This window comes from Neovison vison, chromosome 12 (assembly GCF_020171115.1).
Source record: "Neovison vison isolate M4711 chromosome 12, ASM_NN_V1, whole genome shotgun sequence".
NCBI classification, from domain to species: Eukaryota; Metazoa; Chordata; class Mammalia; order Carnivora; family Mustelidae; genus Neogale; species Neogale vison.
This window is the reverse complement of record NC_058102.1, coordinates 98167396-98239484: the sequence shown is the minus strand read 5'-3', so window position 1 is coordinate 98239484 and position 72089 is coordinate 98167396. Positions and strand designations below refer to the sequence as shown.

General features: G+C 34.9%; 3 protein-coding genes and 2 pseudogenes across 3 annotated transcripts; 4 read left to right on the top strand and 1 right to left on the bottom strand.

The window, feature by feature from the left end:
- The first annotated feature begins 2432 nt into the window (after window positions 1-2432).
- Window positions 2433-3371, top strand: LOC122891253 (olfactory receptor 6C74-like). The gene has a single exon (XM_044226776.1). It carries the CDS (start codon window positions 2433-2435, stop codon window positions 3369-3371), a length of 939 nt encoding a protein of 312 aa, XP_044082711.1.
- A 10947-nt stretch (window positions 3372-14318) lies between these two features.
- Window positions 14319-19126, bottom strand: LOC122891010 (annotated as a pseudogene).
- A 15053-nt stretch (window positions 19127-34179) lies between these two features.
- Window positions 34180-35151, top strand: LOC122891573 (olfactory receptor 6C6-like). The gene has a single exon (XM_044227316.1). The coding sequence runs from the start codon at window positions 34213-34215 to the stop codon at window positions 35149-35151; it is 939 nt and encodes a 312-aa protein (XP_044083251.1). The 5' UTR covers window positions 34180-34212.
- Window positions 35152-57195: 22044 nt separating this feature from the next.
- On the top strand, window positions 57196-58114 carry LOC122891008 (annotated as a pseudogene).
- Window positions 58115-64486: 6372 nt separating this feature from the next.
- On the top strand, window positions 64487-65645 carry LOC122891524 (olfactory receptor 6C6-like). Its single transcript, XM_044227243.1, has 2 exons — window positions 64487-65401; window positions 65619-65645. Exons 1-2 carry the CDS (start codon window positions 64487-64489, stop codon window positions 65643-65645), a joined length of 942 nt encoding a protein of 313 aa, XP_044083178.1.
- Window positions 65646-72089: the final 6444 nt, after the last annotated feature.

Here is a 72089-nt window from a genome sequence, read left to right as displayed (position 1 = left end):
GCATGTGAGAGAGAGAGAACATGAGCGGCAGGGAGGGTCAGAGGCAAAGGGAAAAGCAGACTCCGTTGCTGAGCTGGGAGCCTAATGATGGGCTCAATCCCAGGACCCTAGGATCATGATCCAAGCCAAATGAAGATGCTTAACTAACTGAGCCACCCAGGTACCCTGTACATACCTTTTAATAATAACATGTTTTGGCGGACCCTAGGTGTCTCAGTCCTTGAGTATCTGCCTTTGGCTCAGGTCCTGATCCCAGTGTCCTGGGATCCAGACCTGTTATAGGCTCCCTATTTGGTGGGGAGCCTATTTCTCCCTCTTCAGCTCCCACGAGGTTGTGTTCCCTCACTCACTATCTCTATTATAAATAAATAAACTCTTTAAAAATTATAATTTATGTTTATGAGATTTAAAATAATTACTTTGGTATTAAGACATACAGTATTGTCTTATCTAGTGCCCAAAGCCAACCTTAATTATTTTATTGTGCTTCATGATGAAGACACCAGGGAAGGAAATATTCCTTAGAGATATAAATTTTTTTTTTGAGAAATACATTATAATCTGTCCTATAGTTACTTGCACAAAATATTTCACTTTTAAGGTGATGACTTGGATAATTTACTCCTTCAAATTTAAACCTGATTTCCAACTGACTAGCATAGAAAATCTGAAAATTCTCAGTGTATGCCAGGTGTTGAAAATAGTATCCTATAGTTAATATTTCTTTAATTATGAATTAGCTGAGTGTCATTAGGATAGGGAAATATATGCTTCCTAAAACTGGTGTCACCACTGTTCTGAGATACAATATGTGCTTGAAATGTGCCAAATACTCTCACTCCTCCTCTCCCTTAGGCCATGCTGATCTCAAAATTGTTCAAGTTTTCAGCTGTATTTTAGACAAAGAATAAAATGGTAAGTGTAAAGCACAAAAGCAGATGGGGAAGAATTTTATTGGTGAACATTTTCTCCTTAAAATTTTTATTTACTAAGTTACATATTTTAGTTGCCAATTTATGTATTTTGTATTAAAAAATTTTGTCTTAGTAATTTTCCTATTTTAAATCTTCTATTTTTTTTTCAAACTCATTATCCTGTCTCTTTAAATTCTTCTTACCTTCTAGGTTTCTGTAAAGTCTTATCTTTATCTCCCTCTTTTCTTTACCTCTAACATCTCAAACAATTTCCTGAACACTAATTTGCATCTCTACAATTTATTCTCATTTTCACCTTATTTTACTTGATCTATTCTCAGAATGATAACATGCACAGGAAAACTGAACTTTTTTGATATACACACTGAAATTACAGACTGTACCCACTGATTTTGTTTCAAGATACAAACTGGGATGGGGGGATATTGAAGAAATGGAAACACTAATAAGGATGGCAAATAAATATATTCCCAATGCCTCAAAGTCACTATCTGAAATTGTATCTCATTAGCCATGAAAGTAAATGACACAAGAATCAAGCATTTGAGTTGATTAGTTGAAGAAAATGGTAAAGTTATGGTAGCCTTATTTATTAATGACAGCAAGGTGTGTGTGTATGTGTGTGTTAAATGCAATAAATGGGCTGCTGTACTTTTAATGACAGATACCACTTTGTTTCTAGTATGCAAACCTTTTAATTGAACAATAAACGGCATTCATTCCAATTGTGTAAATTCAAGAGAGGAAAAACATTTTTCTATGTTTGGTATGTCCCTCTAATTTCCATCAAATTTATTTCCTTAAAAAATCAACAATTTCTGGGGCGCCTGGGTGGCTCAGTGGGTTAAAGCCTCTGCCTTTGGCTCAGGTCGTGATCCCAGGGTCCCAGGATAGAGCCCCACATCGGGCTCTCTGCTCAGCAGGGAGCCTGCTTCCTCCTCTCTCTCTGCCTGCCTCTCTGCCTACTTGTGATCTCTCTCTGTCAAATAAATAAAAATCTTTATTAAAAAAAATCAACAAGGTGAACCATAAGAGACTATGGACTCTGAAAAACAATCTGAGGGGTTTGAAGTGGCGAGGGGGTGGGAGGTTGGGGTACCAGGTGGTGGGTATTATAGAGGGCACGGCTTGCATGGAGCACTGGGTGTGGTGAAAAAATAATGAATACTGTTTTTCTGAAAATAAATAAATTGGAAAAAAATAATAATAATAAAATAAAATAAAGGAGAAAAAAAATTAACAATTTCTATCATCATATAGGTTATTCTCCAGTAGAATTACAAACTGAAGATGAAATTCGCTGTCCAGATACTCTGAAAATGCAAACCTCCTGGCATATCCATCTTCAAAACTTGAACGAGCATTGTGTTACTCTGTCTGAAATGTCGCTTGCTAACTTTATTTTAGACATTTAAATCACTCTTATTTTTCCACTGGGATTGTCAATTTCTTTCTGTTTTTCTTTTCTGTTTAGAACTGGAAAAGTAGAGGACAGTAATGGGAAACCACACACAAGCGATAGTGTTTATCCTGGCAGGTTTGACTGATGACCCACAATTGAAAGTTGTGTTATTTGTCTTTCTGCTTCTCACCTACTTGCTGAGTGTCACTGGCAATCTAACCATCATCACACTTACCCTGGTGGATATTCACCTCAAGACCCCCATGTATTTTTTCCTTAGGAATTTTTCCTTCCTAGAAATTTCTTATACTACTACATGCATCCCTAAATTGTTAGTTACTATGGCAACTGGAGACAAAACCATTTCCTTTAATTGTTGTGCAACTCAAGTGTTTTTTGCCTTCCTTCTTGGTGCATCTGAATTTTACTTGCTGGCTGCTATGTCCTATGACCGCTATGTTGCCATCTGCAAGCCTCTGCATTATACAACCATCATGAACAGTAAAGTCTGCATTCAACTTCTCTTCTGTTGTTGGCTTGCTGGATTCTTTACCATCTTTGTACCTCTCCTCTTAGGTGTAAATCTTGATTTCTGTGCCTCCAAAATTATTGACCATTTCTACTGTGATACAACTCCCCTCATGCAGATCTCCTGCTCAGACACACAGCTCATTGAAACCATGGGATTCATTTCTGCGTCAATGACACTCGTGGTCACATTGGTAATGGTGATAATATCATACACATTTATTGTGTTAACAATTCTAAAATTCCCTTCAACTAATCAAAAGAAAAAAGCTTTTTCAACATGTTCTTCTCACATGATTGTGATATCCCTTTCTTATGGCAGCTGCATCTTCATGTATGTTAAACCATCAGTCAAACAAAGAATATCTTTTTCCAAGGGAATTGCAGTGCTCAATACTTCCGTGGCTCCACTTTTGAATCCTTTCATCTATACTTTGCGGAACCAGCAGGTGAAAAAAGCCTTCTTGAACATGATACACAAGATTGTTTCCTTCTCAAGCAAATGAATTCTTGTTGCATTTTATATAAAGAAAATGAACAAAGGAACCCCTAATAATATCAAAATATCTAGTAGTAGCTTCCAATACAGTTTCTTCTGGTTTGTTATGGATTTTTTGCTTTTATGTCTTTGAGATTCATTTTTATCTCTTCTTAAGCATTATTTGCAGAAAAATCTTTGTTCCAAAGAATTTAATTTTCTTTACGTCCTGCAAGAGATACTTTTTTTCCCATCACATCATTCCCCTGTGGGTATCTGAAAGAAATGGAGCTAAGTTTTCAATCTGTCTCTGTTAGATTTGAATTCTAGTCAAGAATATGAAGTATTTTATTTATTTTATATTTAATGTAACATGCAATGTACAAGTTATTACAGCTCTTTATTTTTACCTATTTACACTCTACTTAATACTGATATTTATTTATATCTTTTGAATTACTGTTGAATTATATATTTTTGAATATCTTTTGAATAATTTTGAATTACTTATATCTTTTTAATTATTGCTACACACTCTATTTAATGAAATGAAAAGATAATTGTGGCAGAGAATAACCATTAGTGTTGATGATCAAATTAGAAAATAGTTTATTTTGAAAAGATTGTGGGGGCATCTGAATGGCTCAATTAAGCATCCACCCTTGATTTTGGCAGAAGTAATGATCTAATGGGTTGTGAGATCAGGCCCCATGTCACACTCCATGCTTAGTGGGGTGTCTGCTTAAAGATTCTCTCCCTCTGCCCTTACCATCATGCACTCTTGTTCTCTCATTCTCTCTAAAATAAGTAAATCTCTAAAAAAGTAAATAAAACTAAAAAAAAATAACATTGTGCATTAGAGTATATTCCATTGAAACTAGTTTAATTTGTGTTAAAGAATTATGAACAATTACAAATATTTCAGTTAAACCTGACAAATAATATACTAACAATATAAGAAATTATTGAACATACCTGCCTCATGAAGGGTGGAGCAGCTTAATAATTTCAGCAAATACCTAAGCTTGGTTTGAGAATTATCCTAATATGCACATCAGCTTTGATGATTTCATGAGTGCAAATGTGTTGAAAAAATTATAAATTATTAATCACACATATTCTTGTATCATTTTGAAAGATGAAACTAAGGATAATATTTTCTCTTTTATTTATCTTTCCTATAATTGTTTCTTCCCATACATGACATAGATTTAGAAAAGTATCATCTCATTTACTGAACTTAATATCAAATGATAAATAACTAAGTAGATTAATACAGTTAGCAAAAAATATAATGATATAAAATAATAAATGAATGACTTTTTCTGTGTGGAGTGAAAGTATAGAATAATACTCAGGATTTATAACTTAAATCTGAAAGTATGGCATTGAAAAAACATGACAAAAATCTGTGTTAGGGCTCATGAGTGGCTCAATGGGTTAAAGCCTCTGCCTTCGGCTCAGGTCATGATCCCAGGGTCTTGGGATCGAGCCCCGCATTGGGCTCTCTGCTCCGCAGAGGGCCTGCCTCCTCCTCTCTCTCTGCCTGCCTCCCTGCCTACTTGTGATCTCTCTCTCTGTTAAATGAATAAATAAAAATCTTTAAAAAAATCTATTGTTGAGGGAAGCTTTTGGAAATGGGTTATAGTTGACACTGATATTTAGAATGTACTTTAGTCATTACTTTTTCTTTAAATCAACAGAAAATATAATTGTAATGATTTGCATGTCCTGACATTTAAAAATATTCATATAGTATGGAATCAAATTAAAAATAATCAGGTAAATTTCATTTTGGCAAATAGGAACTATATAAGTTTCAAAAGAGAGATCATCTCTCAGGATATGATAATAGCTAAGCTGATCTGTTACATGACATATAGCTAATATTTTAAGCAGAAAAAAAATACTTGATTGTAATCAGATTCTGAAAAAGTGTCTTTCTTTGGTTGTCTGCATTTAAAAAAAAATCAACTCGTAATAACATTACAGTTTAGTAAGTTTAACTTAATTATTTTTATTTGCATTTTTTATTTCAATTCTGGTTATTTAGCATATATAGTAAAATTGGTTTCAAGATAGAGTTTAGTGATCCATCACTTACATGTAAGTGCACTTACAGTGCTCATCACAAGTCCCCTCCTTAATACCCATCACCCATTTAGCCCAGCCACCACCAACCTCCCACAGTTTAATCACTTTTATTGGAAAGTTTGGATAAGAGTCATAGATGGTAAATAATCACTCAATGTATATGGAGTTCATTTGGATTAGAAAAACAGAGGAGACTTTTCTGTAAATTTTTATTTTCCTCTTTCTATTTCTAAAGTATAATGTTGAACATGATGGAGAATATCACTCTGCCAAATCCCTACCTGAATGTTTTAATGTATTCCCTCTGTCAAAATTTCTCCTTCTTGGAAGTCTCACTAATACTGATTTATATTCCTAAATTGTTGATAACTCCCTTGACCAAAGAGTAAACATTTCCCTAGAGTGTTGATACAACTTAATTATTTTTTCTTCATCTTTTTGGGAGCTTCAGAATTGTGTGTTCATATGTCCTATGACTACTCTTTTTGGTCTGCAACCCACTGAGTCACTTGATCATTATGCCCAGAAAAATGTGCTACCAACTTGTATCAAGTTGTATTAGTACAGGGGAAGTAGATTCATCTCTTAACATACTTTGAGGCACAGATCAAAGTTCACTTAATAGTATTTGGATATCTAATTGTTTCAGCAGTAAGTGCTGAATACTATGCCATATCCACTGAATCACTAAAGAAAAACTCTCTGAGACAGAAAACAGAAAACAATAGCAAAAACTAATGAAGACAGAAATCAAATCTTTAGGACATAAATATAATTGATATATCTCTAGTTAGGTTCATCAGGGAAAAATAGAAGACACAAATTGCTGATTTTAGGACTATAATATGACCACTACAGATCTTGTGGATATTGAAAAAAACAATGACATAATATGAACCAATTTTTGGCAAAAACAGATAATTTATATGAAATTAATAAAATACTTGTAAACCATAAACTTCTAAAGCAGTCATAAGGAATTTATAAATGGAGAACTCTATAATAGCTAAAGTAAATGATTCATAGTTAGAAATGTTTCCCCCCAGCATACACATACACACACACACACACACACACACACACACAAATCTAGGTTTAGATGGCTTCACTTATAAATTATACCAAAAATTTCTAAAAATATCAACTATGCACACATTCTCCAAAAAACTGAGAATACTCGGTTCATTCCTAAGCCATCATTATCATTACACAAAACACAGACAATGAATTAAAAAAAAAAATATCTGGGCTCTCTACTCTGTTGCACTGGTCTATGTGTCTGGTTTTATGCCAGTACCGTGCTGTCTTGGTGATCACAGCTTTGTAGTAAAGCTTGAAATCAGGTAGCGTGATGTCCCGTGTTTTATTTTTTATTTTTTATTTTTTTTAATTCTGCAAAAAGTCACGTTTTATTTTTTTTTCAATTTATTTATTTTCAGAAAAACAGTATTCATTATTTTTTTCACCACACCCAGTGCTCCATGCAAGCTGTGCCCTCTATAATACCCACCACCTGGTACCCCAACCTCCCACACCCCCACCACTTCAAACCCCTCAGATTGTTTTTCAGAGTCCATAGTCTCTCATGGTTCATCTCCCCTTCCAATTTACCCAAAAGCACATACCCTCCCCAATGTCCATAACCCTACCCCCCTTTTCCCAACCCCCCTCCCCCCAGCAACCCACAGTTTGTTTCGTGAGATTAAGAGTCACTTATGGTTTGTCTCCCTCCCTATCCCATCTTGTTTCATGGATTCTTCTCCTACCCACTTAAGCCCCCATGTTGCATCACCACTTCCTCATATCAGGGAGATCATATGATAGTTGTCTTTCTCCGCTTGACTTATTTCGCTAAGCATTATACGCTCTAGTTCCATCCATGTTGTCGCAAATGGCAAGATTTCGTTTCTTTTGATGGCTGCATAGTATTCCCTTGTGTATATATACCACATCTTCTTGATCCATTCATCTGTTGATGGACATCTAGGTTCTTTCCATAGTTTGGCTATTGTGGACATTGCTGCTATAAACAATCGGGTGCACGTGCCCCTTTGGATCACTATGTTTGTATCTTTAGGGTAAATTCCCAGTAGTGCAATTGCTGGGTCATAGGGCAGTTCTATTTTCAACATTTTGAGGAACCTCCGTGCTGTTTTCCAGAGTGGTTGCACTAGCTTGCATTCCCACCAACAGTGTAGGAGGGTTCCCCTTTCTCCGCATCCTCGCCAGCATCTGTCATTTCCTGACTTGTTGATTTTAGCCATTCTGACTGGTGTGAGGTGATATCTCATTGTGGTTTTGATTTGTATTTCCCTGATGCCGAGTGATATGGAGCACTTTTTCATGTGTCTGTTGGCCATCTGGATGTCTTCTTTGCAGAAACATCTGTTCATGTCCTCTGCCCATTTCTTGATTGGATTATTTGTTCTTTGGGTGTTGAGTTTGTTAAGTTCTTTATAGATTTTGGACACTAGTCCTTTATCTGATATGTCGTTTGCAAATATCTTCTCCCATTCTGTCAGTTGTCTTTTGGTTTTGTTAACTGTTTCCTTTGCTGTGCAAAATCAGAATGGATAAAAAAACAAAACCCATCTATATGTTGCCTCCAAGAAACTAATTTTAAACCCGAAGACACCTCCAGACTTAAAGTGAGGGGGTGGAAAAGAATTTACCATGCTAATGGACATCAGAAAAAAGCAGGAGTGGCAATCCTTATATCGGATCAATTAGATTTTAAGCCAAAGACTATAATAAGAGATGAGGAAGGACACTATATCATACTCAAAGGGTCTGTCCAACAAGAAGATCTAACAATTTTAAATATCTATGCCCCCAACGTGGGCGCAGCAAACTATATAAACCAATTAATAACAAAATCAAAGAAACACATCAACAATAATACAATAATAGTAGGGGACTTTAACACTCCCCTCACTGAAATGGACAGATCATCCAAGCAAAAGATCAACAGGGAAATAAAGGCCTTAAATGATACGCTGGATGAGATGGACATCACAGATATATTCAGAACATTTCATCCCAAAGCAACAGAATACACATTCTTCTCTAGTGCACATGGAACATTCTCCAGAATAGATCACATCCTCGGTCCTAAATCAGGACTCAACCGGTATCAAAAGATTGGGATCATTCCCTGCATATTTTCAGACCACAATGCTCTGAAGCTAGAACTCAACCACAAGAGGAAGTTTGGAAAGAACACAAATACATGGAGACTAAACAGCATCCTTCTAAAGAATGAATGGGTCAACCGGGAAATTAAAGAAGAATTGAAAAAAATCATGGAAACAAATGATAATGAAAATACAATGGTTCAAAATCTGTGGGACACAACAAAGGCAGTCCTGAGAGGAAAATATATAGCGGTACAAGCTTTTCTCAAGAAACAAGAAAGGTCTCAGGTACATAACCTAACCCTACACCTAAAGGAGCTGGAGAAAGAACAAGAAAGAAACCCTAAGCCCAGCAGGAGAAGAGAAATCATAAAGATCAGAGCAGAAATCAATGAAATAGAAACCAAAAAAACAATAGAACAAATCAACCAAACTAGGAGCTGGTTCTTTGAAAGAATTAATAAAATTGATAAACCCTTGGCCAGACTAATCAAAAAGAAAAGAGAAAGGACCCAAATAAATAAAATCATGAATGAAAGAGGAGAGATCACAACTAACACCAAAGAAATACAAACTATTATAAGAACATACTATGAGCAACTCTACGCCAACAAATTTGACAATCTGGAAGAAATGGATGCATTCCTAGAAACATATAAACTACCAAAATTGAACCAGGAAGAAATAGAAAGCCTGAACAGACCCATAACCAGTAAGGAGATTGAAACAGTCATTAAAAATCTCCAAACAAACAAAAGCCCAGGGCCAGATGGCTTCCCGGGGGAATTCTACCGTGTTTTATTTTTGTTTTTCAACATTTCCTTAGTGTTTCGGGGTCTCTTCTGATTCCATACAAATTTTAGGATTATTTGCTCCAGCTCTTTGAAGAATACTGGTGGAATTTTGATCAGAATGGCATTAAAAGTATAGATTGCTCTAGGCAGTATAGACATTTTAACAATGTTTATTCTTCTGATCCAAGTGCATGGAATGGTCTTCCATCTTTTTGTGTCTTCTTCAGTTTCTTCATGAGTGTTCTGTAGTTCCTCAAGTACAGATCCTTTACCTCTTTGTTTAGGTTTATTCCCAGGTATCTTATCCTGGTGCTATAGTAAATGGAATCGATTCTCTAATTTCCCTTTTTGTATTTTCATTATTAGTGTATAAGAAAGCCACTGATTTCTGTACATTGGCTTTGTATCCTGCCACGTTGCTGAATTATTGTATGAGTTCTAGTAGTTTGGGGGTGGAGTCTTTTGGGTTTTCCATATAAAGAATCATGTCATCTGCAAAGAGAGAGAGTTTGATTCTTCATTGCCAATTTGGATACCTTTTATTTCTCTTTGTTGTCTGATTGCTGTTGCTAGGACTTCTAATACTATGTTGAACAAGAGTGGTGAGAGTGGGCATCCTTGTCGTGTTCCTGATCTCAACGGGATCTCTTCAATAAATGGTGCTGGGAGGGGCACCTGGGTGGCTTTGTGGGTTAAGCCACTGCCTTCTGCTCAGGTCATGATCTCAGGGTCCTGGGATAGAGTCCCACATCAGGCTCTCTGCTCAGCAGGGAGCCTGCTTCCTCCTCTCTTTCTGCCTGCCTCTCTGCCTACTTGTGATCTCTCTCTGTCAAATAAATAAATAAAAAATCTTAAAAAATGGTGCTGGGAAAACTGGACAGCTATATGTAGAAGAATGAAACTCAACCATTCACTTACACCGTACACAAAGATAAACTCAAAATGGATAAAAGACCTCAACGTGAGACAGGAATCCATCAGAATCCTAGAGGAGAACATAGGCAGTAATATCTTTGATATCAGCCACAGCAACTTCTTTCAAGATATGTCTCCAAAGACAAAGGAAACAAAAGTGAAAATAAACTTTTGGGACTTCATCAAAATCAAAAGCTTCTGCACAGCAAGAGAAACAGTCAACAAAACAAAGAGGCAACCCACGGAATGGGAGAAGATATTTGCAAATGACAGTACAGACAAAAGGTTGATATCCAGGATCTATAAAGAACCCCTCAAACTCAACACACACAAAACAGACAATCATATAAAAAAAATGGGCAGAAGATATGAACAGACACTTCTCCAATGAAGACATAGAAATGGCTATCAAACACATGAAAAAATGTTCATCATCACTAGCCATCAGGGAGATTCAAGTTAAAACTACATTGAGATATCACCTTACACCAGTTAGAATGGCCAAAATTAGCAAGACAGGAAACAACCTGTGTTGGAGGGGATGTGGAGAAAGGGGAACCCTCTTCCACTGTTGGTGGGAATGCAAGGTGGTGCAGCCTCTTTGGAGAACAGTGTGGAGATTCCTCAAGAAATTAAAAATAGAACTTGCCTATGACCCTGCCATCGCACTCCTGGGTATTTACCCCAAAGATACAGATGTAGTGAAAAGAAGGACCATCTGTACCCCAATGTTCATAGTGGCAATGGCCATGATCGCCGAACTGTGGAAAGAACCAAGATGCCCTTCAACAGACGAATGGATAAGGAAATGTGGTACATATTCACTATGGAATATTATGCCTCCATCAGAAAGGACAAATACCCAACTTTTGTAGCAACATGGATGGGACTGGAAGAGATTATGCTGAGTGAAATCAGTCAAGCAGAGAGCGTCAATTATCATATGGTTTCACTTATTTGTGGAGCATAACAAATAGCATGGAGGACATGGGGAGTTATAGAGGAGAAGGGAGTTGGGGGAAATTGGAAATTGGAAATTGGAAATTGGAAGGGGAGGTGAACCATGAGAGACTATGGACTCTGAAAAACAATCTAAAGGGGCGGGGGGCGGGTAGGAGGTTGGGGTACCAGGTGGTGGATATTATAGAGGTCACGGATTGCATGGAGCACTGGGTGTGGTGTAAAAACAATGAATACTGTTATGCTTAAAATAAATAAAAAATAAATTAAAAAAAAGAAAAATATAAATTCAGAAAATATTACTTATGAATACAGATAAAAAAATTTTAAAACAATATATAAAAATTAAATCCAATAACATATAAAAATGATAGTATACAATGATCAAGTGGAGTTTACTCGTAAAATTCTCTGCCCATTTAACATTAAAAAAAATATTGATGTAATCCTTAACATGCATACACAAATGCATCAAACAGTATGAGAAAAACATATTAGCATTGTAAAGAGAAATAGACAAATTCTTATCATAGTTAGAAATGTCAACAACTCTATTCAAAATGGGCAGAAGTGCAGGCATAAAATTGGTAAGGACACAGTTGGACTGAACAACACCAACAATCAACTGTATGTAATCAACATCTATAGACTATTTCAACCAACAACAGCTATATACCTTTTCTCCCCAAGCTCACCAAGACAGATCACATTCTGGGCCCTAAAACACACTTTAAAAATTTTGAAGACTAGAACTGACACAATATTGGCTTTCAAATGACATGGTATTAAACTAGAAATAAATAAAAAGAATGAATGAGAAATCTTAAATTATGTATAGATTAAATAACACATCTAAATAACACATGGATCAAAAAAATCTCTTGAGAAATTTAAAACTTCTATATTTATTATTTATTTATTTTTAGTTTTTATTATGTTCAATTAAACAGCATACAGTATATCATTAGTTTTTGATGCAGTGTTCAATGATTCATTTGCTGTGGAATAGCATGGAGGACCATAAGTGAAGGGAGGGAAAACTGAATGGGAAGAAATTTAAACATTTTTAAATAAATGAAAAGAAGTATTTATTTATTTATTTATTTATTTTTAAATATTTTATTTATTTATTTGACAGAGAACACAAGCAGGCAGAGAGGCAGGCAGAGAAAGAGAGAGAGAGAGAAGCAGGCTCTGCACTGAGCAGAGAGCCTGATGTGGGACTCGATCCCAGGACCCTGGGATCATGACATGAGCTGAAGGCAGAGGCTTCAACCCGCTGAGCCACCCAGGTGCCCCAAAAGAAATATTTATTAAAGTTTGTGGGGTGCAGTGAAAGCAATGCTTAGAGGGAATTATATCAACCGATGTATCTACTAGAAAAGAAGAGAAATCTATAATCAGTTAACTGTTTCCACTGTAGGATATGGCAATTAAAAGGATAAAAATAAGGAAGCCCTATGAACAGTTCTAAAATTTGATAATCTAAATGAAAGTGACCATTCTTTGAAAGAAACAATTTGCCAAAACTCAAATAAGAATAATCCAAAAAAGTTTATATCTATTAAAAATTCACTTAATAATTAATTACATTCTAGTCTGAGGGGTTTGAAGTGGCAGGGGGGTGGGAGGTTGGGGTACCAGGTGGTGGGTATTATAGAGGGCACGGCTTGCATGGAGCACTGGGTGTGGTGAAAAAATAATGAATACTGTTTTTCTGAAAATAAATAAATAAATAATAATTTTTAAAAATAATAATTAATTACATTCTAAAACAGATAGCATCAAGCATTCCATGTTCATAGTTTCTTAGAATACTATTGATACCACCCATAACAATTTATAGATTTAGTTCAATTTCTATCAAATTTTAATAATATTACTTCTTTTAAAAAATGGAAAACAAAACAAAACCCAGAAAAGTTGATTCTCAGATTCAAATAGTACTGCAAGGAAACCTGAATATCCAAACCCATCCTGAAAAGAAGGAAAAAGTGAGAAGACTCACATATCCCAGTATCAAAGCTCTACAGTGTGGAGTAATTGGAATGCTTTATATTGTTAGTGGGAATGTAAAATTGTGTAGTCACTATGGAAAAGTTTGGCACCATATGTAGTCTAGAGATGTTTAGGTCAAGTTTGTGTTATGTTAAAAGGTGGCCTTAGAGAGGAGAAGGGAATTTGGGTAAATTGGAAGGGGAGGTGAACCATGAGAGACTATGGACTCTGAAAAACAATCTGAGGGGTTTGAAGTGGCGGGTGGTGGGAGGTTGGGGTACCAGGTGGTGGGTATTATAGAGGGCACGGCTTGCATGGAGCACTGGGTGTGGTGAAAAAATAATGAATACTGTTTTTCTGAAAATAAATAAATTGGGGGGAAAAAAGGTGGAGTCCACTGAAATCTGACTTACAGAATAGCAAAGGCTATCATGAAAAGTAATAGAGATATATAGACTTTTTAAAAAAGATTTTATTTATATATTTATTTGTCAGAGAGAGCAAGAGAGTACAAGCAGGGGAAGAAGTCAAGGGAAAAAGAGAAGCAGACTTCCCTCTGAGCAGGGAGCCCAATGCGGGACTCAATCCCAGGACCCCGGGATCATGACCTGAGCTGAAGGCAGATGCTTAACCACCTGAGCCACCCAGGCACCCCAAAATACAGGCTTCTTTGGTTTCTTTCTTTGCTTTGATCTTTATACGGCTCTATTAATGCAATGTGTTATCTTTTTGTGAAAAAAAGAAGACAAATTCAGAGAGTTTGATAGAGTTAGTGAATTTTTGAGTAAAAATTATATGAGTGAAGATTTAGGGGATGTTACTGCTGACTAACAGAATATTAAAGGAGGTTGGTTGTCCACAGCAATGTGTTTATGAGGATATTAAGAGAGTAGGTAACTCTGTAACCTTTTCTCTTTAATTCTCATTTTTTTCCCTCTTCTCCTCCCATTAATTCCCCTTCTTCATAGAAATAAGCTGTGATAAACCACATAGAAGTCACATCTTTTATTCTTCTTAGAATGACCAATGATCTACCATTACAAGTGATTATTTTTTCCTCCTCTTTATTTTTGTCTTTACCTACATCTTGAGTGTCACTGGGAATCCAACGATAATCACCCTCACCCTGATGGACTCTGATCCAAAGACATCCGTGTATTTCTTTCTCCAGAATTTCTAATTTTTAGAAATATCATTCACAACTATGCATCTCCAAATTTCTTGTCAGTATAACAACAGGTAATAAGGAAGTAGGAAAGCTGAAGGGACTTCATTTCAGAAAGACTCCATCCCTGCTGTAAACGCTAAGACCCGTTTACTCATGTTTCATATATCACCTCTGAACAAGCCAAAGAAGCTATAGTCCCACCTCAAGGGAGAAGAAGAAAATTCAACATTCTCTGGGTTTTGTCCTAACTCCCCCAAACACCTGGTAACATCCAAGAAGAGCTAGATTCCAGACACGTTCCAGGACATTAGCTTTTTTTTTTTTTTTTTTTTTTTTTTTTTTTTTTTTTTTTCAGGACATTAGCTTTAAACAGATTTTGCTGACCCCAGCATCAACACCCTTATCTTTGGTAATTCATAGAATAATCCCTGTTATTCACCTGATGCTCACTTTTCCCTGGATTCCTGGAGAAACACACACCCTAGACAATTTTCTAATATAAATGCCTGGCCCCAAAAAACAACAAAAAGACTCATTCTCGTTTCCTTTCCAAGTCTGCCAGTCACTCTGTCTACTATTCTGTCTGTCTCTTACACTAGTCAATAAACTCTGTTTCTGCTTTCTCTGGCTCACATTTGAGTTCTATCCCGTGGGAAGTCAAGGACCATCTTGGCTGGTCCTGTGGGACCCTCCCCTGAGTCATTGGACCCAGTCTGCCTGCATCAATAAGACCATTTCTTACAACAGTTGTATAGCACAGTTGTTTTACACTGGCGTGGATGCAAACAAACTTTTTCTTCTGGTTCCTTAAGCCAATGTTTATCTTTGGACTAGTACTTTACAGACTCTGGGAAGACTTCCTTAAAGATCTCAGTAGTTATACTTAAACTATTTGAATAATGAGACCTTTATTGTTGAATAAAAGGGTTCAAATAAGTTTACTATTTTAATGATCTAAACAATAATCTTGTTTTTAGAGGGACTGAATTTCCTAATTTTGAGGCTTCCAAAGAAATGGAAAATAAAATTATAACAATAGAGCATAGAAAAAATGTATTTAGTAGTCTTAGAAGATTCTCAGAATCATTGAATGAAAGTAAGAGTAATCATACTTTCAATAATAAATTTAAGAAATAGCTTGCAAATTTGTAAGTCAAATGAGAATTTCTTATTGTCAATGAATTGCTATAAAAAGACCAAATACAAAGATTTTTTTTTGCAGATCAGAGTCTAAAAACAGTCACCAACAATTGTGGTCATATATATATATATATATATATATATATATATATATATATGATAAACAGATGGAAGTATTAACCTAATTACCCTGAAGAAAAGGAGTGAGATAGATGAAAGATATTCTTCTATCACTTCCCTAAACCAAAATTAAGGGTGGAATACCTACACAAAGGAAATGTATCTTTCCTAGATGGAAGTTTGCTGAATCTTTGAATATGGAGATGCACACTATTATTGCCAAAGGAATAGAGTCTGTGCATTTTTTCCTCAGGTCAGAATTAACATAGTTTTGCTAGGTAGAAAACAAGCTGGAATTGAGAGAAAGATTTTGGCAAACAAACCTTGTATCAGATAATAATTTGACACTACATTGCTATGAAAAACACTGAATTTATTTCATAACAATTTTAGAAAACAGACGGCTAACATAGGATATACTGGTTGTATTCCAGACATAGGAATGAAAAGGCAGGAATTATAACTGTAAATTACGTTTAAAAGTCTACCAAAGTGATTCTTCATGAAACATTTCAACATTACTTAAATACCAGGTGTAAGTCCAAAATACTTGTTACCTCTACCTGTATAATACCATACTAAGTACTAGTTGAACCACATTCTTGAATTGTTCAAAATAAGCAATATCTTTTACTGGGTGCTAAACAGGCACCTGAGTGACTTAGTCAGTTAAGCATCCATCTCTCAGTTTTGGCTCCAATCATGATCTCAGGGTCCTGAGATCAAGGTCTACATCAGCTCTAGGCTCAGTGGGGAGTCCACTTTCCTTTCTCTCTGCCTCTCCCCCTGCTCTTGTACACACACACTCTCTCTCTAAAATAAATGGAATAAAATCTTTAAAAAAATTATCCTACTTTATATATGGAAATTCTGAGACACAAAAATTTTATGTATTCTGTGAAGTATTTGACATTGTATTTGTAAGGAAACTTTACTGAAACCAGACTGAATATCTCAAAAATCTTGTTTTAAACATTAGATACACTAATTCCTCAAATGCATGTGGTTATTTAATACATCTGTGTGATTTTCATATATTTAGACTTAAGTCTTCTTTCCTTATGTATATTTTTAGTCTCACTATTACTTTCTCCTAAAAGGCCTCCCAGAACTCCAAAATAACTCAGAAACTATACAATATGCCCCATAATATTTTAATATTTTTATTAAAACACTACAGTACTAATATTAGAGTTATGTGTTTGTCTCCTTTAAGTAAGACAAACTTCTTAAATATAAGGATGGAAATGGAATACTATGCAGCCATCAAAAAAATGAAATCTTGCCATTTGCGACAACATGGATGGAACTAGAGCGTATCATGCTTAGCGAAATAAGTCAAGCGGAGAAAGACAACTATCATATGATCTCCCTGATATGAGGAAGTGGTGATGCAACATGGGGGCTTAAGTGGGTAGGAGAAGAATCCATGAAACAAGATGGGATAGGGAGGGAGACAAACCATAAGTGACTCTTAATCTCATGAAACAAACTGTGGGTTGCTGGGGGGAGGGGGGTTGGGAAAAGGGGGGTAGGGTTATGGACATTGGGGAGGGTATGTGCTTTTGGGTAAATTGGAAGGGGAGGTGAACCATGAGAGACTATGGACTCTGAAAAACAATCTGAGGGGTTTGAAGTGGCGGGGGTGTGGGAGGTTGGGGTACCAGGTGGTGGGTATTATAGAGGGCACAGCTTGCATGGAGCACTGGGTGTGGTGAAAAAATAATGAATACTGTTTTTCTGAAAATAAATAAATTGGAAAAAAATATAAGGATGGAGCACTTAGCAATGTCTGAAATAAGGGAGATACATAATAGATGTTTAATTAACAAATTTTATAGCAAATCATACTTATAAAAGGCATATTTTTTAAAAGTCATGGTTTCTAGAAGCTAATATACAATAAAGAAATGTTATTTAAAGCTTGTGGTACAGATTTGAGACGTATTTTCATTAGGAATAATAAAATGTAATGGTAGAACTTAGTTGCAAGATTATTCAAAAGAATGTCCATAGCAGATAAGTAATGAGGCAGAAAAACACAATCAGAAGAAATGAATGAGGGTACCTAGGAGGCTCAGTCAGCTGAGCATCTGCTTTTGCCTCAGGTCATGATCCCGGGTCCTGGGATCAAGCCCTTCATCAGGCTCCCTGGAAGCCCGCTTCTCCCTCTCCCTCAGCCTCCACTCTGCTTATGGTATCTCTGTCTCAAATAAATAAACAAAATCTTAAAAAAATAAATTATTTTTTTTGTTTTTATAGCAAGGCTGTGATTTGTAAATTCATTGCAATTGCTTTTTTGAAAAACACATCTTTTGTAACATATCCAGAAGATTTCTTTCACCTGCTGGTTCCTTAGGGTATAAATGAAGGGGTTTAGTAAAGGGGCAACTGAGCTATACAGCAAAGCTATGCCTTTGGATACAGTCACCCTTATTTGGCAGATGGTTTAATATACACAAAGTTGCAGCTCCCATAAGTCATGGAGACAACAATCATATGGGAAGTACAAGTGGAAAAAGCTTTGGTCCTTTGCTGTGCCAAAGGGAATTGCATAATGTTGTTCATGATGCAAGTGTAGGAGAGAATCACTAACACCAATGTGACCACAAGTGTCACCACAGCAAAGATAAAAGACATCAATTCTAGGACATGTGTATCTGTGCAGGATATCTGCAGGATAGGAGAAGTTTCACACATAAAATGATCATTATTTTGGAAGCACAGAAATTGAGCTTGAGGGACGCCTGGGTGGCTCAGTTGGTTAAGCGGCTGCCTTCGGCTCAGGTCATGATCCCAGGGTCCTGGAATCGAGTCCCACATCGGACTCCGTGTTCGGCAGGGAGCATGCTTCTCCTTCTGCCTCTGCCTGCATCTCTGTCTGCCTGTGCTCGCTCGCTCTCTCTCCCTCTGTCTCTGACAAATAAATAAATAAAATCTTAAAAAAAAAAAAGAAAGAAAAGAAATTGAGCTTGAGTCCCATAAGCATTAGAGGAAAGATGATTAGGAATCTGGTTAGCCAAGAGGAAAGTACAAGCCAATAGCACACTCTGCTGTTCATAATGATTGGGTAATGCAAGGGTTTACAGATGGCAACATAGCGGTCATAGGACATAGCAGCCAGAAGGTAAAACTCCATAACTCCCAGTAAAAGAATAAAAAACAATTGAGCGGCACAATTATTATATGAGATGGTTTTTTCTCTAGTCACAATGGTTATCAAGTATCTGGGAATACATACTGCTGTGAATATGATTTCTAAAAATGAGAAGTTACGGAGAAAGGAATACATTGGTGTCTTGAGGCGAGGATCTAGCAGGGTGAGGAGGATAATGATTAAGTTCCCCATCAGGCTCAATGTGTAATTAAGAAAGAGAAACATGAAAATCACAATTTGCAATAGTGGGTCATCTGTCAGTCCCAGGAGAATGAACTCTATTTCCATTGATTGGTTTTTCATTTCTCTTAATATGAACCTTAACAAATATACATAAGAAAAAAAGACAAAAAATTAAACATACACATGAATATAATATATTGTAGTGTAATATAAATTTTCTCATATATAAATACACACATTAACCTATATATAAATATATATAAACATAAGTACATATAAATAAGCCTGTGTATATAAATTAACTTAATTATATAGAAATTAACCTAAATATATACAAACTAAATAAATGTATATATACTAATTACACATCTTAATAAAACATATATGTTAACCTAGATATTTATATATTTACCTGATGCAAGAGAAAGGTATATATTCTCAAATTTATCTATTTGGAAAGGATTTCTCCTGTCTGAAATTTGTGATGACTCATAATTACATGCTATGACAATACTAAGTTCTTTTTTATCTATTAGTTCTCTTTATTATAATATTTCTCACAATTTTTTCTCTGGAAATTGAATATTTTCTTTGGTTAATATGCATTTTTTACCCATTCCTCCTTAATGGACTCAACTCTGCATGAATATTTTAAATAAAAGTATATGAGTTATTTTAAATGTATTTTTCTATCTTTTTTATTCTCCCTGTGCAAATACACTATGTTGTTTTGTGTTTTGCAGTATCAGGGAGATTTGCACAATCAGGATATACATTTATATTACAAATCCTGTGATAGGCAATTACTAAGCAGCACTGATTTCCATTAAATTGGTAAAGTGAAATTTTTTTCTGCACCTAGAGTACACAATTATTATTATGATTTTTTTTCACTGGCTTTGCTATAGTCAAATGGACAGTTGTTTTTCAGTATATATAACAAATACAACAAAGCAAAACATGACAAAAACAAACAACATTTTTTTTGTTGTTTTGTTTAAAGATTTTATTTATTTATTTGACACATAGAGATCACAAGTAAGCAGAGAGAGAGAGAAGAGGAAGCAGGCTCCCTGCAGAGCAGACAGCACGATGTGGGGCTCGATCCCAGAACCCTGGGATCATGACCTGAGCCGAAGGCAGAGGCTTTAAACCACTGAGCCACCCAGTCACCCACAAACAACATATTTTAATAAAACATATTCTGTATTTTTTTAATTAACCTTTTTGAGGTTCCTACATGTGTCTACATAATTTGAGTCACTCCTTTATTTTACTTTCCCAATATTCTTTGTAGAATTGTTGAATACTAACAGAAATTATTGTAGGGAAGTGAAATCTGCTACCCCAAAATGTGTCTCTTTGGCATGATCATTAATTTAAGCTAATTATTTTTGATAAATGGAAGACAGCATGTTTATCCTTTTACCTCCTTTTTTTCCCCTTTTACAACCTTTTACCTCCTCCTCAAATGTCTGAAAGAATTTAGATAATGCTCCAAATTTAGATAATGCTCTCTGCTCCAAAAGGGAACCATCACCATAAATAACTACAATGTAATATGAAGTAGGTGTGATAGAGAGGGAGGTACTTAGTAAAGTCTGTTAAAATTCTTCTGTATATCCCATTGTTTCCGTGTGGCCCAGCAAACATTTGTTTCCCAAACACTTATTCTTTTTTGTTTTCCTTTGAATTGTCTTCCTTCCCTTTGAAGTCCCAGACCTCCACATACTTCTTTGACCAGAATGGCATATAAGACTCAACTGTCTTATATGAGACAATTATTCCCATATTCTCATGGAGCGATCCCATGAACATACATCCCATGTATTTGCAATTAATTTCATTTTCTCCTATTAATCTGTCTCATGTCACTTTAATTCTTAAACCAGCCAAAAGAATCTTGAATATTAGGGTAACATTTTCCCTCCCTAACATAATATTAACCCGTTCTTTTTAAGTATAAGAATTCTACTTATTTCCATATCATACCATTCTCTTTTATGTGAAACATGCTAGTCTGTTTCATTATATGCATTACCTGCAGACTTATAAAGGAAATGGTTTGCTAAAGCACTCTGTTATTTTTATTCTTTTGCATTTGTCTTATTAATATTGCTGCATATATATTAGTTTTTCTTATTTGGGGAAAAATAAAAATGTTCCATGCTCAAAGTGCTTTTCTGAAACAGATTTTAGGGAATAGCTTTAATATTTTTAATGGCAATTGAAGACTTGCAATCTTCAACTACTGTGTGACCACAAAGTTTTATATAAAAATATATGTTTATATCCTTGTTATAACTCCCATCTTGCTCTATTCTTATTTGAAAAGCTATGGTCCAGGAGTTAGCATACAGTTTCTGTTACCACGTAGATCTAACAGACTGTTCTAGAACTATGGTATTTCAGATTTTAGAAAAGAGATGCTCAGCATTTTTCCACATTATTTTACTCAGGAAAATAATTGATGAAGAGAATCAGAGGAAATGAAAGTTACATGTAACTATATATGAATAGAATAGATTACAACATCTGTTAATACACAACCATTAAAAAAAAACCTGTAAACCTTAAAAATGTGTAGTCAAATTCAACTCCCTGAATGGGACTTGTGCACTTAATTTCTGAGTTTGAAGTCAAGTTAAAATTATAGTCTCCTTACCTTCTGGCATCTACTGCATCTAGTGTCCCCTTATATGCACATGTCAGAGATTTATGTTAAAATAATTAATCATGATTTTACTCTCTTATCATCATATTTTATTTTATAAGCTGAATATTTCCTATCAATGGTTTTTGTGGGAGGGACCATGAACATATGGTCCTTCTGTAAAGAATTTCCACATCCCTCAAATTTATACTCACTTTGAAGTTCAGAACTCAAGTATTAATAATTTTAATGGATGTCCATCTTCTTTTCCAGATAACTTGTGTTTTGTGAAAGCTGGTTGTTATAATTTCTATCATTCAAAGCCTCAAAATCAGTAGTTATACATTAAAATAAAATAAAGTGAGGCAACTAAAAAAACTCGGGGCATCATCTGATGAAAGTTAAGCAACTATTCTGAAACTCCATATTGCTTTCTATCCACTTATGAAATGCTGCAACTTTATCATTTTCTATTTACTACTGACTCAAGGGTTCTACTGGAATAAAGTAAAGAGGAAAAAAAAAAAAAAAAAACCTCATCCATAGGATCAAAGTTCCAAAAATACTAATTTCTGTCAATAAAAAACACTATTGTAATCTACCTTAAACAAAAACTGAAGTGAAAGTATCCCAGAGGAGTATCATTAATAATTTAGAATAATGGATGAAATATTTAACAGGATCATCAGCAGTTCACCGTCCTGGGGCAATACGGAAAAATCCCAAGCTGGATTGTACAAGCCCAAGACACAGCCTTGTTTCCAATTAGCAACAGAAGTAATTTTAGACTTTATTGTAAACTATTTTACACACTGGCACCTGGTAGTGTATTTATTTACAAGTAACAAGCATAACATTTTAATATTAATAGGTTGAGGTTTCAATTGGATGTTTGGTGAAATTATTTTGATCCTTCAAGTGAACTGAATTTTAGCCATTAAATATACTTTATGGTAATGCCCAAACCTGGAGATGATCCAATTTCCATCATCTGGTAAGTACTTTAAAAAATTATGGCATGTACTTGCAATGCAATAAATTAATTCGATTAAAAAAAATGATTGAGTCTTCAAAATATTACACTAAGTGAAAGAAGCCATATACAATGTCTACATATTCTGTGATTCTATTTCTATAATTCTGAAAAACACTGAACTATAGGGTTAGAAATCTGATCAATGGTTTTAGGGGCTGATGGTGAGAAGTGATTGACTACAAAAGTGTCATGAGAAAACTGTGTAGGATAATGGAACTATTTTATATTTTGATTATAATGGTGGTTGCTTGATTATATATGTTTTTCAGAGTTCCTCAAGCTATATACTCCCCAAAAGGTGACCTTTTTTTTGTAGTTAATTCTATCTCAATAATCTACCAAATACATTTGGATGTGACTTGAATTTTTATTAGACTACTAGTAAAATTACTTAGATGTGTGCTGTTCAATAGGATAGCCACAGGCCACAGTGGATATATACACTTAAACTTAAAGTAATAAACATTAAATTAAAAATTAAATATTCAGTTCCTCAGCTGGGGCCATGGGATGGGTCTTTGCTACTGTGCTAAGATCTAAAATTACCAAAATTAACAGTAATTTATCATCCCAGCCTTCCTCTGGAAGTTACAGGACTTCATTAAACCCTAGAGTTCTAAACTGATTATATCAGACAGATATTATCAGTGGAAATGTTGTCTAGGTGGGGAGACAGATTCCAGGTACTTGCCTCTCAAGGGGCAATTACCTCAAGGACCTACTGATTTTCATGACAAGCTTGTAAACTCCAAGTAAATAGCATACTTTACTGGAACAGATTCATATTTAAATTTAATATACTCCCTTTTTTTCCTACATTAATCAGTGTATCAGGTATCAGGGTTTTTTTTTTTTAAGATTTTATTTATTTTTATTTATTTATCAGAAAGAGATGGGGGGAGAGAGCGAGCACAGGCAGACAGAATGGCAGGCAGAGGCAGAGGGAGAAGCAGGCTCCCCGCCGAGCAAGGAGCCCGATGTGGGACTCGATCCCAGGACGCCGGGATCATGACCTGAGCCGAAGGCAGCTGCCCAACCAACTGAGCCACCCAGGTGTCCCCAGGTATCAGGTTTTATGTAACTATTCCTGGGGCACCTGGGTGGCTTAGTGGGTTAAGCCTCTGCCTTTGGTTCAGGACATGATCTCAGGGTCCTGGGATCGAGCCCCACATCAGGCTCTCTGCTCAGCTCTCTGCTCTCTCCTCTCTCTCTCTGCCTGCCTCTCTGCATACTTGTGATCTCTATCTGTCAAATAAATAAATAAATAAAATCTTTATAAATAAATAAATAAATAACCATTCTCTAATAATTTTGAACACAATATGTATATTCAAATTTTGTAGATAACTCTAATATTGATTTCTTTTATTAAAAGGAGACAAACTATATCCTTAATATATTCATTTAATTTGTTGAGTTTTTCTTTTCTTTTCTTCTTTTTTTTTTTTTTTTTGGCCTTGTTTTGTATGTGATTCATTGGGCTACAGATACACATAGAAAGGAATTACTTCTAATCTTGTGACAACAATTTCTTTGTTTTCTCATAGTCATACATTCGTCTGATTTCACATACTCTATTTAGAATTTTAAAAACTGTAATAAATGCTACTAAAAACTACTAATTTGCAAGAAAATATGAATCCATATGATAGCCATGGGTAGACTACTTGAAAGTCTTCATTTTTCAATCTCAGCTCCAAACTACTTAGCTATATTGTAACAGTCTAATTGGTTGATCATTCCAGCATTTATTTCCTACTTGACTAAAAGGAGATGGTAAGAGCATTCTTATATTATGGAGTTGTTTTAACTTTGATGAGAAGATATTTGTACTGTGCATAGCACTTAGTAGTAGTCAAGGTACAGTATAATTTGTCAATTTAATTATCACACTATGAAATATAAAGCTAAAGAAACAAACTTGGAGAATTGTATAAAACAATTTTGATGCTATGAAACAGGATATATTATTTCTAAAATATTGACTTCTAAAAAAATGATCACAAGAATTTTAACTTTACATCTCTGTCCATGACCCTGGTCACCATACTAATCATTGTCCTCTTAGCAAACTCATAAAGGTAAGTAACCAGAATAATGAGAATAATAATCTGCTGGTGAAGAGATGGTAATGATAATGTAGCTGAAAGTGGTAGACTGATAATGTTCTCCTAAAATAAGGAGACCTAATCTCTGGAACCTGCAAATATTACCCAATTAAAAAAAAAGTCTTTGCAGATATGATTAAGTTAAAGATCTTAAAATGGAGAGATTATCCTGGTTTATCCACATAGATTTTAAATGTAACTACAAGTATCCTTATTAAAAGAGAGGCAGAGAGATATTTGAGACAGAAAGAAGAGAAAACAATCTAAACACAGAGTCAGAGATTTGATAATGTGACCACAAACCAAAGAACACTAGTTGCCTCCAGAAGTAGGTAGAGGCAAGGAATGGAACTCCCCTAATGTCTTTTGGAGAGACCCAGCTCAATGGGCCTCTCCCCCTCCCACACAGAGAAGCAAAACAGCAGGATGCCGCATTCACCAAGTCTACTGAACAAATTGTCCCAATGTACCCCCTCCACTTCTGGTGAAAATAGGACTGGGCAGTATTTTTTTTTTCTTTTGTCTTATTGTTTATTTTATTTTATTTTTTATTTTTCCTCTTACAGTTTTTTGTTTGGTTTTTATTTTCTTTTCTCACTTCAATTTAGTTCTATTTTATTTTTGTTCAGGACTCTTTTTCTTTTCTTCTTCTGTTTTTCCTTTTTTTTTTCTATTTCTTTGGAATCAGTCTATAGTATTTTTGAGTGTCTGTTGTTGTTTTTGTTGTTGTCATTGTTGTTCTGCTTCCTTTTCTTTTTGGACCAGCCTTCCCCACACATACAACTTTTTTTTTTTCTTTTTCTTTCTTGCTTTTTTCCTAGGCTTTTTCAACAAACAAATCAATGCATACCTCAATAATGGTCAAAACTCTCCCCACTGCAAACAAGAAGGAACTCTGAAGAGGACTGACCAGTGGGAGAGAACAGCCAAAACACAACAGCAGAGTGTACACAGCATACACCAGAAACACTTCCCAAAGTGCCAGGCCCTGGACACTGTATGACCTCTTTTTAATTTAGCACTACTCTGAGGTAACAATATTTTATAACATGCAAAAGATAGAGACTTAGCCAAGATGACAAAATGGAGGAATTCTCCCCTAAAGAAAGGTCAGGAAGATATCACAGCCAGATACTTGCTCAAAGCAGATATAAGCAATATATCTGAACAAGAATTTAGATCAACAGTCATAAGACTACTAGAAGGACTTGAAAAAAGAAAACAAGACATGAGAGAAACCCTTGCTGCAGAGATCTAAAAACTAGTCAGGCTGAAATTAAAAAAAAAAAATGCTACAATAGAGATGCAAACAGAGTAGATATAATCACTACAAGGATTAAAGAAGCACAGGAGAACATATGTGATATAGAAGGTAAGATTATGGAAAATAATGAACCTGAAAAGAAGAGGAGAAAGAAAGCTAGTTGAACACTAAGGTAGACATAGGGAACTTGGTGATTCCATAAGCAAAATAATATCCCGATCATAAAAGGGGCAGGAGGTAAAAAGGACTAGAGAGGAGCAGAGACAATCCATAGGAACAGCTAACTTACGGGCACTAAATTTATATTTCATTAATTACTCTGACTGTAAATGGCAACATGTCCTCCTTTACTAGCATATAAACTGTGTAGACTTTGCAAGTCCCACTCCCTCCAATATGTTCTTGGTCAGAGCCCATTCAAACCAGGCACAAGCCTGGCAGGGTGCAAGCAGACTTGACAGGGGCTAGTACCACTCCAAGGTGCCTGGAGTCAAGGGAATATAAGCACACATCCCTCAGACTTACCCTTGCAGTGGGCTGGGAGAAGACAGTTGGACTGATTGCAGGCCCCACCCACCAATGAAAGCTTCTCAGGGGACAGCACAGGAAATCCCCTTGCAGTTTGGTGCTACTGCATCTCTGACAAACTCCTGGTCTGACTAAATTCAGCACAAGGTAGCCCCAGATTGATCCACTAATACCACAGGGAGACAACACTGCCCACAAGAGGCAAGGAGAGCCACTAAGATGATTGGAGTGAAGGAAAAAGTGGCCAACATACAATAGCAAGATACATGGAGCACCTCATGCCAGGTTCCAGTGAATAGAGGACAATCCCCTCAGGGCATACAGGATCTCCTCTTCATAAAGCTATTACTGTTAAAAGCAGGAGAAGTAGCAGACTTCCTGAGGCAGAGGAATATATCCCAGATGAAAGACCAGAAAAAACCTACAGTGAGAGACCTAAGTGAAATGGAGAAAAGTAATATGCCTAATATAAAATTTCAAGTTATGATCATAAAGATACTTACTAGACTTGAGAAAAGAGTGGAGACCCTCAATGAGATCCTTAACAAAAATATTAAAAGGGAAAAATCAGAGTTTAAGAACAGAATAAGTGAAATTTAAAAACACTGCATGGAATAAGAAGCAGACTAGATTAAGTCGACCAACATTGGTGACCTGAAGGACAGAGTAATGGAAAGTAATCAAGCTGAGCAGATGAAAAAAAAAAAAAAAAAAAAAAAAAAAAATATATATATATATATATATATATATATATATATATACACACACACACACACACACAAACACACACACACAAAATAAGAATAGACTAAGGGAACTCAGTGACTCCATCAAGTGTAATCACATTCACATTATAGGGATCTTAGAAGGAGAAGAGAGAAAAGGGAGAAGAAAACTCATTTGAAGAAATAGTAACTGAAAACTTCCTGAATCTGGGGTAGGAAACAGAAATCCACACTTAGGAGGCACAGAAATACCCCCAAAAAATCAACCCAAGGAGGTCCACACAAAGATGCATACTAATTAAGATTGCAAAAATTGGTGGTTAAGAAAGAATTTTAAAGCAAACAAGAGAAAGGAAGACAGTAATATATGAAAGAACCCCTAAAAGGCTATGAGCTGATGATTCAGCAGAAATTTTGCAGGCCAGAAAAGTGGCATGATATATTCACAGGGCTAAAAGAAAACAAAAACAAGACAAACAAACAAACAAAAAACAGAAAAACCTGCAGTTAAGAATATTCTATCCATCAATGCTAACATTCAGAATAGAAGAGGAGATAGAGTTTCCCAGACAAAAGCTAAAGGAGTTTATGACAACTCAACCAGCTGTCCAAGAAATGTTAAAGGGGACTCTTTGAGTGGAAAACAAAGACCTTAAGTAAGAGGAAAATAGTAAAAAGGGCAAAAGCAGTAAAAATAAATGTATCTGTAAAAATCAGTCAGGGACTCACAAATGAAAGAATGTAATGAATGACACCACATTCCTAAAATGTGAGAGGGAGTTAAGAACGCATTGAAACGTAAGTGACTATCACTTAATATAGACTGCTATATGCAGAAGATGTTACACACAAAGCTAATGGTAAATACAAACTAAAAACTGGTAATAGATATGCAGGAAATAACAAGGATGGAATCCAAGTAGGTAACTAAAGAAAGCCAGCAGAACAGGAGAGAAGAGAAGAAAGGAACAGAGAAGAACTACAAAAACAACCACAAAACAAGAAACAGAATGGCAATAAGTGCACATCTATCAATAATTACAATAAATGTAAATGGATTAAACTCTCCAATCAAATACACAGGGTGATGAAAGGGATTAAAAAGCAAGCCCCATCTATATGCTGCACTTAAGAGATTCATTTCACCAAAAAGACACATGCACATTTAAAGTGAGAGTTCGGAGAAATAATTATCATGCAAATGGTTGTGCAAAGAACTCTGGGGTAGCAATACTCATACCAGACAAAATAGACTTTAAAACAAAGACTGTAACAGGACACAAAAGACACTAGATAATTCTAAAAGGAACAATCCAACCAGAAGATATAACAATTGTAGACATTTATGCACCGAAAATGGGAGCAACCAAAACACAAAACAGTGAGTAAGAAACATACAGGAACTAATCAAGAGTAATACAATAACAGTAGGGGACTTTCACACCCTATTTACATTATTGGATAGATCATAGTGACAGAAAGTCAACAAGAAAACAGTGGCTTTGATGATGCATTGGACTAGATGATTGTAACAGGTATATTCATAATATTCCATCCTAAAACAACAGGATATACATTCTTCTAAAGTGCACACTGACTGTTCTCTATAATAGATCACAAACTTGGAGAGAAAAATAATATCAACATATTCAAAAAGATCGAAGTCATACCATGCATCTTTTCTGCCATAATGCTATGAAACTAGAAATCAACCACAAAAAAAGTCCTGGAAAGAACATAAATACACAGGAGGTTAAATAACATATTACTAAACAATAAAAGGGGCAAACAAGATAGCACATAGGAAATCAAAAATTTTGGAGATAATGAAAATGAAAACACAGTGGTTCAAACCTCTGATATACAGCAAAAGTGGTTTTAAAAAGGAAGTTTATACCAGCACAAGCCAACATAAAGAAGCAAGAAAAATCTCAAACAACCTGCCATTACTTGTAAAGAAACCAGAAAAAAAGAATAAGTAAAACATAAGTGCAGTAGAAGGAAGGAAATAAAGTTTAGAGCAGAAATAAACAAAACAGAAGCTAAAAGAAAAAAAAATAGAAACCAGTAGCTAGTTCTTGGAAATAATCAATTAAATTGACAAGCCCTTAGTCACAATCATCAATTAAAAAAAAAAACTGACATCACAGAAATACAAAGAATTTTAAAAGAATATTATGAAAAATTATATGCCAAGAAATTGGGCAACCTAAATGAAATGAATAAATTTCTAGAAACATACACACTATGAAAACTGAAACAGGAAGAAATAGAAAATTTGAACAGACCAATTATGAGCAATAGAATTGAATCAATAATTTGAAAAATCCCAACAAACAAATTTCAGGACCAAAGGCTTCACAGGTGAATTCTACCAAACATTTAATGAAAAGTTAAGACCTATTCTTCTCAAACTTTTCCAAGAAATAGAACAGGAAGGAAAGCTTCCAAATTCATTCTATGAGACCAGCATTCTTCCAATACCAACACCAGATACAGGCACTAAAAAAAGAATACCAGGGGCCAATATCTCTGATGAACATAGATGCAAAAATCCTCAACACCATATTACCAAATCAAATCCAAAAATACCTTTAAAAAAGTATTCACCATGGTCAAGTAGGATTTATTCCTGAGATGGAAGCACATTTCAGTTTTTGCAAAGCAATCAATGTCATACATCACATCAACAAGGAAAAAGATAAAAATCAAAGTCATTTCAACAGATGCAAAAAAAACACTTGACAGAGTACAATACTCATTCATAATAAACCCCTCAACAAAATAGATGTAGAAGGAACATACCTCAACAAAATAAAGGCCCTATACAAAAACCCAATACTAACATGACATTCAATGGGAAAAAACTGAGAGCTTTTCCCCAAAGGTCAAAAACATGACAAGGATATCCACTCTCACCACATTTATTCTACATAGTACTAGATGTCCTAACCACAGCAATCAGACAAGAAAAAGGAATAAATGTCACATAAATTGGTGAAGAAGTAAAACTCACTCTTTGCAAATGACATGATACTGTATAGAGAAATCCCAAAAAACTCCAAAACTACTAGAACTGAAAAATGAATTCAGTAAGATCACATGTTACGGAATCAATGTACTAAAATTTGTCATATTTCTATATACCAATATTGAAGCAACAGACAGAGAAATTAAGAAAACAAACTCATTTACAACTACCCTAAAAATAAGATACTAAGGAACAAACTTAATCAAAGAGGTGAAAGACCTGTACTCAGAAAACTATTAAAGCCTGATGAAAGAAATTGAAGAGGACACAAACAAATGGCAAGATACTCCATCCTGATGGGTTGGAAGACTAAATATTGTTAAAACCTCTATGCTACCCAAAGCAATCTACACATTTAAAGCAGTCTCTATCAAAATACCAACTGCATTTTTCACAAAATTAGGAAAAAAGCTTAAAATTTGTATGAAACCACAAAAAAACAAATAGCCAAAGGAATCTATAAAAGGAAAAAAAATGGAGTTATCACAATTCCAGACTTCAAGTTATATTACAAAGCTATAATAATCAAAACAATATGGTACTGGCAGGAAAGTAGACTCATAGATCAATGGAAGACAATAAAAAGCCCAGAAATAAACCCGTGATTCAATTACTCTTTGACAAAGGAGGCAAAAGTATGCAATCTTTTCTACTAATGGGGTTGTGAAAACTGGAAAACTATATGCAAAAGAATGAAACTGGATGACTTTCTTACACCAAACAAAAATAATGGATTTTCTTACAAAAAAAAAAAGTTTAAAGACCTAAATGTGACACCTGAAACCATAAAAAAATCCTGGAAGAGAGCACAGGAAGTAACTGACATTGGCTATAGCAACATTTTTCCTGATATGTTTCTTGATCCATCCAGCAGATGGATCATCAAATGGTGTAATAAACAAAAGCAAAAGCAAAACAAAACAAAACAAAACTATTGAGACTTCATCAAAATAAAAAGTTTCTGTACAGCAAAGGAAACAATCAACAAAACTAAAGACAAACTACCAAAAGGGAAAATATATTTTCAAATGACCTATCTAATAAAGGGTTAGTATGGATAGTATACACAGAATTATACAACTCAACACTTAAAAAACAAACAATGCAATTAACAAATGGGCAGAAGATCTGAGTAGACATTTCTCCAAAGAACATATCCACATGGCACTAGACACATGAAAAGATGCTCAACATCACTCATCATTACAGAAATGCAAATCAGGATGGATCTAGAATGCATAATGCTGAGCAAAATAAGTCAGAGGAGAACAAATAACACGATATCATGCACACGTGGAAATTAAGCATAAACAAAACGAACAAAACAAAATAGTGAACAAAAGAGAGAAAGAGAGAGACATACCAAAAAATTGACACTTAACTCTCAAAAACAAAATGACAGAAACCTGAGGGGAGGGGTGAAATTGGTGAAGGGGATTAAGATCACACTTATTTTAAAGAGTACTGTGTTAATGTATAGAATTGATGAATCACTGTATTCTACACCTGAAACTAATATAGGCCTGTATGTAGATTACATTGATTTAAAATTTTTAAAAATATAGTTAGAGTCAATTTAAAGAAGAAAAAGAAGAGAAAAAGAAAAGAGAAAAAAAGAATTTTCAATCAATATTCTTGAAACTTAAGGGAAGACCACAGAATTTTCCAAATTGAAGGAGACTAAAACATTACAGTAATTAAATTAACATGTAATTCTAAATTGTATTTTTTTTTGCATAAAGGAAATATTTAGTCACTGATGAAACTTAAATAGCATTGGAGAAGTACATGTTAATAATATGGCATTATTAATGTCCTAACTCTAATGGTTATAGCATGCTTATCTTGTAGAATATTCTTTTTTGTTATAAACACATACTATTATATTGAACAGCAGATGGATCATCAAATGGTGTAATAAAAGATCCTCACGGTTATTTGTTGGTTTTCTTTTTTATATTTTATATTGTTTCAAAATTTAAAAAAAATAATGAAACATTTAAGTACTGCCCTATACCTCCAATTGGGGCATATGCCACAAGTTAATGAAATCTTCCCAACATTGATTGAGGAAGCAAGAGAAAGGTTTCCTTTTTGAATAAACCCTCTTAATGTGTACAAATGGTCATAGTGTCCCAGGGTACTGGAATATCTGAAATTCTTGTTGGGCTTAAGTATAGAGTTTAAATTATTTCTTATTCTCTTTTGGGGGATTATCTGTTTTGTAGCTAAAGAAATTCACTTTGTGCTTAAAGCAATTCATAGTAGTTTTTATGTTCTTCCTACTTTGGTTTGTTGTTGTTGTTCTATTTTTTTACATAACTGGTATTCCTCTTGACACTAATCTCCAGGGGACAATTCTTTTTCTTTCCCTTTTTTTTTTTAATTTTAATTAACCCCCTGTGTCTCTTATGTGCAAAATGATAAAACTGTGACTTTTTGCTAGTGCATGATTTGAAGCCAGAATTTCTTGTTACAAAATTTGGGTTCCTTTCATATGAGGGATTTCCCAAAATCCATTTTCATTTAGAGCATTATATTTTCACTTACAATTTTTTTGGAAACTGTTATCTTCATTTTAAATATAAGAAGATGGAAAATGAATCTTATCTAACCAGGAAGAAGATTCTAATTGAATTATTTGTAATATCTGGGTCATCATTGTAATGAGTGTAAGTGAAAGTGAAAGATATTAACAGATGCATATTATCCAGAATGCATATTATTCTTTAGACTCCTTCTAGAGAAAAGCTTTGGAATGAACTTTCCTCTTAAATTATAGAATTTTTTTATAAGAGAGAGAATGTTCATCATTTATTTTTTAATTTTTTTTAAATCACTTTTTAAAGATTCATTTATTTATTTATCTGACAGAGAGAAAGCACAAGTAGGCAGAGAGGCAGGCAGAGAGAGAAAGAGAGGGAGGAGGAAGCAGGCTCCCCTCCAAGCAGAGAGCCTGATGCAGAGCTTGATCACAGGATCCTGAGGTCATGACCTGAGCCTAAGGCAGAGGCTATAACCCACTGAGTCACCCAGGCGCCCCTCATCATTTATTTTTGACCCATTTCTACCATATTCCCATAGGAATACCTATATATGGTAAGTCACTTATAGTTTGCAATAAATATCTGGATCATAAATGAAAGCAACACCTCAAGTACAAGTCAGGTAGTAGCCACTGACTTTTGAACTGTAATATATTTTCTATTTTTATGTAGATTCAATCATCAAAACTTCATGATCAAATGCAACCGATATGAGAACATTGATGTGTTAGAAATCAAAGAAAAATAATATTAAGTGAAATGAGACAAAAAAACAATGGGGAATTACTACATTGTGGAAAAATAAATAATGGTATATATCATGAAATTTCAATCATAGAGAAATATATAACATTGTTTCTGTATTTCACATATATTTAAGCATTATTTTTGAATAAACATTGTGAATTGACATTGGTTTAATTTTTTAGATGTTACAAGAACTTTTCAAAAATTTTTAAGCTGTACATAGAAAACACATTTAAAGTCAAGCTTATGTTCTATTTAGACACTTTAACAGAACTCAGCTCTTTTGGAAATGATCAGCTAAACTTTATATTATCTTTTAAGTTCAAATAGAGAAAAGGAAAAATTTAATAGTGTTAACATAGCTGTTACTTAAATGGAACAATAAGTTAGAGGCTGCCTAGGTCGACCTATGTTATAATTTTAAGTATTATCTGTCTTATTAAGTTGGATCAACCTTTTAACTTATTTACATTTTTACTATGGTTTTTTTCTGTAGCTTTTTAAAAAAATCTTATTTCCACTTCTGGAGTTGTTTTCCTACATCTATTTCAGAAGACTCAAATCTGAAATGAGGAATCAGTCAAGAGAGATGGAGTACATTCTCCTAGGATTGACCGATGACCCACAACTGCAAATTGTGATTTTCATATTTCTCTTTATAAACTATGTATTGAGTATGATGGGGAACTTAACCATCATTCTTCTTACGTTGCTAGATCCCCGCCTCAAGACTCCCATGTATTTTTTCCTCCGAAATTTCTCATTCATGGAAGCTTCCTTGACAACAGTCTGTATTCCCAGATACCTGATAAGCATCATGACTAAAAACAGAATAATTACCTATGATGGTTGTGCATCTCAGTTATTCTTTTTCCTCTTATTAGAAATTACAGAATTTTACTTACTGGCTGCCATGTCTTTTGACCGGTATGTAGCAATCTGCAAACCTCTCCATTACCCCATCATTATGAACAACAAAGTGTGTTACCAACTTCTATTCAGTTCATGGACAGTTGGCTTTCTGCTTTCATTTGTACCACTGGCTGTGGGACTAACACTGGATTTCTGTCCTTCCAGAGGAATTGATCATTTCATGTGTGACATTTCCCCTATACTGCAGCTTTCCTGCACTGATGCTCATTTCTTGGAATTGCTTGCATTTGTCTTAGCTATTGTAACACTCATGGTCACTTTGCTTTTAGTGACTCTTTCTTACACATATATTATCAAGACCATTCTAAAAATCCCCTCTGCTCAGAAAAGAACAAAGGCTTTTTCTACTTGTTCTTCTCATATGATTGTAGTCTCCCTTACTTATGGTAGCTGTATCTTTAATTACATAAAACCAACAGCAAAGGAAAGGGTGACTTTATCTAAAGGTGTAACTGTTATTTACACCTCAGTTGCCCCTTTATTAAACCCTTTCATTTACACTCTCAGAAACCAGCAAGTGAAACAAGCCTTCAAGGACACACTCCAAAAGATTTTGTCTTTTTTCAAAAAATGAAAAGGAAATTTAATTTTAAAAAATCTTAGATAAAAAAGTAAATAAAATTTTTGACTTAAAAGTTTACTTGTTCTGTCCTTCAATTAGTTCACCTCATAATATTTTTTCACCTCACAATATTTTAACCAAACTTTTCAGCGAAGAGCATCTTTTCCTTCCTACTTCTCTTTATTGTCATAATTCCTTTCAGAGATCAAGGTGAGTCATCTATTAGGTTATCAACACAAATATGAAATTTTTTTTATTCTCCAGAACATGGTACTGACCTCCTCAAAAAAAACAATTTTAAATTGATATATATCATAAGATTTTAATAGAATTGTACAGACATCAATATAACAACATGTACTACCACTGTGACTTTAAGAAGCACTTCAAATATAAGTCAGTTGTTTTCAACAAGTAAGGAAAAAGGCAGGCTTCAAGTTATAAAAAGCACATATGTTCTAAAATGGAGCAGGATTTCATCTGGTAGGTCTATTATAGATCTGAAAATTTGGAGTGAGTAAGAATCACACCTGTTTGTATTACTTCAAAACAAAGTCAAAGTTCTCATTCCTAAAATGTCTTTTCAATACACCTGTAGTACAGTGTAGAAACATGGACTCTAGCTAATTGTAATATCGGTGGTTTCCATAACAGTTTCCTTTTTTAATATCAAAACCTATGTGAGCAGATTTTTATTTTATAGACATTGCTATGTTAAATATATTGTGGATGGGTAGTTGGGTATTGGAATCTGAGAGACAAATTGGAGGACTAATGTTTTAAACTAAGTGAGTTATTTGAGAGTTGAAATGCAATAGTGTGAATGAATTTGAAGCTCCAGGTGATGGCTCCAGAGAAATTTAGGAACACAAACTGAGAGGAATGGTTGAACATTTGGATATATGGGATATATGGGATAAATGGAAGAGATTTTTAAAAATGAGTTACATTGTCTTTCAACTTCCTTTCTGCCTACTCCTGTGTGGACTCACTCATGTTTTTATGCTATTAAAGAAGGGAGTGTTACTGGTATACCCTCAGATAAAAACAAAATATAAGCCTACAAAGAAAACCGTGAAATATAATGAGTTCCATATTGATATAATATGCCATCAGAGAAATATGAGTGAAAAAAAATCATTATGGTATTTAATGCAGTAACTTCTATCCATGTGGCCCTAAGGGAAAAAAGAAATAAGTTCAGGTTTGTATTCTGATTTATATTACTTCTTTAAGTCAGCACTGTTAGCCATCTTCTTTCCGATGGCAATTACAAGGAAATAAGTTCATGTTATTATATTCAAGGCCCTCAAAGCCTTCCATTAAGCTCTTTAAAAACTACTAGACCCTTTTTAGATTTGGATTATGAGTATTTTTCTTATTCTTTGGGTTGTCATTTCACTTTTCTAGTAGTGTCCTTTGGTCACAAAAGTTTTAATTCTGATGAAGTCAAGTTTTTCTATTTTTTATTTGGTTGCTTGTGTTTTCAGGGGCATATGTAAAGAACCATTACTTAATCCAAAGTAGCAAGATGTATACCTACCATTTATTCTAAGAAATTTATAGTTTTATATCTTACATTTAGGTCTTTGGATTCTCCTGGGTCAATGTTTGTGTATGGTTTGAGGTAAAGATTCAAGTCACAATTAAACAACACCCATTAAACAACACCCTTGTTAAAAATCAATTGACCCCTCCCCTTCCAATTTACCCAAATTCCCTACTACTCTCTAACGCCCCTTGTCCTCCATGCTATTGGTTATGCTCCACAAATGAGTGAAACTGTATGATAATTGACTCTCTCTGCTTGACTGATTTCACTCAGCATAATCTCTTCCAGTTGGGGTACCAGGTGGTGGGTATTATAGAGGGCACAGCTTGCATGGAGCACTGGGTGTGGTGAAAAAATAATGAATACTGTTTTTCTGAAAATAAATAAATTGGGAAAAAAAAATCAATTGACCATTAATGCACAGGTCTATTACTTCGAGGTAAAACTCAGTTGCTGTACCAGTATCACATCGTCCTGATCACTGTATCTTTTTATTAATTTTTGAAATTAGATAGTATGACTCTTTCAATTTTGCTCCTCTTTTTCAATATTGTTTGGCTATCAAGGTCCCTTGCAATTCCATATGAGTTTTAGGATTAGATTGTTTATTGATGCAAAAAGAACAGTTGAAAATTTAATAAGGATTACATTGAATCAGATCACTTTGGGAACTGTTATCATCTTAATTAACAATGTCAAGTGTACTACCCAATAACATGGGATGTCTTTATTTATTTAGGACTTCTTTTTTTTTTTAAGTTGTGGGTTTTTTTTGGTACAGGTGTTGTACTTTCATGGTTAAATTTACATAAATAACTCCTACAACTGAACAATAAAGAAGACCAACACTCAAGAAAATATAGACAAAGGGCTTGAAAAAGATATACAAACAGACAAAAAGCACTTGAAAAGATGCTCGAGAACGGTAGTCTTTAGGAAAATGTAATTCAAAACTACAATGACATACCACTTCACAGCTACTAGGACAGTTAAGTATGTGTATGTGTGTGTGACTAATGTGGGTGTGAGTACATATATGTTGGTTATATATAACACAAAAAGCAACAAGTATTATTGTACATAATAACAAGCGACGATGTACAGAATTAAGGACCCCATATGCTGCTGGTTGGAATGTAAAACATGCAGCCACTTGGAAAAGTTTGGCAGCTCATCAAGAAGGTAAACGCAGACTTACCATATAACCTAGAAATTCTAACAATTGAAAACATATTTTCATGCAAAGATTTCAATACACATTTTCACAGAGGATCAGGCATAAGAGCCAAAAATCAGAAACAACACAAGTAACCTTTAAGTGATGAATGGATAGACAAATTGTGGTACAGGTATATTTCACTTTATTGTGCTTTGCTTTGTTGTATTTTGCATATACTACATTTCTCACAAGTTGAACATTTGTGACAATCCTGCATCAAGCAATTCTAATTGGCTATTTTTCCAACAGCATTTGTTCCTTTCTGCATCACATTTTGGTAATTCTCACAATATTTCAAGCTTTTTCATTATGATTATATTTATTATGGTGGAGAAAGTTTTAGTGTTATGGATAGAATACCAAACCAGCCACAATATTCCCTTAAACCAAAGCTTACCACAGAGGAAGGCCCTAATTTTCTTCAATTCTGTGAAGGCAGGAAGAGGTGAGGAAGCTACAGGGGAAAAAAAAGTCTGAAGTGAGAAGAGATTGGCTCATGAGGTTTAGGGAAAGAAGCCATCTCCATAACATTAAAGTATGCAGTGAAGCAGCAAGCACTGATGTAGTACCTGAAGTAAGTTATCCAGAAGACCTAGCTAAGATAATTAATAACAGCGACAATACTAAACCACACACTTTCAATGCAGATGAAAAAGACTTATAGTTGATGAAGATGCCATCTAGGCTGTTTATTCATAGAAAAGAGGAGCTAATGAGTTGACTTCAAAGCATCAAAGTCTAGCCTGACTCTCTTATTAAGGTTAAGGCAGCCAGTGACTCTAAATCGAAGCTAATGCTCATTCATCATTCTGAAAGACCTAGGCCTAAGAATTATGCTAACATTACTCTGCCTGTGCTCTATACATAGAATAACAAAGTCTGGATGACAGCACCTTTGTTTACAACATGGTTTACTAAATATTTTAATCCACTGTTGAGACCTGTTCCTCAGTAAAATATTCCTTTCAAAATATTGCTGCTCATTGACAATGCACCTGGCCATTCGAGTTCTGATGGGGAGGTACAATATGGATAATGTTGTTTTCATGACTGCTAACACAACAATCATTCTGAAGCCCTTGGGTCAAGGGGTAATTCTGACTTTCAAGTCTTATAATTTTAGAAATACACTTCATAAAGCTAGAGATGCCATGGATACTGATTTCTCTAATGGATCTGGGCAAAATAAATGGAAATTTTTCTGGAAAGGCTTTACCACTCTAGAAGCCACTAAGAATATTCATGATTCATAGCAAGGGGCCAAAAGAGTCAACATGAACAGGAGTTTAGAAGAAGTTGACTGAAACTTATAGTATTTATAAATATCAGTTATTTTTCTGTGTAGAAACAATTGAACCCTGGATTTTGGTCAGAATCATTTCTATTATACCAGTGAGAATGAATCTTGGAAGAAATTAAAAGTCTGATTTACTTATTTCTGTGATTGGAGATCTTCTCATATTTTAAACCATTTATAAATTAAAAATTACTGATTCATTCTAGTTGTGTCAATGTAATGAAATTTATTAATGTATCTTACATAAAAACATATGCAATCATTTTAATCCAATAGATTTGGACAACAATTGACAAAGCATATGTAGAATATCTGCATCATGCTTAACAATTTCCTTGGCCTCTTCAGAGCCATTACCTTTACTCTCCATGCCTGCTACTGGATTCAGATATACACGGATGTCTTTTGGCCACATCAATTACTTTTACTTTTTCTGGAATTCTTATAAAAGAAATCACAAATTGGGAAATTTAATCTCACAATTGGAGGATCACCCATTTTATTCCATGCATGCTTAAATTCTTTCCTTTTTGCTAATGCTATTTGGCATATCTAAATTACCGTATTTGATTTAACAAATTCAGAATCTCTGGCATCCTTTTGTTATAGCCAGCCTTCCTTTCCCAATTCCCACACATTGGTGTTCTTTTTCTCTGTGGAAATCTCACCACAAGACTCAATGATTTGTTCAATTAGTGTCATAATCAAATACACACTATATTCTGAAATGCCAGTCCATAAAATCATATATCCTCCCATAATGTCCTTCTGAAGTAAGTGTCAAAGGAAAAATAATTGGGGGTTGATGTTATTCCCCTATTCTTTGTTGACTCTACTCCTCAATTACCATTCTCCATGGCAGTTTGAACTACAGAATTACACCAATTGTCTTTAGAGGACAAGATATATGTAAGAAGTAAGAAGGATACATGAAAAGAAACACTATTCACCGTTTTGTTGCTCTTTTTGGAATCTCATCCCAGCTTCTTAATTAACATCTTCTACTCTCTTTTCAGATGCAGCATGTTGCAAGACAACCTACTTTTCTCCTTTGTGCTAGTATCTACTTGATCTTTTGGGCCTTATACCCAAAGACTTGCTATAGAATAGTACATTGTCTTACCTCTCATCTTTGTTAACCTCTCATGAATCAGCATATTTGGCTTAAGGCTATATTGCCAGTTATATATAGAATCACAAAATGGTATAACTATAAGAAATCATAAATTTGCAAATTCTTACAGCATGGGTCATCTATCAGTCAGGGTTCAGGTGAAGGTAGGATTTCTGTAAGCACTTTGGAAAGAAAGGAGATAATGGAGGAATTATAGCTTTTAAAAACAATGAAAGAGATAACTATGGAAATAAAAGTTTGAACACAAAGGAGAATGTTGAGGAAACTAACACCAAAGATCTCATGTTGAAACCTTGTGAGAATGCTTCAAGAAAGCTTAACGGGAAATCACAGTGAGTCTGTTATTTGTGAGAAAGCATCTACCTATATCTTAGCAATAAAGTTGGTAGTTTTCAAACACTTCCTGAAAATCCACCATGATCTAGCCTGCATTCACCAGCCTGGCTTCAAACTGTAGAGCAATAGCCTCCACTTCCCTTCCAACTTCCAAATTTTGTGCTAAGTCCTATCACTGACAAATCATAAATTAAGACCATACAGGGAAGGGAACCTTCAGAAATAGCATCCCAATTTCTCTACAGCACTGAGAGAACAACTAAGAATGTATTATGTGATGTTGAGTTGGCAACAGATAGCTAAAGGCAAGTGCTTTGAAAACAACCAAAGTCAAGTCCTTCTATTGCCAATTATTTCTTTTTTCATTGGCTCTGCCTGAAGTGCTATATCAGTATTGGTAGCATCTTAGTAGACATGAGATGCACAGTCCCTAGATGGCTCAGGGACCAAGAGTTTCAACTCAAGTTATGATCTCATGCATTGTGGAATTGAGTCCCATGTCAGGATCAACACTCAGTGGAGAGTCTGCTTGAAGATTCTCTCCTTCTGTCCCTAACCCCACTCTGTCCCACTCTCTCTCCCTCTATAAATAAATAAATAAATAAATGTATTTAGGGAAAAAAAGAGAAAGAGAGATTTTACATCTTCCTGTTCAATTTACCTCCACTATATAGGGCACTTTGCCAAGATCCTGACATTATAAATGCTTAAATGCGTGTTATCCACTCTTGTTATTTCCAATACCTTTGGCAATTTTGGTTGAAAATTACATCTCTCCGGGGTAGAATAGATGAGTTTCTGTTAAAGGTCCATATACACTATGGAGTATTATGCCTCCATCAGAAAGGATGAATACCCAACTTTTGTAGTTACATGGACAGGACTGGAAGAGATTATGCTGAGTGAAATAAGTCAAGCAAAGAGAGTCAATTATAATATGGTTTCACTTATTTGTGGAGCATAACAAATAACATGGAGGACAAGGGGAGATGAAGAGGAGAAGGGAGTTGAGGGAAATTGGAAGAGGAGGTGAATCATGAGAGACTATGGACACTGAAAAACAACCTGAGGGTTTTGAAGGGGTGGGGGTGGGAGGTTGGGGGAACCAGGTGGTGGGTATTAGAGAGGGCACAGATTGCATGGAGCACTGGGTGTGGTGCAAAAACATTGAATACTGTTACGATGAAAAGAAATAATTAAAAAAAAGGAAGAATGAGAAGTAATGTGATAAAAATAGGGTAATAAGTTATGTTATTAGTAATGTAGTATAATTTTCCATGAGGCTAGCACAGGTGTAGATTTTAAGCTCTAGGGGTGCCTGGGTAGCTCAGTCACTTAGGTATCTTTTCTCAGTCACTTAGGTATCTTCCCTTGGCTCAGGTCATGAGTCCAGGTCCTAGGATTGAGCCCTGCTTCAGGCTCCCTGCTCAGTGGGGAGCCTGCTTCTCCCTCTCCCTCTGCCTGCTGCTCCCCCTACTTGTATGCTCTCTCTGTCATTAAATAAAATCTTTAAAAATATATATATATTTTAAGTTCTAGAATGTCCAAGGAGAATAAGACCACTACAATAATTTAGAAAATGAATTATCTTTACTTATTAAATCCCAGATCCTAAAGAAGAACTGTTGTTCATTTATTCATTAATAAATAAATTATTTTTTGTATTTATGTTTATTTGTTTTTCTTTTTAAGTCTGTATTTAAGTTCTGGTTAGTTAACATATATCTTAATATGAGTTTCAGGTGTACAACCCAGTGGCTCAACACTTTCATACAGTAACTGTTGTTAATCAGAAGTTCACTCCTTAATCTCCATCACCTATTTCACCCATCCCCCCAACTCACTTCCCCTCTGGTAACCAACACTTTGTTCGTTCTCTACAGTTGAGGGTCTGTTTCTTGGTTTGCTTCCCTCCATCTGTTTTTTCCCTTTGCTTATTTGTTTTGTTTCTTAAATTCCACATACGAGTGTAATCACATGGTATTTGTCCTTCCCTGAATGACTTATGTCACATAACATAATATTCTCTAGTTACATCCATGTCATTTCAAATGGGAATGTTTCATTGTTTTTTTATGACTGAGTAATACTCCATTGTGTATATATACCATTTTTTATCCATTCAGCATTTGGTAGAAATTTGGACTCTTTCTATAATTTGGCTATCATAGCTAGTGCTGCTACAAATACAGGTCCATGTAGCCATTTGAGTTAGAATTTCTTGTCTTCTTTGGGTATATACCTAGTAGTGCAATTGCTGGATGATAGAGTAGTTCTATTTTTAACTTTTTGAGGAACTGCCATACAGACTTTCAGAGTGGCTGCACCAATTTGCATTCGGCACAAAAGTGCAGGAGGGATCCCCATTTTCCACATAATCATGAATACTTGTTTTTTCTTTCATTATTTATTTTAGCCATTCTGACAGGTGTGAAATGAACCTCATTGTAGTTTTGATTCGTATTTCCCTAATTATGAGTGATGTTGAGCACCTTTTCATGTTCTGTTAGCCATCTGGATGCCTTCTTTGGAAAAGTGTCTATTCATGTCTTCTGCCCATTATTTTATTGGATTTTTCCTTTTTGGTGTTTTGAGTTTTATAAGTTCTCTATATATCTTGGTTATTAATCTTTTATTGGTATGGCACTTACAGATATCTTCTCTCATTCCATAGATTGCCTTATAGTTTTGTTGGCTGTTTCTTTTGTTGTGCAGAAGCTTTTTATTTTGGTGTAGTCCCAATAGTATATTTTGTCTTTTCTTTCCCTTGCCTCAGGAGATATATATAGAAAAATGTTGCTATAGCCAATGTCAAAAAGCTTACTGTCTATTCTTTCTTCCAGAACTTTTATGGTTTCAGGTCTCACATGTAGGTCTTTAATCCATTTTGAATTTATTTTTGTGTATTGTGTGAGAAAGTGGTCCAGTTTCTTTGGTAACAGATCATAGCTACACTTGTGGTGAACATAGCACAATGTATAAACTTGTCAATTCATTATGCTTTCCATCTCTGATCATAATATAACAATATTACTAATATACTAATGTAACTAATAGTTGTATGTCAGCTATACTCAATATAAAAAAAAAGAACAAATAAATTAGCATTGATGAATGATTAGAAATGAATTGAGATGCTTAAGAAACCACTTCCAGCAGGGAACACAACACATGTGAGAGTGAATGACTTCCACTCGTGATTTATTTCACTTAATCTTTATAATAAACTATGAGTTAATAGTATTGGCCCTCTCATTTTATGAGTACAGAAATTGATAGAAAGGTTGAATAGATTTTGCAAGTTAAATAAATTTTGCAACTTTACAAAATAATTGGGTCTCTTTAACCTCAAAATCTAAGAATTGTGATCTGATCCTTATGATATGTCATTATGTGAATTGTGGCTTCATTTTTGTATCTGTTTATAAAATATGGAAATGATTTCTAGTATCTGTGATGGCTAGGATCCAATGAAAAGGGCTCATTCTTTGTTAGTAGGAGGACAATTTTGAAGTATTTATCAAAATATGGTACTTACACATATTTTATTCTAGTAGTTGCATATATGCAAATGAATGCATAAAAATAGACTTAGCATTTTAGCTAATGATGTGAAATTGATAGCAAGCTAATTCCTTGAATCTCAATAAATAATGAAACTACTAAATTATAAGAAGTTTCCTCTGGTAGTCTATGAATTTGTTAGGCAAGGATGAGTCCCAGCTCTGTAAATTGACAAGGAATGATACCTAGTACATATTGTTAACTGGAAAAAAATTGCTGAATATTTCTGTAGTAAAATTCCATTACATATTACATATTAAAAATATGCTCTCTGAGTGTGTGAATATGACTGTCTTCGTGAACAAAATTTCTGATATAATAGACTGTAAATATTTAATACTGGTTAATTTGAAGATTTGAGGGCGAATGGAGGATCAGTTAGAAACATAAGGGCTATTCCATCCCTCATTATATCCTATTGATTTATAATTAATTCACTGACATTTACTTCTCATGGTATTATGTCTATACACTTAAAATTAAAATATTAAAAACTGAGTTTCAAATACCCTTCTGACTTTTAAATTATTGCAATTCTTTCTTGATACATTCATTCTTTTTCATGCTGGTAGACATGTATAAATGAATAAAACCTGAGTGCTACCCTCAATGAAGAGTTGGAGCTCAGCTCTGTATTTAATGAACCCAAAAGAGTTGAGAATAAATTATCTCCTGTGTGAAGACCAAGTGCCATGTGCATATGAGAAAAATTAAATACAACCAAGGAGAAACTAAGTTGATTGGATATGCTGGTAGGTATACTTTGGCTTCTATCTCACTATATACCTTAGTTTTCTGAAAGATGTACTTCATGACATCACTCTACCTCTTAGGCCCATCTCTCCTGCATCTGGCTTTTCTTTATTCTGGCCTTTCATTCATTATGCAGTGACTAGAGAAGGTAAATTTGTTTCATCTTTGGATAGTATTCAATCCTCATCTTATCCAGAGAACTTTAAAATGGTTTACATTTTAGTCACAAAGCAGTATTCCCCAGAAATTTACTTAAAGAACTCTCAGAGTTACAATAGTAGCTTTTTAAAATTTAGGTCAGAATAATGTTTATATTTACATGAAAAAATGAAAGAGATATCACATAAGAGAGGAAGGATGAATTCCTGACAAAAAGTCTCCAGAAGTAGCTTATGAATGCATTACCTCTCACATTTTAAGTAAATTAAGAAAATCTGGGATTATACTTCTGTCTGGAATCATTAGACATATCCGAAATTAAGTATGTTCTTATTTGTCAATAAATATATTTTTATCTTTCTCTCATTCAAAAGGTTATTTTTGGAATACATAGCAGGAATCCCCAAATTATCTCTTTAGCATAGTTACTATTTTTAATTTAATATTTTAATATTTCAGTATTTGTTCAAAATATTGTAATAGACTCTGCCTTTTGATATGCGAATTTTGCTGAAATGTGTCACAAAAATATGTCTTTTTTTAGGGGAAGACAAATATGATTGTCAGGAAAAAAAATAAGAGAATGAAATAAAATAAAAATAAAAATAAATAAAGAAAAACAAAGAGACTGAAATTAAGGCAAAATATAAGCTTTGACACTTATCACCTACTGACCAGTTCATGCTGTACAAAGAATACATGGTTTCAGACCAGTTAAGTGGTTTGGATTTGAACCCAGATATCTTCGCTCTTCCTTATGGAAATAACTATGGTAATATCATTTAATATTTTTTAAAAGAGATATTATGGGGCACCTGGGTAGCTCAGTTGGTTAAAGCAGCTGCCTTCAGCTCAGGTCATGATCTCAGGGTTCTGGGATCGAGCCCCACATGGGGCTTCCAGCTCAGCAGAGAGCCTGCTTATCCCGCTCCCTCTGCCTTCTGCTCTGTCTACCGTACTCTCTCTCTCTCTGTCAAATAAAGAAATAAAATCTTTAATAAGTAATAATAATGAAAAACAAAAAATGAAAATAAAAAAGAAATTAAAACCTATTACTTTGAAAACACATACAAGTAAAGAAATTAAACTGTTCACCCAAGTTTTCTAGGAGAGTGCTTTCCTACTTCTTTAACTTAGGGAAATTCTTCCATACTAATAGCAGTAACTCATATGATTTTAAATAGAAAGAGAGTATGAAATAGTATAAATATCTCTATAGGTATACAGATCATAATAATTGCATGTAGGCTGAAACATCATAAAATATGACCAGGAATTCAGATGTGATCAAACTCTATTCTAAGCTCTCCAGCTTAAATTATTTCCCGCTTCTTTCTCCCCTCTATCTCTAACTTCTAAGGTTGATGGAGGCAATGACTCCAGTATATCTGACCCGTGAGATAGTAGGAGGAGTTGGAAAAGCGGAGTGTTAGGAAAAGTTGATCAGTGGCTAAGGCTAAAACACTCACATGTCATTAAAAAATACAGGACCTTTCCCATTTCTGAGGATTCTCGATGTAATTAAGCTTTAACTTACAGAGTATGGGAAACTAGTAAACAATTGGAGCAAGAGCACAAAGGTTATTCTCACTGGGAAGAAACCCATGCTCACATTCCTGAAAGTTAACATGGAGTCAGAAAAGATGGGGAAAACTACCTGCTCTAGCCCTTCAAGCTCTGCGATATTGAATGTTTTCAAACTTGCCTTAACTGAAGATTTCACTGGTAAAAGAGAGGAAATTAATGGATCACTGCTATTTTCAGTTCACTTATAATCTCACCTGCAGATGAAATGACATACTATTTCAGCCAAATTCTGGCTCCATATTTGGAACTTTGCTCATTTGAATCCTACAGTTTTCAGACTCCTTGTCTTCTCTTCATGGTTGATTTCATTCTTAATCATATTGCCTGAGCTCATGTCGCTCTTAAACCTTAATTATTTATTGTAAGTCTAATATTACTGACAACTTCAACTGTGATTATTTTCCCCTGCTGCAACTTTCCCGTTCAGACACAAATTTCCTAGAGATAGTGGGGTTTTCCCGGTCTCTATTTTCTTTAATGTTCATTTTGACGTCGATATTACTGTACTATGTATATATCATCAGAACAATTTTGAGGATTCCTTCTGCTAGTCAGAGGACAAAGGCCTTTTCCACTTGTTCATCCCACATGATTGTCATCTCCATCCCCTATGTAACCTGCATTTTTATATATATTAAACCTTCAGCAAAAAACCGAGTGTTTCTGAGCAAGGGAGTTGCTGTGCTAAACACCTCAGTAGCCCCAATGCTGAACCCCTTTTTTTACAGCGTAAGTAACCAGCAGGTCAATGGGCCTTCATGGACAGGGCAAGGAAGATTGTATTTTTCTCAAGCAAATGAAATGCTGTGTTGTCACAAATTAGATACATTGCAGGACAATTTAAAATATACAAAAGTTTGAAGTTTGAGCCAACTTTAAATCACAGTGGTCTTCCTGTTATCCTTATTCATTCTTTCTTTCTTTCTAACAGTTTACAAGCACATTTAATATATTTCCCATTCAACTGAAACAATTTCATATAACTTTCTGGCTCCCATTCTTCTGAATCCATTATTAGTTGCAAATTCTTGAACAATAATTGTTTTGTTCAGAAAGTTGTATTTGAGTTTTGTTTAGGAAAATAGTTATCACCTGGAATGGATGAGACACTGTATAAATATTGATGTGATATTTTTCTTACTCAATACAGACAATATAATCTTGTTATTTTCATTGATCTTTTTCAGAAACTTCCTTCAATATCTTACAGCTTCTCTAGGTAAAAAAAAAAATCCTCAAATGCCATATGATTTATTGAAAAATGTGGATGCTTTTATTTTAAAATTAAAAAATGCATACTTAATAGGATATGTCCATATAATTTAACTATTGATTTTTTTTTTTTTAAGCATAGATCTGGAGGGCCTGGGTGGCTCAGTTGTTAAGCATTGGCCTTCAGCTCAGGTCATGATCCCAGAGTCCCGGGATGGAGCCCAGAATCAGGCTCCCTATTTGGCAGGAATCCTGCCTCTCCCTCTCCCATTTCCCCTGTTTGTGTTCCCTCTTTCACTGAGTCTCTCTGTGTCAAATAAATAAATAAAATATTAAACAAACAAACAAAAAAGCACAGATAACAGTATAAATATCCCCATATTTCCAAATCCCATAATGACTCTTATAATATATAGGTATATAGGTAGATACATGTGTACCTACATACATAAATACATACTGCAGAAAAAGCTGTTTGAGATCAATAGAATACATTCACTTTTTCTAATTACATGGAATGTAAGCTCCGTTTTCTCACTACACTAGAATATAGATGTATAGCTCCTTCTCTAGTTTTAGACTAGTTTAAAACTGGGCATGTATGTAAATTATTTAATGCCTAAACAAAATCACTCATGTTTTTAGAAAATAAAAACTACATAACAGAACAAAATTTCCCATCTCATATAAAATTAGAATTTCATCTGTTAAAATACTCTTCCATTCTACTGAATGTATTAAGTGCCTAAAGTATGTTGGATGATATGTATGTGTGGTTGTGTGTGTATGTGTGTGTGTGTGTGTGTGCATGCAAGCATGTGTAGGTTAAATAAGAATTGTGGATATTAAAATGTTTCCTAAGTAATAGAAAACACTTTTTATTAATAAAAAATTTACTACAATCCTAATTAGTTGTTCAACATTCATAATGATCCTTATATAGTGTATCAATTAAGAAATACAGTGTATCAATTAAGAAATACAGCACAGTATTTGTCAAGAAAAAAATAAAATAAGTGATAAAAAATTAAAGGGGATCAAAATAGAAGATAAAATGTATGAATGGTTTCTCAATTTCATCCTGACTGAAGTATAATTTGCATGTGATAGAAGGCAAATAGTTGACAAACAGGGTTTTTATAGCCTCTCTCAATAGAGGCTTCCCTCTAGTAAGTCAGATGGTAACTGGTAAGTCAGATGTCAGATAAATCTGGCACACGTCATGTACTATGGGATGGAAATGAGTCTTTTAAGCATATAGTATAATTAATTATCAATAAATAGTAGAGATTATTAATAATATGGGATTATATAGCTAACTGCTATGGTTGTGAATAAGTACAAATTATATTTGTAAAGTGGTGAGAACACTTAAGATCTACCCATTTGTATTTTTAAAGGCATGATACAGTAATGTTTTCTTTCATTTTTATTTAAATTCAGTTAATTAAAATAAAATGTTTCATCAGTTTCAGAGGTAAGTGATTCACCAGTCTTATATTATACCCTGTATTCATTACATCACGTGTCTTCCTTAATGTCCATTGCCTGGTTACCCCATCCCCTCACCCCTTTCCCCTCCAGTAACCCTTAGTTTGTTTCCTATGATTAAGAGTTTCTTATGGTTTGTGTGTCTCTCTCTGATTTCACTTTGTTTATATTCTCCTTTCTTTCTCTGCGATTCTCCATTTTGTTTCTTAAATTCCACATATGAGTGAGATCATATGCTAACTGTCTTTCTCTGATTGACTTACTTTGCTTAGAATAATACCTTCTTGTTCCATCCATATCATTACAAATGGCAAGATTTTATGTTTTTTGATGTCTAAGTAGTATTCCATAGTATAAATGCACCACATGTTCTTTATCCACTTATCTCTTGATGGACATTTGGGATCCTTCCATAGTTTGGCTGTTGTGGATATTGCTGTTTTAAACATTAGGGTACAGGTGCCCCTTCGGATCACTACATTTGTATCTTTGGAGATAAATGCTTAGTAGTGCAATTGCTGGGTTATAGGGTACCTCTATTTTTAACTTTTTGAAGAACCTCCATACTATTTTCCAGAGTGGCTACACCAGCTCACATTCCCACCAACAGTGTAAGAGGGTTCCCCTTTCTCTATCCTCCCTAACATCTGTCATTTCCTGAATGGTTAATTTTAGCCATTCTGACTGCTGTATATGGTATCTCATTGTGGTTTTGATTTGTATTTTCCTGATGCCGAGTGATGTGAAACATTTTCTCATGTGTCTGTTGGCTATTTTACAGTCTTCTTTAGGGAAATGTTGATTTGTGTCCTCTCTCCATTTCTTGATTGGATTATTTGTTCTTTTGGTGTGAGTATGATTATTTCTTTATAGATTTTGGATACAAGCCATTTATCTGTTAAGACATTTGCAAAAGATTTTCTCCCATTCTGTAAGTTCTCTTTCAGTTTTGTTGACTGTTTCCTTTCTTGTGCAAAAGCTTTTTATCTGGATGAATTCCCAAGTTCATTTTTGCCATTGTCTCTCTTAGCCTTTGGAGATTTGTCTAGCAGGAAGTTGTGGTGGCTGAGTTCACAGCGGTTGCTGACTGTGTTCTCCTTAAGGATTTTGATGGATTCTGTCTTACATCCAAGTCTTTCATCCATTTTGAGTCTCTGTGTATGGTATGAGAAAATGGTCCAGTTTCATTCTTCTGCATGTGGCTGTCCAATTTTCCCAACACCATTTGTTGAAAAGACTTTTTCAACAAAAGTCTTTTTGCTACTGGATATTCTTTCCTGCTTTGTCAAAGATTAGTTGATCATAGAGTTGAGGGTCCATTTCTGAGTTCTCTATTCTCTTCCAATAGCCGGTAGCATCCAAAAGACCACATGTGTCTGTTTTTGTACCACTACCATAGCATCTGAATGATTACAGATTTGTAATATAGGCTTTCTTTTACAACATTCTTTTGGCTATTCAGGGTCTTTTCTGGTTCCATATTTATATTAAGTTTTTTTTTTTTTTCTAGCTCTGTGTAAAAAGTTGATGGTATTTTGATAGAGATTGCATTGAATGTGTAGATTGCTCTAAGTAGCATAGACATTTTAACAATATTTATTCTTCCAGTTCATGAGCATGGGGTGTTTTTTCATTTCTTTGTGTCTTCCTCAATTTCTTTCATGAGTACTCCATAGTTTTCTGAGTAAAGTTCCTTTGCCTGTTGGTTAGGTTTACTCCTACGTATCTTATGGTTCTTAGTGTGATTGTAAATGAGATCTACTCCTTAATTTCTCTTCCTTCTCTCTCATCGTTAGTGTATAAAATTCAACTGTTTTCTGTGCATTTATTTTATATCCTGCCACTCAGATTTCCTGCATGAGTTCTGGTAACTTGAGGGTGGAGTCTTTTGGGTTCTCCACGTTGAGTATCAACCCATCTATGTAGAGTGAGAGTCTGACTTTTTTTGCCAGTTAGGATGTCCTTTGTTTCTTTTGTTGTCTAATTGCTGAGACTAAGACTTCTAGTACTATGCTGAACAATAGTGGTGAGAGAGGTCATCCCTGCCACGTTCCTGACCCTAGGGGAAAAGCTGTCAGTTTTCCCCCATTGAGAATGATATTTGTCTGGGCTTTCTGTATATGGCTTCTATGATATTGAGGTATGTTCCCTCTATCCCTATACTGTGAAGAGTTTTAATCAAGAAAGCATTCTTTACTTTATCAAATACTTTTTCTGCATTAAGAGGCTCATACAGTCTTGTCCTTTCTTTTATAAATGTAGTATATCATGTTGATTGATTTGTAGATGTTGAACCACACTTGCAGCTTAGGAAAAAATCTCACTTTGTTGAGGTCAATTACCCTTTTAATGCACTTTTGGATGCTATTGGCTGTAACTTGGTGAGAATTATTGCATCTGTATTTATCAGGGATATTGGTCTGTAATTCTCCTTTTTGGTAGGGTCTTTCTCTGATTTTGGGATCAAGGTAATCCTGGCCTCATAGAAAAAGTTTGGAAGTTTTCCTTCCATTTCTATTTTTTGAACAAGCTTCAGAAGAATAGGCTTTATTTCAGAAGAATAGTATTTCTTCAAGCGTTCAGTAAAAGTCCTTTAGAAAACCATCCAGTACTGGACCCTTGTTTGTTGTGAGATTTTTGATTACTGCTTCAATTACCTTGCTGGTTATGGGTCTGTTCAGTTTCTTCCTGTTCCAGTTTTAGTAGGATATACATTTCTAAAAATGCATCTATTTCTTCCACATTGCCTAATTTATTGGCATATAGTTGCTCCTAAAGTGTTCCTATAATTGTATTTCTTCAGTGTTGGTTGAGATCTCTCTCTTTCATTCAAGATTTTATTTATTTGGGTAATTTCTCCTTCTTTTTGATAAGTCTGGTCATTGGCTTATCAATCTTATTAATTTTTTCAAAGAACCAGGTGCAAGTTTTGCTGATCTACTGTACTGTTCTTTTGGTTTCTACTTCGTTGATTTCTGCTGTAATCTTTATTAATTTTATTCTCCTCCTGGGTTTAGGCTTTATTTTCTGTTCTTTTCCCAACAACTTTAGATGTAAGAGTCAATTGTCTATTTGAGACCTTTCATGTTTCTTGAGAAAGGCTTGTATTGCTATATACTAGATTCTCGGTGTATCTGTTTGTTGCCTATTTGTTAGAAGAAAGTACATCCTAATACCTCAATATCATCAAAGCTATCTATGAAAAACCCACCACAAATATCATTCTCAATGGAGAAAAACTGAAAGCTTTTCCACTAAGGTCAGGAACACGGCAGGGATGTCCATTATCAGCACTGCTATTCAACATAGTACTAGAAGTCCTAGCCTCAGCAACCAGACAACAAAAGGAAATTAAAGGCATCCAAATTGGCAAAGAAGAAGTCAAATTATCACTCTTCGCAGATGATATGATACTCTATGTGGAAAACCCAAAAGACTCCACTCCAAAACTGCTAGAACTTGTACAGGAATTCAGTAAAGTGTCAGGATATAAGATCAATGCACAGAAATCAGTTGCATTTCTCTACACCAACAACAAGACAGAAGAAAGAGAAATTAAGGAGTCAATCCCATTTACAATTGTACCCCAAACCATAAGATACCTAGGAATAAACCTAACCAAAGAGGCTAAGAATCTATACTCAGAAAACTATAAAGTACTCATGAAAGAAATTGAGGAAGACACAAAGAAATGGAAAAATGTTCCATGCTCCTGGATTGGAAGAATAAATATTGTGAAAATGTCTATGCTACCTAAAGCAATCTACACATTTAATGCAATTCCTATCAAAGTACCATCCATCTTTTTCAAAGAATTGGAACAAATAATCCTAAAATTTATATGGAACCAGAAAAGACCTCGAATAGCCAAAGGGATATTGAAAAAGAAAGCCAACGTTGGTGGCCTCACAATTCCGGACTTCAAGCTCTATTACAAAGCTGTCATCATCAAGACAGCATGGTACTGGCACAAAAACAGACACATAGACCAATGGAACAGAATAGAGAGCCCAGAAATAGACCCTCAACTCTATGGCCAACTAATCTTTGACTAAGCAGGAAAGAATGTCCAATGGAAAAAAGACAGCCTCTTTAATAAATGGTGTTGGGAAAATTGGACAGCCACATGCAGAAAAATGAAATTGGACCATTTCCTTACACCACACACAAAAATAGACTCCAAATGGATGAAGGACCTCAATGTGAGAAAGGAATCCATCAAAATCCTTGAGGAGAACACAGGCAGGAACCTCTTCGACCTCAGCCGCAGCAACATCTACCTAGGAACATCGCCAAAGGCAAGGGAAGCAAGGGCAAAAATGAACTATTGGGATTTTATCAAGATCAAAAGCTTTTGCACAGCAAAGGAAACAGTTAACAAAATCAAAAGACAACTGACAGAATGGGAGAAGATATTTGCAAATGACATATCAGATAAAGGACTAGTGTCCAAAATCTATAAAGAACTTAACAAACTCAACACCCAAAGAACAAATAATCCAATCAAGAAATGGGCAGAGGACATGAACAGACGTTTCTGCAAAGAAGACATCCAGATGGCCAACAGACACATGAAAAAGTGCTCCATATCAGTCGGCATCAGGGAAATACAAATCAAAACCACAATGAGATATCACCTCACACCAGTCAGAATGGCTAAAATCAACAAGTCAGGAAATGACAGATTCTGGTGAGGATGCGGAGAAAGGGGAACCCTCCTACACTGTTGGTTGGGAATGCAAGCTGGTGCAACCACTCTGGAAAACAGCATGGTGGTTCCTCAAAATGTTGTAAATAGAACTGCCCTATGACCCAGCAATTGCACTACTGGGTATTTACCCTAAAGATACAAATGTAGTGATCCAAAGGGGCACGTGCACCTGAATGCTTATAGCAGCAATGTCCACAATAGCCAAACTATGGAAAGAACCTAGATGTCCATCAACAGATGAATGGATCAAGAAGAGGTGGTATATATACACAATGGAATACTATGCAGCCATCAAAAGAAACGAAATCTTGCCATTTGCGACAACATGGATGGAACTAAAGCATATCATGCTTGCGAAATAAGTCAAGTGGAGAAAGACAACTATCATATGATCTCCCTAATATGAGGAGGTGGTGATGCAACATGGGGGCTTAAGTGGGTAGGAGAAGAATAAATGAAACAAGATGGGATTGGGAGGGAGACAAACCATAAGTGACTCTTAATCTCACAAAACAAACTGAGGGTTGCTGGAGGGAGGGGGTTTGGGAGAAGGGGGGTTGTGTTATGGACATTGGGGAGGGTATGTGCTTTTGGGTAAATTGGAAGGGGAGGTGAACCATGAGAGACTATGGACTCTGAAAAACAATCTGAGGGGTTTGAAGTGGCGGGGGGTTGGGAGGTTGGGGTATCAGGTGGTGGGCATTATAGGGGGCACGGCTTGCATGGATCACTGGGTGTGGTGAAAAAATAATGAATACTGTTTTTCTGAAAATAAATAAATTGGAAAAAAAAAAGAAGAAAGTGCATCCTAAAATTGTAAAAAAGAAATATATATACATATATGTGTATATATATGTGTGTGTGTGTATATATATATGTATATATACAAAAAATAAAATTAAATATAATAAAAGAATAGAATGTAAGTGTGAAAATGAACGTTTTTAAAAAGATTTTTAAAAACGAGCTGTAATGCTGATTATGCTGAGTGAAATAAGTCAAGCAGAGAGAGTCAATTATCATATGGTTTCACTTATTTGTGGAGCATAACAAATAGCATGGAGGACAAGGGGCGTTAGAGAGGAGAAGGGAATTTGGGTAAATTGGAAGGGGAGGTGAACCTTGAGAGACTATGGACTCTGAAAAACAATCTGAGGGGTTTGAAGTGGCGGGGGGTGTGGGAGGTTGGGGTACCAGGTGGTGGATATTATAGAGGGCACAGCTTGCATGGAGCACTGGGTGTGGTGAAAAAATAATGAATATTGTTTTTCTGAAAATAAGTAAATTGGAAAAAAAAAAAAAACACTAAAAAAAAAAAAAAAAAGCTGTAAGGGGTGTCTGGTTGGCTCAGTGGGTTAAGCCTCTGCTATCAGCACAGGTTTTGATCTCAGGGTCCTGGGATTGAGCCCTGCATCGACCTCTCTGCTTGGCATGGAGCCTACTTTCTCCCTCTCTCTGCCTGCCTCTCTGCCTACTTGTGATCTCTGTCTGTCAAATAAATAAATAAAGTTCTTAAAAAAAAAAGAGTTGACAAAATAACAAATTGGTTGAACAGGGAAGGAGAAAAAAATTAAAATTGAAAGATAAAAGAATTGTGGGGAAAACCATGAATTCTATATATTGTTTTCACCAAGCACTGGAGTTTTGCAATTTCCTGTAATCTGTAAACCTGGTCTGAGCCAGATGTCCTTGCTGATCTTTCTGAGATCACTGATTCTCCAGTGTATTTGCCCCAGACAGACTGGCGCTGCCTTTGACAAGGGATCAGGCTAAGTAATCTACTCTGATTGCTCCCTGTGGCTTTTTTTCCCTGAAGGCTTTCCTTGCCTCTTTAGAGGATATGAATGAAAATGGAAGCCTCCCAGTCTCCATCCACAGAGACTAAAGAAAAGGGCCCCACTCCTCAGTGTGCCCTCAGATAAAAGTAGTCAATCATTCCCATCTCCCTGGTCTCCATCCACTCTTAGTGCCCACCCAGCCTATGAGAGTGCATTTCTATCCGAGGCATGTAACCCCATTTGGAGTGTCCAAACCCTGAAGATTCCTGTGGTTCACACTCATGCCATTCCTTCCACAGGTGGAAAGGGGGTCTCACAATAGTTCTGCCTTTTGCTGGGCCCCTGCTTGAAGGCGGTGGGTCAGCCATACTGCTTTTCATGGTATATGGCAACCTGACCTGAGAGTCCATTTCTGGGCTCACTGATTGTAGCCAGCTTCCCTGCTCTGATGACTGGGAACGCTGCCACATCCTGGTCTTCTTGTGACTCTGGGGATCCTGAGACCACACTGTGCCACCAAGTATCCTACCCTGTTTCTACCACCTGAGCACCTTTCAGACAGGGATGGCCCCCAATGGAGCAGACTTCTAAAAGTTCTGATTTTAGGCTCTCTGTTATATTGTTTTCCAGTAGCTGGCTGATGAAGTCTCTTTCCCTCCTCAGTTTATCAACCCATAAATCACCTCAGATTCACTTCTCCACATCTCTTACCTTGCAGAAATTGGTCACTTTTCTATTTGTAGAGTTGCAGCTTTTCTTTTCTTAGATCTCCAGTTGAGTTCACATGTATTCAGAATGCTTTGAAAGCTATCTAGCTGAATTCCTTGGGCCAGACAAAAAACTAATGTCTCCTACTCATCCACAATCTTGGACTATCTACAATACAGTAAACTTTAAGCAAAATGTAGTACAGAAAACAATGTTCTTCAACAATATTCATCTTCAAAATCTTTGCTACTTATTTACCATACAGAACTGAACTCCTGCCAGTTAATAGCAATTCACCATTGCCGACCCTGATCCATCCCAAAGTATCCCAAAGTACACACAGAGGATGTGTAAAATATTTATGCTTTAACAGGCTGAGTGGATATTGCAAAACTGCACACAGGAAAAAAGTTCCATTGCTTCATTTCATTGGAGCTAATAATAGGAACTCTTAAATTTTCAATTCCTTTACTGTTCACACACTCTTTCTTTCTGTCTTGTTTCTCAACAGATTTTGCTTAAAGAAAATAAAAAGCAGTATAAGAAAACATACAATGATTACAGAGTTCATTCTCTTGGGCATCTCAGATGACCCACAGCTTCAGGTTGTAATCTTTATCTTTTTATTTATGGCTTATGTACTAAGTGTCACTGGAAACCTAACCAGCATCATCCTCACCTTGATTGTCATCTCAAGACTCCTATGTATACTTCCTGCAGAATTTCTCCTTCTTAGAAATCACATTCACCAGTGTCTCTATCTCAAGATTTTTGGGGGCAATAATTATAAATATCAAGATCATTTCCTATAACGATTGTTTAGCTCAACTATTTTTCTTCTTCTTCATGGGTGTTTCTGCATTTTTTCCTTCTCACTGCCATATCTTTTGATCATTATGTTGCCATCTGCAAATTTCTTCAATACATCACCATCAAGAGCAAAAAAATCTGCACTTTGTTTGTCTTTGGGTCCTGGCTAGGAGGATTTCTTACCATTTCCCCACCACTCACATTCATCCTCCAGCTAGATTTCTGTGCTTCTGATGTAATTGATTATTTCTCTTGTGACTGTTTCCCCATCTTACAACTCTCATGCTCAGATATGTGGCTTTCGGAGATGATTGCCTTTACTACACTTCTGTCACTCTAATCTTCACTTTGGCATTAGTGATTCTCTCCTACCTGTGCATCCTTAGCACCATCCTGAGAATCCCATCTGCTAGTCAGAGGAAAAAGGCTTTCTCCACGTGCTCCTCTCACTTGATTGTCATTTCCATCTCTTATGGGAGCTGTATATTCATGTATGTCAAACCTTCAGCAAAAGAAAGAGCATCACTGACCAAAGGAGTAGCTATTGTCAACACCTCAATTGCCGCCATGTTGAACCCTTTTATTTATACCCTGAGGAATCAGCAAGTAAAACAAGCTTTCAGAAACTTGCTTCATAAAGTACTGCTTTCTAGAAAAAAATGAAAGTATGTATTAACATGAATGGATGTCATTGTAAAGATCCAATAAAGGGAAAATAAAATTTCAAGTTCTAGAGTATCTTCTAATACCCATCTCACAAATACTTGCTATGATGTGCTCATTTCCTTAAGCTTTCTTTTAAACCTAAAGTAACTTTATTGTGTCTTTCTTTCAAACCCTCTATAGGTTCCATTTCCTCATTAATTTGTAAGACTAAATCAGACATCTGTGGCTATAAAGCAATAATCATTTTCCTGATTGTTCCAAATAATATAAATGCTTATTTTTACTGTAAAGACTTGAGTAAACACTCTTTTCATGGATTTATTCTAAAATCCTGTTCCATTACTAGTATCGCATTCCTTTCTTTTTCTTACATTTTCTTTCTTAAAGCTATAAAAAGTATGAAATAAATTATCCAACAATCATATTTTATGCACAAAAACTGCAGTATCTGTCTAGTTCTTCATGCTCAGTTGAGTGTTTATTTACTACTTACAAATTATTTAAAAGTCATACATCTTTTCCTTTCTAGCTATGCTCAAGGCATGTGTTATGTCTTTTTTATGTACTACCCTTGTTTAACTGTATTATTATTATTATTTAAGATTTTAGGGGCTCCTGGGTGACTAGGCTCGATCCCAGTGTCCTGGGATCGAGCCTAGCATCAGACCCTTGCTCAGAAGGAAGCCTGCTTCTCTGCCTGCTGCTCCCTGTGCTTGTGATCTCTTTGTGTCAAATATATAAATAAAAGTTTTAAAAATAATAAAAAATAAAAATAAATATTTTATTTTTTTATTTGAGAAAGAGAGAGAGCATGAACAGGGGGAGAAGAGGGTCTGAGGGAAAGGGATAAGCAGATACCCTGCTGAGTGGAGAGTCTGATGTGGGTCTCAATTCCAGGATCCTGAGATCATCACCTGAACTGAAGTCAGACACTTAACCAATGGAGCCACCAGACTTCCCAAATCTGTATTATTTGTTTAAATATATAACAGATGGAGATGTAAGCAGTCACCATTACACCTATGCCACATGAGTGTTTGATAGGAATTTCATAAATAATAATATCTCTTCTGGGATGCCTGGATGGCTCAGTGGGTTAAAGTCTCTGCCTTTGGTTCAAGTCATAACCCAGGATCCTGGGGTCTAAGGATGCGTCAGGCTCTCTGCTCAGCGGGGAGCCTGCTTCCTCCTCTCTCTCTCTGCCTGCCTCTCTGCCTACTTGTGATCTCTGTCTGTCAAATAAATAAATAAAATCTTTTAAAAAAATAATATATCTTCTCTAGAGAACAATTAACTAGGTATGTCCTAAATAATATTGTGTTTAATCTTCACAGCTATATGGTAACATAGACTGATTATCTCTGTTATAGGTATGCAAAGTGATGCTTGGAAAGGTTGAGTAATTTGCCTTAGATCTTGAGGTATAACAGCCAATGTGGTAACTGGTTTGTAAAACAAAACAGAGACAAAAAGTTGTGTTTATTTCATGCATATTTAAAATTGTAGGAACCTGAAAAAATCTGTAGCTTTTACTTAGGACCTGCACAATTTTATTGGTGTTTTACACTTCTACACATTATATCATTTGGGCATGATTATATTACTATAGTCTAGTCGAGGAAGGTACTAATTCTTAATATTATACTTGGCAAATACATTAAAATTCTAATCAAACAAAACAAGAAGCTTTTCAAGGTCCATTGCTGGTGAGCAACAGAGTGGGAAGGAAAAAATGTATGAAGTATTAGCAGTTTTATAGTACCAAACTTTCTTATGGAAGACAGATTAAAAATATTAAGTAAACAATGGAACCACATATGATAATTCTCTTTCTCTGACTGACTTATTTCACCTAGCATAATACCCTTTAGTTCTATCTATGTCATGCAAATGGTAGGTATTCATTCTTTCTGAAGGCTCTTAACTCTAGGAAACAAATTGTGGGTTGCAGAAGGGAGGGGGATGGGAGGATGGGATAACTGGATGATGGGCATTAAAGTGTGCATGTGATAGATGAGCACTGGTTGTTATACACAAATAATGAATCATTGAATATTACCTCAAAACTAATGATGCGCTACTATATGTTGGCTAATTGAATTTAAATTAAAAACAAGAATGGACTTAGTACTATGTAGTAGATTATCAGTTTTTAAACACTGGCATGGGGAAGTAGCACATTCAGTAGAGATATGCATTAGGAACTAGATGTTTGGTTGTTAATCTCTGAAAAATATTGTCAAGGGAAGCAAACTTTACCTAGTGTGGTTTTTTGCTTGTTGTTGTTGTTGTTGTTGTTGTTGTTTTTCCTGTCTCATTGGATGCTGTCCCCAAGATTCCTTTTCAAATTCAGTACTAATGTATATGATCTTTTATATTTTTTAGTGTATTATGAGCAGTCCTGCTCTAGCAATTTTGATTCACTGAAATATTTCCAGTGATCCAGGAGCAGAGAGAACATATAAAACAATAAGTAGCTTATGCTACATAAAATCTGTGTAGAAACCATACCAGACAGTTTTAAAACATCTTCTGATTTTTTTTTTCCTCTTAGATTCACCTTTGCTGCACCTCAAAGGTTTAAACCATTGGGTTTTCATTTTCACTGTTTCCATGTATTTTTTTTTTATTTCTATGTGCTATCTTTGTTGACCATTTATTGTTTAGTAACACATTATTTAACCTCCATGTATTCCTGTTCTTTCCACTTTTTTGTTTTTGTTTTTCTTGTGGTTGATTTATAGTTTATAGTGTTGTGGTCTAGTTTCACAGCATTGTTGAATGACTTTGATTTTTTAAAAATTTGTTGAGGCTTCTTTTGTGGCCTAACCTGTGATCTATACCAGAGAGTAGTCAGTGTGCACTTGAAAAGAATGTTATTCTGTTGTTTTAGGCTGGAATAATCTGAATAGAACTGCTAAACTCATCTGGTCCATCCAATGTGTCATCAATGCTATTGTTTCCTTGTTGATTTTTTTTTCATATATTTGCTCCTCTCACTCTCTGTATTCAAAGAAATATATATTGTTCATTTATCATGCAAATGGATGTGGAAAGAAAGCTGGGGTAAAAATACTTATATCAGATAAAATAGACTTTAATACCAATACTGTAAAAAGAGGCAAATTGTGCTAATTAATTACACCAGGAACAATCCAACAAGAAAATATAACAATTGTAAGTATTTATGTACCCAACACAGGAGCACCAAATACACAAAGCAGTTAATAACAAACATAAAGGAACGAATCAATAATAATACAATAATAGTAGGCGACTTTCACACCCTATTTACATGAATGGATAAATCATATGGACAGAAACATAAAATTACACCAAAAATAATAAAATACTTAAAAAAAAAAAACAACTCACCAATGAGATCAAAGACCTGTACTCTAAAAACCATAAAACACCGATGAAAGGAATTGAAGATGATACAACCATATGGCAAGGTATTCCATGCTCATGGGCTGGAAGAACAAATATTGTTAAAATGTTCATACTACCCAAAGAAATCTAAACATTTACTGCAATTTCTATCAAAATATTAACATCATGTTTCACAAAACTACACCAAGCAACTCTAAAATGTGTTTTAGATAGGGGTGCCACCAAAATCACAAACCCAAATAACCAAAGCAAGTTGAAAAAGAACAAAATTGGAGTTATCACAATTCTGGACTTCAAGTTATATAACAAAGCTATAAATCAAAACAGTATGGTATTGGCAGGAAAGTAGACACAGATCAATGGAACAGAATAAAAAGTTCAGAAATAAACCCATGATACAATTACTCTTTGACAAAGAACGCAAAAGTAAGCTGTGGGAAGACAGTCTTTTTCACCAATGGAGTTGGAAAAACTGGAAAGCTAAATGCAAAAAAAAGAAACTGGACCATTTTCTTGTATCAAACACAAAAACAAATTCAAAAGGAAACTTCGTGCATTACCGGTGGAAATACAAGTTGATGTAGTTGAAGAAAATATGAGGCTTCCTAAAAACTTACAATAAAGCTACTCTATGATCCATTAATTCCACGACTGAGCATTTACCCAAAGAATATGAAAATAGTAATTAAAAAGATTTGTGTACTCTGATTTTGAAGCATTATTTACAATGGCCGAAATATAGAAGCAGCTCAAGTGTGCATGTACAGAAGGGGACAAAGATCACACTTACCTTGAAGAGCACTGCATAATATACAGAAGTAATGAATCACTCCATTGTACACCTGAAACTGTAGGTAGACTATACTGGATTCAAATTTTTTAAAAATGTACTTAGAGTTAATCTAAGGAAGAAAAAAAAAAAAGAAAAAATTTCAATCAATATTCTTGAAGTTAAGGAAAGACTACAGAATTTCCAAATTAAAGGAAACTAAAACATTATGGTAATTAAATTAACATATAAGTCTAAATTGTATTATTTTCCATTAAAAAAACTTTTAGTCACTGGTGAAACTTAAATAGCATTGGAGAAGTATGTTAATAATCTATGAATGTTAATGCCCTGATACTAATGGCTATATCATGCTTATCTAGTAGAATATTCTTTTTTGTTATTAACACATACTATTATATTGAATAGCAGATGGATCAACAAATGATCCAGGAATAAATGATCTTCATGGTTATTTGTTGGTTTTCTTCTTTATATTTTATATCAAAATATTAAAAATAGCAAAATATTAAGTACTGCCCTACACCTCCAATTTGGGGCATAGTTAATTCACTAGTTAATGAAATCCCACTATTGACTGGGGAAGCAAGTGAATGGTTTCCATTTGGGCTAAACCCTCTTAATGTGTAGAAATGGTCATACTGTCCCAGGGTACTGGAATATCTGAAATTCTTGTTGGCATTAAGTATAGGGTTTAAATTACTTCTAGTTCTCTTTTGGGAGAATATGTTTTGTTGTTAAAGAAATTCAGTTTTGTGCTTAAGGCATTTCATAGTAGTTTTTATTTCCTTCCTTTTTTGTTTGTTTTGGTTGTTGTCTTATTTTTCACATAACTGATATTCCTGATATGAGTCTCGAGGGGGCATTTCTTTTTCTTTTCTTCTTCTTCTTCTTCTTTTTAAATTAATCCCCTGTGTATCCTATGAGTAAAGTAATAAAACTGTTCCTTTTGTTAGTGATAATTTGAAGCAAGAATTCTTTGTTACAAAATTTGGGTTCCTTTCGTATGAAGGATTTCCCCAAATCACTTTTCATTTACAGCATTGTATTTTCATTTAGTATTTTTATAGAGACATTTACCTTATTCTTAATATATAAGAAAAAAGACAGAAAATCAATCTCATCTAACCTGAAAGAGGATTCTAATTATTTGTAATATCTGGGTCATGTCATTTTAATGACCATCGGTGAGAGTGAAAGTTATTAGCAGATTAATATAATTTCCAGAATGCATATATGTTTTTAGAACCTTTCTGCAGAAATGCTTTGGAATTAACTTTCCTCTTAAACTATTGAATGTTTTGTAATATTATTAGAGATGGAATATTCATCATTTACTTTTGACCCCTGTTTCTACCATATTCCCATAAGAGAAAAATTATATCAATGTATTCTAGATATGGTAAGTCACTTATAATTTGCAGTAAATATCTAGATCATAAATGAAAGCATTGCCACAAGTGAAAGTCAGGTAATATCCATTGACTTTTGAACTGTCATTTACTTTTCTATTTTTATGTAGATGTAACAGTCAAAACCTCATGATTAAATGCAACTGCTGAGAAGACTGATGTATTTGAAATGAAGGAAAAATAAAAATTAAGTGAAATGAGATAAAGGAACAATGGGGAAGTACTGCATCAGAACAAAATAATGGCATATATCTGAATATTTCAATCATAGAAATAGAATAACTGTCATTACTTCCATATTTCACAAATTTTTAAGTGTATTAATGAGCTAAGAATTTTTGAAGAGCAAATTACATATAGATATTGGTATTAATTTTCTGGATGTAATGAGAAATTTTTCAATGATTTTTAAGCTATACATAGAAAATACACTTAAGGTCAAGCTTTTTTTCTATTTAGACATGAAAGAGAATTTACCTCATTCAGAAATAATCAGCTAAAATTTAAATGATCTTTCAAGTTCAAATAGGGAAAAAGAAAAAGTTTAGTAGTGTTCTTATCATAACTGTCACAGCAGCAATCAGTTAGATTGACCTAGGCTAATACAGTTTTAAGTATCATCTATCCTGTTAAATTGGATCAATTTTTTAAACTTCTTTACATTTCTGACTACATTTTCTTTTTTTTTTTCTGCCAGTAGCTTTTGTAAAAATCCTCTTTTTTCCAATTCTGAAGTTGTCTTCCTATCTCTATTTAATAGTACTCAGGTCTAAAATGAGGAATCAGTCAAGAGAGATCGAATTCATTCTCCTAGGATTGACTGATGACCCACAATTGCAAATTGTGATTTTTATATTTTTCTTTCTAAACTATGTGTTCAGTGTGCTGGGGAACTTAACCATCATCTTTCTTACCTTGCTAGATCCCCGCCTCAAGACTCCCATGTACTTTTTCCTCCGAAATTTCTCCTTCTTGGAAGCTTCATTGACAACAGTCTGTATTCCCAGATACCTGATAAGCATCATGACTAAAAACAAAATAATATCCTACAATAGTTGTGCATCTCAGTTATTCTTTTTCCTCTTATTAGAAATTACAGAATTTTACCTACTGGCTGCCATGTCTTTTGACCGGTATGTAGCAATCTGCAAACCTCTACATTACCCCATCATTATGAACAACAAAGTGTGTTACCAACTTCTATTCAGTTCATGGACAGTTGGCTTTCTGCTTTCGTTTCCACCATTGGCTTCAGGACTGACACTGGATTTTTGTGCTTCCAAAGTAATTGATCACTTCATGTGTGACACTTCCCCTGTGCTGCAGCTTTCCTGCACTGACACTCATTTACTGGAATTACTTTCATTTGCCTTATCTCTTATAAATCTCCTAGTCACTTTGCTGTTACTGGTTCTTTCTTACACATATATTATCAAGACCATTCTAAAAATCCCCTCTGCTCAGAAAAGAACAAAGGCTTTTTCTACTTGTTCTTCTCATATGATTGTAGTCTCCCTTACTTATGGTAGCTGTATCTTTAATTACATAAAGCCAACAGCAAAGGAAAGGGTGACTTTATCCAAAGGTGTAAGTGTTATTTATACCTCAGTTGCCCCTTTATTAAACCCTTTCATTTATACTCTCAGAAACCAGCAAGTGAAACAAGCTTTCAAGGACATACTCCAAAAGATTTTCTCCTTTTTCAAAAAATGAAGAGGAAATTTAATTTTAAAACCTTGAAAAAGAAAGTAAATAAACATTTTGACTCATCTTATAAGTTTACTTATTCTGTTCTTCAATTAGTTCACCTCATAATATTTTTTCACCTCACAACATTTTAACCAAACATTTCAGCACAGTGCATCTTTTCCTTCCTACTTCTCTTTATGATTAGATGCATTCCTTTCTGTGCTATAGTAGAGTATTGTCTTGAGTTATCAATGATGATTTGACAAATGTGAAATTTCTTTTATTCTACGAAACATGGTACTGACTTCCTCAAAAAATGATTTTAAATAGATATTTATCATTAGAATTTTAAAGAATAATACAGACATCAATATAACAATATACACTACTGGAACTCTAAGAAGTTCTTCAAATGTGACTTTCCTGTTTCAACACGGAAAGAAAAAAAGGCAGGCTTCAAGTCATAAAAATCTCATATGTTCTAAAATGTAGCAGGATGTTATCTGGTAGGTTTAGAGACCTGAAAATGTGAAATGACTAAGAATCACACACATGATTTGTTAATCACACACACAAGTCAATGTTCTCACTCTTAAAATGCCTTTTCAGTTTACCTGGAGTACAATATAGAAACATGGATAGTAGGTGATTCTAATGTAGGTGGCACTTTTAGAGTTTTCTTTTTTAATATAAAAACCTATGCAAGCATATTTTTACCTTATAAAGACACTATGTTAAATGTGTTGAGGATGGGTTTTTGGAATTGGCATCTAGAAGGCAAGTTGGAAGGCTTATATTTTAAACTAAATGGGTTGAGTGTTGAAATGTAATAATGTCAATGAATCTGAAGCTCCAGTAAATGGTTCCAGAGATATTTGGGAAAAAAAAAGAAAATTAAAGAAAAGAAAAGTAAAGAAAAGAAAGGAATGGTTGGACATTTGGTCATATGGGATCACTAAAAAAATATTTAAAAAATGATTTGGGTCTCCTTTCACCTTCCCTTCTGCCCACTCCTGCACGTACTCACTCATACGTAAAATGCTTTTAAAGAAGTGAGGATTACCGGTATCCTGTCAGATAAAAAAATAAAAATAAAAATGGATGTGCAAAGAAATCCATGAATTATAATGTGTTCTGTATTGAATATAATGTGCCATCAGAGAAATATGAGTGAAAAAAAGTACTTAATACTGTAATCCTATCCATGTGGCCCTGAGAAGAAAACAATTTAAGCTCAGGTTTGTGTTCTGATTTGTTTTACTATTTTAAGCCAACACTGTTTTTTGTTTTTAAAGATTTTATTTATTTGAGAGAGAGAGACTGAGAGAGCTGCAGAAGGAAAAGGATGAGAAGGCTCCTGTGGGGTTAGATCCTGGAGCCAAAGGCAGACATTTAACTGCTGAGCCACCCAGACACCCCTTAAGCCAACATTGTTAACCATCTTCCTTTCTAAGGCAATTATAAGGGAATAAGTTCATGTTATTATATTCAGGGCCCTCAAAGCTTTCCAATAAGCACTTTAAAAATTATTTGACCCTTATTAGATTTGGTTTTTATTTTTCTCAATCTTTGGGTTGTCATTTCAGTTTGTTTTTTTTTTAATTTCTTTTTCTTTTTTTTTTTTTTTAGTTTCTTGATAGTGTCCTTAGTTCATAAAATGTTTAGTTTTGATGAAGTAAATTTTTTAATTTATTTTTTATTTCCTTGCTTGTGCTTCTGGTGTCATATATAAAACATCATTGCTTAATCCAAAGTTGCAAGGATGTATACCTGCTGTTTATTCTACAAACTTTAAAGTTTTATATCCTACTTTTAGGTCTTTGGTTTCTATTGAGTTAATGTTTGTATATGGTTTGAGGTAGAGATTAAAGTCAACATTTGCATGAAAATAGTTACCACAACATGATTTGTTGAAAAAGCTATTATTTCCCCTTTGAATAATCTTGGCACTTTAGTTAAAAATCAATTGACCAGGGGTGCCTGGGTGGCTCAGTAGGTTAGGCCTCTGCCTTCAGCTCAGGTCATGATCTCAGGGTCCTGGGATGGAGTCTCACATCAGGCTCTCTGCTCAGCAGGGAGTCTGCTTCCCCCCTCTCTCTCTGCTTGCCTCTCTGCCTACTTGTAATCTCCATCTGTCAAATAAATAAATCTTTAAAAAAATCAATTGACCATAAATGTATGGGTCTATAATAGACTCTCAGTTCTATTCCTTTGAGCTATTGCTCAATAGCTATGCCTGGTCCATACTGTCTTTCTCGATCACTGTAGCTTTATATGAAATTTGAAGTTGGAAAGTATGACTGTTTCAACTTTGTTCCTCTTTTTCAATATTGTTTTGGCTATTCAGGGCCACTTGTAATTCCATATGAATTTTAGGATGAGATTGCTTATTTATGCAAAAAGAGCACTTGAAAATTTAATAAGGATTATATTGAATCTGTGGGTCAGTTTAGAAACTGTTATATTCTTAATTAACAAGTTAAGGTCTTCTATCAAATAATATGAGTTTTTTAAAAAATTTATTTAGGACATCTTTAATTTCTTTTTAAGTTTTGTTATATTCTTGGATAGAATGTGGCACTTCCACAGTTAAATTTACATAAAATAACTCCTACAACTGGACAATTAAAAAAAAACACTCAACAAAATATAGAAAAAGGACTTAAAGAAGATACACACATGGGTAAAAGCACATGGAAAAAATGTTCAATAGTAGTAGTATTGGGGCGCCTGGGTGGAACAGTGGGTTAAAGCCTCTGCCTTCAGTTCAGGTATGATCCCAGAGTCCTGGGATCGACCCCCATATCAGGCTCCCTGCTCAGGAGGGAGTCTGCTTCCCCCTCTCTCTGTCTCTGCCTGCCTCTCTGCCCACTTGTGAACTCTGTCTCTCAGATAAATAAATAAAATCTTAAAAAAAAATAGTAGTATTTAGGAAAATGTAAGTCAAAACCACAGTGACATACCACTTTACAACCACTAGGACAGTTACATATGTGTATATTTATGTGTATGTGTGTGTGCCTGCACATATATGAGTGCATATATGTTGGTTATATATATCAAAAAACCCAAGAAGTGCTATTGTACAGAATAACAAGTGATGATGTACAGTATTTGGAATCCTCATACACTGCTGGTGGGAATGTAAAATGTGTAGCCATTTGGAAAAGTCTGGTATCTCATCAAGAAGGTAAATATAGGGGCGCCTGGGTGGCTCAGTGGGTTAAGCCTCTGCCTTCAGCTCAGGTCATGATCCCAGGGTCCTGGGATCGAGCCCCGCATCGGGCTCTCTCCTCAGCGGGAAGCCTGCTTCCTCCTCTCTCTCTCTCTGCCTGCCTCTCTGCCTACTGCCTACTTGTGATTTCTCTCTGTCAAATAAATAAAATCTTAAAAAAAAAAAGAAGGTAAATATAGAGTTACCATATAACCCAGAAATTCTACTTTTAGGAATTGAAAACATGTTCACACAAAAATTTCAACACACATTTTCATAAACACATCATGCATGAGTCAAAGAGTAGGAAAAACACAAGTAACTTTCAAGTGACGAATGGATAAACAAAATGTGGTACAGTTATATTTTATTCATTCTCATTTTATTGTGCTTTGCTTTGTTGCACTTTGCATAACTACATTTCCTACAAGTTGAAGGTTTATGACATCCTGCGTCAATCAAACCTACTGGCACCATTTTTCCTACAACATTTGTTCATCTCTGTATTGCACTGTAGTAATTTTCACAATATTTCAAGTTTTTTCATCATTATATTTGTTATGGTTATCTGTGACCTTTGATGTTACAGTTGTAATTGTTTTGGAACACCATGAACACTGCCCATATAAGACAGCAACTACAATCAGCAAATGCTATGTGTGTTCTGACGGCTTCACTGATCAGCTCTCCCCCTTCTCTCTCCCTCTCTTTTGGCCTCTCTATTCCTTGGCATGCACAAATAGTTAAATTAGGCTAAATAATCACCCTAAAGTGACCTGATAGTGTTCATGTAAAAGAAAGAACCATGTTTCTCATTTTAAGCCAAGCTAGAAATGATCAAGCTTAATGAGGAAGACACAATAAAAAGCTAGGATAGACCAACAGCTATTTCTCTTGTACCACTTAGCCAGGTTGTGAATGCAAAGAAAATCTCTTGAAGGAAATTAAAGTGCTACTTCACTGAAAGACATGAGTGATAAGAAAGTGAAGCATCCTTATTGCTGATAGGGAGAAATTTTTATTGGTCTGGATAGGTCAAATCAAGCACAATATTCCTTAAGCCAAATCCTAATCTAGAGCAAGGCCCTAATTCTCTTCAATTCTATGAAGACTGAGAGAGGTGAAGAAGCTACAGAAAAAAAAAAAAAAATCTGAAGCAAGCACACATCATGAAGTTTAAGGAAAGAAGCCATCTACATAACACAAAGTACAAGGTAAGCAGGATTGATGTAGTAGCTGAAGTAAGTTATCCAGAAGATCTAGCTAAAGTAATTAATGAAGGTGACTACACTAAACCATACACTCAATGCAAATGAAAATGACTTACAGTGGATGAAGATGCATCTAGGACTTATAGATGAAGAGTAGCTAATGCCTTGCTTCAAAACTTCAAAGGCTAGGCTGACACTTGTTAAGGCTATTGCAGATCGTGGTTCCAAATTGAAGCCAATGTTCATTGACCATTCTAAAAGTTCTAGGCCTCTTAAAAATTATGCTTAATGTATTCTGCCTATGATTTATTAATGGAATAACAAAGCCTGAATGACATTACCTCTGTTTATAAAAAAAAAACATGGCTTATAAATATTTTAAGTTCACTGTTGAGACCTACTTTTCAGTAAAAGATTCCTTTCAAAATATTGTTGTTCATTGACAAGCACCTGACCGTTCCAGAGCTCTAATGGAGATGTACATCACAATTAATATTGTTTTCATGACTGTTAACACCACCATTCAGCAGTATGTGGATTGAGGGGTAATTCTGGTTTTCAAGTTTTATAATCTTAGAAATACATTTCATAAAGCTAGAGATGCTATAGATACCGATTTCTCTGATGGATCTGGGCAAAGTAAACTGAAAATTTTCTCATAAGGATTTACCACTCTAGATGTCACTGAGAACATTTTTTGAAACATAGGAAGGAGTAAAAAAGGGCCAATATGAACAGGACTTTGGAAGAAGTTGATTGCGTATATAATATTTATAAATTTTATCAGTTGTTCTGTGTAGAAATAATTAAAGCTCAGACTTTGATCAAAATCACTTATATTATACAAATGTTAGTGAATCTTGGAAGAAATTCAAGGTATGATTATTTATGTCTGTGTTTGGAGGTCTTCCCATACTTTAAACCATCTATAAATTAAATATTATTGATTCATTATAGTTATGTCAATGTAATGAAATACATTAATGTACCTTGTACCTTACATAAAAACATGTGCAATAATTTTAATCCAATATATTCAGACAACTACTGACAAAGCATATTTAGAATATCCACATCATATTAAATAATTCCCTTTGTGTCTTCAGAGCCATTCCCTATACTCCCCAGGCCAGCCATTGGATTCAGGTATCCATTGATGTCCTTCGGCCATACACATTTTTTTTGATTTTTCTGGAACTTTTTATAAAAGAAATCAGAAATTGTGAGATTTAAAGTATGGTTTCTCTTGTTCAGCCATATTTTGGAGGCTCACCCAATTTATTGAGTGCATTCTTAATCTCTTTCATTTTTTTTCATACAATTTGGCCAAATCTAAATTTGACATATTTGATTTAGGAAATTTAGAATCTTTAGCATCCTTTGTCATAACCAGCCTTCCCTCCCCCATTCCCACGTGCTGGTGTTTTTATTCTCTGAGGAATCTCTCCATAAGACTGAATCATTTGATTTGATCAGTATAATATCAAGTACACACCATATTCTGAAATGCCAATCCCTAAAAGCCTGTATCTTCCCAAATTATCCTTCTGAAATAAGTGTCTGCCAAGGGAAAATTAACTGGAGCAGGGAGGTTAGTCCCCTACGCCTTGGTGACTCTACTCCTCAATTCCCATTCTCCATGGCAGTTGTAATTACAGAATTACAAGAACTGTCTTTAAAGAAAAGTAAGAAGGATGCACGAAGAGGAACACCATTCACCATTTTGTTGCTCTTTTTGGCATCTAATCCCAGCTTCCTTTATTTTAAATTAAATTTATTATTTTTTTCAGTGTTCCAAGATTCATTGTTTATGCACTACACCCAGTGCTCCATGTAATAAGCATTCTCCTTAATAGCCACAACAAGGTTCACCCAAACCCCTACCTTCCTCCTTCCTAATTAACATCTTCTACTCTCCTTTTTGATGTAGCACGTTGCAAGACTCAACCTACTTTTCTCCTTTGTGCTAGTAGCTACTTGATCTTTTGGGGTTTATACCTGCAAAGAGTTGCTGAGGAATAATACACTGACCTCCTGTCTTTGCTAACCTCTCATGAATCAGCATATTTGGTTTAAGGCTATACTGTCAGTTATATATAGAATCACAAAATTTTATAATTATAAGAAATCATAAATTTGCAAATTCTTACAGCATGGGTCTTACATCACTCAGGGTTCAAGCGAAGGAAGGATTTCTGTAAGGACTCTGGAAAGAAAGGAGATAATAGAGGAATTATAGCTTTTAAAAATAATAAAAGGCATA

Coding starts and splice junctions, on each gene's coding strand:
- LOC122891253 (XM_044226776.1), top strand. CDS start 2,433: ATGGGAAACCACACACAAGCGATAGTGTTTATCCTGGCAGGTTTGACT.
- LOC122891573 (XM_044227316.1), top strand. CDS start 34,213: ATGAGGAATCAGTCAAGAGAGATGGAGTACATTCTCCTAGGATTGACC.
- LOC122891524 (XM_044227243.1), top strand. CDS start 64,487: ATGAGGAATCAGTCAAGAGAGATCGAATTCATTCTCCTAGGATTGACT. Junction 65,402..65,618: donor TCAAGGACATACTCCAAAAG/ATTTTCTCCTTT, acceptor ATGCATTCCTTT/CTGTGCTATAGTAGAGTATT.